Below are 70,514 nucleotides of genomic sequence, written 5' to 3'. Positions count from 1 at the left end.
AGCAGCACACTTATCTTTTCAGGCCTCAGCGTTCCTTCTGCAAAGAGACCCCGGGCCCCACCCCTGCACCAGCTCAAACCAAGCAAGCTGATTAAATACCCTTCTCCCTACAACCCCCCTAAAGCCCAGATTTCCTTCTTACAGGTACGTGCATTTCAAAGCATCTGAATCTGGGTCTGCACTGCCACAGTGGGTAGACTGTACACCCTGCCACTTCTCCTGGAAGCCAGAGGAAAGCAGTGCGACGGGGCTATGGGAGGCTCAAGTCCAGGCCGAAGGCGCCACCGTCGCTGGGACTGTACCCACACAAGACCGCCAGCATTACGGCACCTCTCTAGTTTTTTTCTGTTTGTTTTTTTCCTTTGTGTTTTGAAAAACAGTCTCAAGTTCAGAGAGACTAAGCTGCTTGCTCCGGGCAGTATATCTGTCATCAAAGCTGAGTGATGTGAACAAAACCTAATGCAGAAATAATCCCAGTGATCCAACATATGTGGGTTCAGAAGCTCATTCTTTTATTTACAACGCCCCTCCCTCTCCCCTTCCTTCCCTTCTCCCGCCTGTGTGCCCCGACCCCAGCCCTCCCACCTTCTCCTCTCCTGCCCGCCCCTCCCTACCCTGGGCTCATCCTGCCAGCTTTTGGGGGGTCCAGGGCAGCACCCTCCCATCTGCCTGTGATGGCCTGGCTTGTGGGTCATGAACTTTTTCTTTCTTTTTTTCTTCTGGCTACGCTGCACAGCAGGCGGGATTTTAGTTCCCTGACCAGGGATCCAACCCGTGTCACCTGCAGTGGAAGCTCGGAGTCCCAACCACTGGACCGCCAGGGATGTCCCTCGTGGGCCATGAACTTAATGTGTGGGTTGTGATCAGTATTAAATGTTGTATCTCACAGTACATCACACATGGAAATGGTTTTCTACGTGTTGTACTCTGTTGAGTCCAAGACACATTTTTGAACATTTCTGGACTCAGGAGAGAATGGGCCTCACAACTGGATGGCACCTTAGCTACCCTCGGCCAGGTGATGGTTTTGACATGTAGAGTGGGTGGTTAGTCCAGCTGCCAAGCCCGCGTCACTGCAGCCACTCATTTCTGTCAGCAAAATATTTAAGGACAATTTAGGAAGGAATAAGAAGCCTGGTCGTTTTCTGAAAGCTTCTGTTGACACCAGGATAACGAAGGTGCTGACATCAAGCCTTGCAGGACGGGTGTCAATGGCCTGGAATGAAATCCTGGGGACAACAGGCTGCCTTCTCCTAAGATGCTCCAACCATGGTGTATTTGAGGGCACAGAGGGGAAAACTTAGATACTGAGGACTGACTCAAAAAGTTGGACTCTGGGTGAGGAAGTTTTAGGAACACCCATACCAATGTATTTCACTTATAAGACTATGTAAGTCTGAAAGTGCTTTAAATAAACATAAAATGAGGACTTCCCTGGTGGCGCAGTGATTAAGAAACCGCCTGCCAGTGCAGGGGACATGGGTTTGGTCTCTGGTCTGGGAAGATCCCACATGCCGTGGAGCAACTAGGCCCGTGTGCCACAACTACTGAGCCTGCGCTCTAGAGCCCGCGAGCCACAGCTACTGAGCCCACGTGCCACAACTACTGAAGCCCGCGCGCCTAGAGCCCGTGCTCCACAACGAGAAAAGCCACCACCGTGAGAAGCCCGCGCACTGCAACGAAGGGTAACCCCCGCTCGCCACAACTAGAGAAAGCCCGTGTGCAGCAAGAAAAACCCAACGCAGCCAAAAATAAATAAAGTTTAAAAAAACCTCATTTCTTTAAAAAAAAAAGGAAAAAAACCCATGAAATAAAACAAAACATAAGCAATAAGAAAGCATTGTTCATCATTTGATGACAGCTTAAAAAAATACCTCTTATAATCAATGGAGTCTTAGGTTCAATGAAACCCTGTATATATGTGCACTAGGTCACAGTATAAAATATATTTTTTCCTGTAGGTTGAGGTCTAAAAGTTTGAAAGCCCCTGCTTTAGGAATTTTCATTAAAACCAACAAAAACAAACAAGCAGGCAAACAAAACCATTCTTTCTGCTTCCACATGGCTCAGTCTCTGCCCCCCTTAGGGAGCCGCTTGCACCAGCTCCACCTGCCACTCCCTCCTCAACTTTTTACTCTTCTGGAAACATTTTAAACATAATGAAATAAAACTTCCCTGCACCACATAATGGATAGTTCTCAAGTGTCCACTGGGGACACCATGACCTAAGTCATCCCTGGCACGCTAGCAACCCCTCCTGATCAGGACCCTGGCCCCCTTACAGTTTGGTTGTCTTTTTTTTTTTTTTTTTTTTTAATAACTTTATTTATTTATTTTTGGCCATGTTGGGTCTTCATTGCTGCACGCGGGCTTTCTCTAGTTGCGGCGAGCGGGGGCTGCTCTTTCTTGCGGTGCGCGGGCTTCTCATTGCGGTGGCTTCTCTTGTTGTGGAGCACAGGCTCTAGGCGCGCGAGCTTCAGTAGTTGTGGCACGCAGGCTCAGTAGTTGTGGCTCACGGGCTCTAGAGCGCAGGCTCAGTAGTTGTGGTGCACAGGTTTAGTTGCTCCGCGGCATGTGGGATCTTCCCGGACCAGGGCTCGAACCCGTGTCCCCTGCATTGGCAGGTGGATTCTTAACCACTGCGCCACCAGGGAAGCCCAGTTTAGTTGTCTTTGAACACATACTACAAAATACACAGTTAGTTTTGTGGGACTTGAACTCTGTGTAAATGGAATCGTTCTGTGCAAGTAATTTGTCTTTCTTCCTCTTCACTCAACACTGTGAGGTACAAACATGTTTCTGCTTGTAGCTCTGCTCTGTCCGTTTTTCTTGTTGTATTTTATCAGCATGTGACTACTCACTAATGTATATATCCTTTCACCTCACGGGCAGTTAGTTTGTTTCCAGCTTTGGAAAACGGTGAACACTGTTGCCGTGGACTTCTTCGTGTCTCTTCCTGAGCAGTGTAAGCATGCATACCAGACAGCCGGTGGGATGGCGGGGATGACAGAGTCTGCCTTTCTTCAGCTTCCTTGTGTAATTCCAGACTGTGTCTCAAAGACATAAGGCACCTCCATTCCCACCTGTGTTACAAGGGTCCCAACGCACCAAACTTAGCACGGACAGGCTTTTACAAAGTTCTTAGACTGATGTGTCTATGGTGGAATCTAATGTTTTAAATTTGCATTTCCCTGAATAATACAAGGATGAGTAATTTTTAATTTGTTCTTGGCCATTTGAGTTTCTTTTGTGAAGTGTTTCCTGTTAAGACTTTTGCTTTTCTTCCCCACTGACTATAGGCTTTTTTTTCTCACTAATATGTAGGATTTCTTCATAAGATAGAATTCTGCAGACTAATATGGTAGTCAGTAGTCTCATGTGGTTAAAGTCATTAAATTAAACAAAATCAGTTCCTCAGTTATACTATCCATATTTCAACTGCTCAATAGCTACATGTGGCTTCCAGCTACCTTACTGGAAAGCAGAGAACTAGAGAATATTTGCGCCCTCACACAACATCCATATGACAGGACAAGAGAACATTCCCCTCCTCACAGAATGTTCCACAGGACAGAACCAGAGAACGTTCCCCTCCTCACAGAACTTTCCACAGGACAAAACCTGAGACCATTCCCCTCCTCACAGACCGTCTTACAGGATATGACTAGAGAACATTCCCCTCCTCACAGAACACACCACAGGACAGGACTAGAGAACATTCCCCTCCTCACAGAACGTTCCCCAGGATAGGACTAGACAACATTCCCCTCCTCAAAGAACATTCCACAGGATAGGGCAGGACTAGAGAACAGTCCCCTCCTCAAAGAACATTCTCCTTCTCTCAGAATGTTGTACAGGACACAACAGGACTAGAGAACATTCCCCTCCACACAGAACGTTCCACACGACAGAACATGAGAATATACCCCTCCTCTCAGAACGTTCTACAGGATAGGACAGGACTAGAGAACAGTCCCCTCCTCACAGAACGTTTCACAGGACAGGACTACAGGACATTCTCCTCTTTACCGTCCATTCCACAGGACAGGAATAGAGAACATTCTCACAGGTGTTCCACAGGACAGGACAGGACAGGACTAGAGAACATTCGTCTCCAACAGAATGCTCCATAGGACAGGACAAGACTAGAGAACACACGCCTCCTCATAGAATGTTCCACACACAGCACTAGAGGACATTCCAATCCTCTCAGAACGTTCTACAGGACAGGAAAGGACTAGAGAACATTCCCCTCCTCGTAGAATGTTCCACACACAGGACTAGGGGACATTCCCCTCCTCACAGAACGTTCCAGAGGTCAGAACTAGAGAACATTCCCCTCCTCACAGAACGTTCCACAGGATAGGACTACAGGACATCGCCTACTTACAGTCTATTCCACAAGACAGGACTAGAGAACATTCCCCTACTCAAAGATGGTCCACAGGACAGGACAGGACTAGAGAACATTTGTCTCTCACAGAACGTTCCATAGGAGAGGACAGGACTAGAGAACAGTCCCCTCCTCACAGGACATTCCACAGGACAGAACCAGAGAACATTACTCTCCTCACAGAACATTCACAGGACAGGACTACAGAACATTCCCCCACCCCCCTCACAGAACGTTCCACACGACAGAACCAGAGAACATTCCCCTCAGAATGTTCTACAGAACAGGACAGGACTGGAGAACATTCCCCTCCTCAAAGAACATTCCACAGGATAGGACAGGACTGGAGAACACTCCCCTCCTCACAAGAAAGAACCAGAGAACATTCCCATCCTCAAAGAACGTTCCACAGGACAGTACCAGAGAACATTCTCCTCTCAGAACGTTGTACAGGACAGGACAGGACTAGAGGACATTCCCCTCCACACAGAACGTTCCACAGGACAGAACCAGAGAACATACCCCTCCTCAAAGAACATTCCACAGGATAGAACCAGAGAACATTCCCTTCCTCACAGAACGTTCCACAGGACAGAATGAGAGAACACTCCCCTCCCTTCAGAACGTTCCACAGGACAGGACTAGAGAACATTCCCCTCCTCACAGAACGTTCCACACGACAGAACGTGAGAATATTCCCCTCCTCTCAGAACGTTCTACAGGAAAAGGCAGGACTAGAAAACATTCCCCCCTTCAGATAACTTACCACAGGGCAGAACCAGAGAACATTCCCATCCTCAGAGAACACTCCGCAGGACAGAACCAGAGAACATTCCGCTGCTCACAAAACGTTCAACAGGACAGAATCTGAGAACATTCCCCTCCACACAGAAGGTACACAGGACAGAACCTAAGAACATACCCCTCCTCTCAGAACGTTCTACAGGACAGGACAGTAATACAGAACATTCCTCCCCTCAGAGAACTTACCACAGGACAGAACCAGAGAATATGCCCCTCCTCAGAGAACATTCCACAGGACTGAACCAGAGAACATCCCCCTCCTCACAGAACGTTCCACAGGACAGGACTAGAAGACGTTCAACTCCTTACAGTCCATTCCACAGGACAGGAGTAGAGTACATTCCCCTACTCACAGATGTTCCACAGGACAGAACAGGACTAGAAAATATTCGTCTCTCACAGAACTTCCTATAGGAAAGGACAGCACTAGAGAACATTCCCCTCCTCATACAATGTTCCACACACAGCACTAGAGGATATTCCCCTCCTCTAAGAACGTTCTACAGAACAGAAAAGGACTAGAGAACATTCCCCTCTTCACAGAACGTTCCACAGGACAGGACAGCAATAGAGAACATTCCCCTCCTCCTAGAAAGGACTAGAGAACATTCCCCTCCTCACAGAATGTTTCACAGGACAGAACCAGAGAATATTCCACTCATCACACAACATTACTTAGGACAGGACTAGTTAACATTCCTCTCTTCACCCAAATTTCTACAGGAAAGGACAGGACAGGAGTAGAGAACATTCCCTTCCTTGCAGAACGTTCCACAGTACATTACCTGAGACATTCACCTCCTCTAAGAACGTTCCACAGGACAGACCCTTAGAACATTCCCCTCCTCTCACAACGTTCGATAGGACATGATGGCTATAGAACATTCCCCTCCTCACAGAACGTTCACAGGACAGGACTAGAGGACATTCCCCTCCTCACAGAACGTTCCACAGGACGGAACCTGAGAATATTCCCCTCCTCACAGAACGTTCACAGGACAGGAGTAGAAAACATTCCCCACCTCACAGAACGTTCCACAAGACAGGACTAGAGGACATTCCCCTCCTTACAGTGTATTCTACAGGACACCACTAGAGAATATTCCCCTACTCACAGATGTTCCACAGGACAGGACAGGAGTAGAGAAATTCGTCTCTCACAGAACGTTCCGTACGAGAGGACAGGACTAGAGAACACTCCCCTCCTCAAAGAATGTTCCACACAGAGCACTAGAGGATATTTCCCACCTCTCAAAACGTTCTACAGGACAGGAAAGGTCTAGAGAACATTCCCCTCCCCCGAGAACATTCTACAGGACAGGACGGGAATGGAGAATATTCCCCTCCTCATAGAATGTTCCACACACAGGACTAGAGAACATTCCCCTCCTCACAGAATGCTCCACAGCACGGAACCTGAGAACATTCCCCTCCTCTCACAAAGTTCTAGAGGACAGGACAGGACAGGACTAGAAGACATTCCTCTCCTCACAGAACGTTCCACAGGACTGAACCTGAGAATATCCACATCCTGTCAGAACGTTCTACAGGACAGGATAGGACAGTACTTGAGAACATTCTCCTCCTCTCAGAACATTCCACAGGACAGAACCTGAGAACACTCCTCTCCTCTCAGAACGTTCCACAGGACAGAACCTGAGAACATTCCCCTCCTCACAGAACGCTCCACAGGATAGAATTAGAAGATATTCAACTCCTTACAGTCCATTTCACAGGACAGGAGTAGAGTACATTCCCCTACTCAAGGATGATCCACAGGACAGGACAGAACTAGAGAACATTTGTCTCTCATGGAACTTTGCATAGGAAAGGACAGGACGAGATAACATTCCCTTCCTCATACAATGTTCCATACACAGCACTAGAGGACATTCACCTCTAAGAACTTTCTACAGGACAGGAAAGGACTAGAAAACATTCCCCTCCTCACAGAACTTTCCACAGAACAGGACAGCAATAGAGAACATTCCCCTCCTCGGAGAATGTTCCACACAAAGGACAAGAGGACATTCCCCTCCTCAGAGAACGTTCCACAGGACAGAACCAGAGAACATTCCCCTCCTCAGAGAACGTCCCACAGGACAGAACCTGAGAACATTCCCCTCCTCTCAGAACGTTCTACAGGACAGGACAGGACTAGAGAACATTCCTCTCCTCACAGAACTTTCCGCAGGATAGAAGCAGAGAACATTCCCCTCCTCACAGAACATTCCACAGGATAGAACCACAGAACATTCACTTCCTCACAAAACGTTCCACAGGACAGGACCAGTGGACATTCCCCTCCTCACCGAACGTTCCACAGGACAGAACCAGAGAACATTCCCCTCCTCTCAGAACGTTCTGCAGGATAGGACTAGAGAACATTCCCCTCCTAACACATTGTTCCACATGACAGAACCTGAGAAAATCCCCCTGCTCTCAGAACGTTCTACAGGACAGGACAGGTCTAGAGAACATTCCCTCCTCAGAGAACTTATCACAGGAAAAAACCAGAGCATATTCCCCTGTCACAAAACGTTCCACAAGACAGAACCAGAGAACACTCCCCTCCTCACAGAACGTTCCACAGGCAGGACTAGAGGACATTCCCCTCCCTACAGTCCATTCTACACGACAGGAGTAGGGTACATTCCCCTACTCACAGATGTTCTAAAGGACAAGACAGGACTAGAGAACATTCCCCTCCTCATACAATGTTCCACACACAGCACAAGAGGACATTCCCCACCTCTCAGAAGGTTCTACAGGACAGGAAAGGACTAGAGAACATTCCCCTCCTCACAGAACATTCCACAGGACAGGACAGCAATAGAGAACATTCCCCTCTTCATGGAAACTTCCACACACAGGTCTAGAGAACATTCCCCTCCTCACAGAGTGTTGCAGAAAACAGAACCTGAGAACATTCCCCTCCTCTCAGAACGTTCTACAGGAAAGGACAGGACAGGACTAGAGAACATTCCCCTCCTCACAGAAGGTTCACTGGACAGGACTGCAGAACATCCCTCTCCTCACAGAAAGTTCTACAGGACAGGACAGGAGTAGAGAACATTCCCCTCCTCACATAACGTTCCACAGGACAGAAAAAGACAACATTCCCCTCCTCTCAGAAAGTTCTACAGGACCTCACTAGAGAAAATTCCCCTCCTCACAGAACATTCCACAGGACAGGCCTAGAGAACATTTCCTTCCTCATAGAACGTTCCACAGGACAGACTCTTAGAACACTCCCCTATTCTCAAAACGTTCTACAGGACAGGACGTGACTAGAGAACATTCCCCTCCTCACAGAACTTTCTACAGGACAGGACAGGACAGGACTAGAGAACACTCCCCTCCTCACAGAACGTTCCACAGGACATATAATGAGAACATTCCCCTCCTCACAGATCGTTCCACAGGACAGAACCTGAAACAAGTCCCCTCCTCTCAGATAGTTCTACTGGACAGGACAGGGCTAGAGAACATTCCTCTCCTCACAGAACATTCCACAGTACAGGACCTGAGAACATTCCCCTCCTCACAGAACGTTCCACAGGACAGAAAATGAGAACATTACCCTCCTCACAGATCGTTCCACAGGACAGAACCTGAGACAAGTCCCCTCCTCTCAGATAGTTCTACTGGACAGGACAGGACTAGAGAACATTCCACAGGACAGAACCTGAGAACATTCCCCTCCTCACAGAACGTTTCACAGCACAGAACCTGAGAACATTCCCCTCCGCACAGAGAGTTCCACAGGACAGAACCTGAGACAATTCCCTTCCTCTCAGATAGTTCTACTGGACAGGACAGGACTAGAGAACATTCCACAGGACAGGACTAGAGAACATTCCCCTCCTCACAGAACGTTCCATAGGACAGAACCTGAGAACATTCCTCTCCTCACCGAACGTTCTACAGGACAGGACAGGACTAGAGAACATTCCCTCTTTACAGAACGTTCCACAGGACAGAATCAGAGAACAATCACCTCCTCACAGAACATTCTACAGGATAGGACCACAGAACACTCCCCTCGCCTCAGAACGTTCTACAGGACACGACTAGAGAACATTCCCCTCCTCACAGAACATTCCACAGGACAGGACTAGAGAACATTCCCCTCCTCACAGAATGTTCACAGGACAGGACTAGAGAACATTCCCTCTTTACAGAACGTTCCACAGGACAGAATCAGAGAACAATCCCTCCTCACAGAACCTTCACAGGACAGGACTAGAGGACATTCCCCTCCTCACAGAACGTTCCACAGCACGGAACCTGAGAACATTCCCCTCCTCTCACAAAGTTTTAGAGGACAGGACAGGACTAGAGAACATTCCTCTCCTCACAGAACGTTCCGCAGGATAGAAGCAGAGAACATTCCCCTCCTCACAGAACATTCCACAGCACAGAACCAGGGAACATTCCCTTCCTGACAAAACGTTCCACAGGACAGGACCAGTGGTCATTCCCCTCCTCACCGACCGTTCCACAGGACAGAACCAGAGAACATTCCCCTCCTCTCAGAGTTCTGCAGGATAGGACTAGAGAACATGCCCCTCCTAACAGATTGTTCCACACGACAGAACTTGAGAACATTCCCCTGCTCTCAGAACGTTCTACAGGACAGGACAGGTCTAGAGAACATTCCCTCCTCAGAGAACTTATCACAGGAAAAACCCAGAGCATATTCCCCTGTCACAAAACATTCCACAGGACAGAACTAGAGATCATTCGCCTCCTAACAGATCATTCCACAGGACAGGACTAGAGAACATTCCCCTCCTCACAGAACGTTCCACAGGATGGAACCTGAGAATATCCACCTCTTCTCAGAACGTTGTACAGGACAGGATAGGACAGGACTAGAGAACATTCCCTTCCTCAGAGAACATTCCACAGGACAGTACTTGAGAACATTTCCCTCCTCCCAGAACTTTCCACAGGACAGAACCAGAGAACATCCCCCTCCTCACAGAACGCTCCACAGGATAGAATTAGAAGATATTCAACTCCTTACAGTCCATTTCACAGGACAGGAGTAGAGTACATTCCCCTCCTCAAGGATGATCCACAGGACAGGACAGAACTAGAGAACATTCGTCTCTCACGGAACTTTGCATAGGAAAGGACAGGACGAGAGAACATTCCCTTCCTCATACAATGTTCCATACACAGCATTAGAGGACATTCCTCTCCTCAGAGAACGTTCCACAGGACAGAACCAGAGAACATTCCCCTCCTCAGAGAACGTTCCACAGGACAGAACCAGAGAACATTCCCCTCATCTCAGAACGTTCTACAGGACAGGACAGGACTAGAGAACATTCCCCTCCTCACCGAACGTTCCACAGGACAGAATGTGAGAACACTCCCCTCCTCACAGAACGTTCCACAGGATAGAACCTGAGAACTTTCCCCTCGTCTCAGAACATTCTACAGGAGAGGACTAGAGAACATTCCCCTCCTCACAGCTGATTCTACTGTCCAGTGTGGTTCCAGACGTTTGTCTATGTCTGTCACATGTTACTAGTCCGTCTTTCTATTTATAGCCTCTTCACTTTTTCTTTTTTGGTTCTTTTGATGAATGGATGTTTTCGAATTTAATCAATCTTTTCTTTTTTTATTGAGGTCCTTTTGTGTCTTTAGGAATTTCTTCCTATTTCTAGGTCATGAGGATATTCTTATAAATGCTTTAGATTTCTGCCTTTCACATTTAGGCTTTAATTTACTTGGAGCTGATTTTCACGCATAGGGAGTTATGGGTCTAATTTTATTTTTTTCCCTGTCGATTGCCAGTTGTCTTAGCACTGTAGCACAAAATCTCTCCTTCCTCCCTTGCTGTGTGTGTCACCTTCACAGTTTCATGTTTGTTTCCTATGACCTTTCCTCTTTTCAATCAGTTTCAACGCTCTTTCAATGTCCATTACTCAACCATAACTTCTAGTGCTCAGATTGTCAGTGCCCACCACCCCTCCCCACCATGTCTAATGGTTAATTTTGAATCCTTATCTTTTGTGAATTCTCAGTAGCACAGCTGACCATTCCGATTTTGAAGTATTTTCTCCCATAGGCTTCTAGAACGGTACCCTCTCCTGTTTTTCTTCCTTTGTTGGCTGTAACTCCTGCCTGACCTTTAAATGTCAGGGAACATCAAGACATAGTCCTAACCCCTGATCTCCTCCTGATTATCCTTGGTCATCTCATCTATTTGCAAGGTTTCCAATTCCAACTACATGCCAAGGATTCTTGCCCTGTCAGGGACTGATTCAGTGATTAGCAGGCCTAATCCAAATCGGAGAGGTTTGATGGTGCTTCCAGAAACTTTTTTCCTTGTTCTTAAGAGCAAGGAACGGAAAGTAAGGTCACATTCCCACTGGACATGAATGTCTGGCCCTCGTTGCTGTTGGTAGCGCTCTGCACAGGAGACCCACCTGACCTTTAGACTTTGTCATGTGAACCAATAAGATTCGTTATTTTTAAAGCCACTTGGAGTCCTATTTCTGTCCCGCGTGGCAGAAAGCACTGTAATGAAGACAACTCCCGAATTAGCAGGTCGAGGCCCGATGTCTCCTGAGCGCCAGGCGTCTATCCCTCTCTAAAGGCCAGTCTGACGTCTTCACTTGGTTCTCTCATAATCACCTCAAACTTAAGAGGCCCCAAAGTGAACTCTTTCTCTCTTCCCCAAACCTCCTCTTCCTCTAGCGTTTTCATCACGGTAAGTGGCAACACCAGCTATGAAATTGCTCTTGCCAGAAACATTGGGGTCATCCACTATTCCTTTCTTCTTTTCTCCCATCCAACCCAGGACAAAGTCCAGCCAAAGCCAGTTCTGAAATACTCACTGGATTTGTCCCCTTCTCTCCTTGCCCACTGTAGCCACTCTGGCCCACGCCGCCCGCCTCTCTCCCCTGCACGACTGCAATGACCCTAACTGCCCACCACCCTGCCCCTCACTCTGTATGCCTTACAGCTGCCAGTGATTTCTTTTTAAATCAGTAATTCTTTCACCCCAGTGTGAGCTGGGGATCTGGGCACCTACTGAATGCCTCTGCTTCCAGGTTGGTCAGGAACGGTCTTATCTGAGGCTCGGCCAGGCAGGATCTGCACCCAAGCTCACCCGTGTGGCCTTTGGCAGAATTAGGTCCTCACCGGCTCTGGGTTGGAGGCTGCTCTCAGTTCACCGCCCCGGGGGCCACTCGGCAGGGCAGCTGGCTTCCACCACTCAGCTGTGCCCCGCAGTGCCTGGCAGCCTGGGTTCAGTAATCGGTGCCTCGTTATCCTGACGCTGAAGTGAATTCCAGTTGTAAACATGTGTCTGTATGCCTTCCTGTTGCCAGCAATATTAAGGTGGAAACCGGGCTGCATCCTTTCCCTGTTCTACACCCTTCAGTGGCTTCCATCCCAAACTCCTGACGGTGCCTGACGCCGTGCCTGTTACCCAAGCTCATGTCACGCTGTGGCGTTCCTTACCTGCCCCACTGGACTTCCCTGAGTGTGCCCGGTTCTCTCCTGACTCTGCCTGGATAACTCTCACCTACCCTCCAGGCCTCGGCTTAATTACTACTTCTTCGGATCCCTGGGTTTCTTCTTCCACCGCAGCCAGTACAGCACGCGCTACAGATTGAAATCATATATGTATATATTTATGGCATCATTTGATCAATATCTGCCTCCCTCTCTAAAGTCAAGCCAGGGACTGTATCAGTTTTGCTTACCACCGTATTTCCACCCACTAACATGATATCTGATTGTAACAGACACTCACATATTAACATAAAAAAATTTTTTTTTGAATTTCAGTCAATCATAGGAGAGTATTTAAGTGTCCTTCAACGCGTGAAATTGACAGGGAACATTTGCATTCCTTAAGCTCCACAGTGAAGATTTTCCGTTCCCCACAAAGCAGTTTGAGTCACTTGGCTACTATGCAGGTGGCAATAATATGAATTTTTGGTGTGGGCCGGGCATAGATATAATGGACACTTCTCTAAAACATGCAACTGAAAGACAAGTTGAAGTACAGACTAATCTTTTAATCCATGTACTTAATACCAATGTGGGTGATTGCAAAATCAGAAGCCTACATATGCAACAGATTTTTAAAAAAAAATACAACCAAGACATTTTAAATACAGGAATAAAGCAAATGAAAAACTAGGAATCATGGATACCCTTAGAAGCTGGATCTTGAACATAAAAGCTTTAAATTGTTTCCTGTTTTATGTCTTTCATTACTTTCCTTTATCCTAATTTTCCCTCTTTTGGCTAGTCTATATTGCTAAATTACAGTCAGATTTTCTGAGCCTGTCAGTCTAAGAAATTTCAGCTGTTCCCCCCTGCCCCCCACCTTAAACACATTGCAGAGATTTATCATTGTGCTTCAAAATAAGTGAATATTCTGAGGTTTCTTTTAACTATATATTAAGTTTTTTCTTACTAGCAGTTCCTGATCCTGCTGGTTTCTACTGATTTATCTGGCAAAGGGAAGCATGAGTCTTGTAACTACTGCCAGGAACACTGTTAACTACAGACCTCAGGTCACTCTTTACCTGGTTCTGTGGGAATGAAGGGAGACAACAGCATGGATGAAGCACGGACCCTAAGCCAGACTGCCCACTTCAGACTCTGGCTTCATCAGTTACTAGCTGTAATTGATGACACTTGGCAAGTGACTTAATCCATCAGTGCCTCCGATTCCTCGTCTGTAAAATGGGGATGAAAAACAGCACTTAACTCACAGCGTTGTTATGGAGATAAAATAAGTTACTTTTCATAAAACTCTTGGAGCAGTTTCTGGTAGAGAGTAAGCACTATATATACATATATATATATGCTTGTTAAATAACTTATTTATACTCATATTTCCTTTTTGGAGAGTTTTTTTAAAAAGTTCTTCTATCTTCAGGACTATACCCTCTAGCTATAGAACTTGAGGATTTGGAATATAGATCGTCTACATAACACACTCAAGACATGTTGACTATTCCATGCTGGGTACAGATAGATAATACAGCTTTTCTGGGTATTTTAGGTATTTCACCTACAAAATGGTAATATCTCTAGTCCTGTCTGCCTCACAGGATTGCTCTGAAGATAAAATAAAGTAGTACAAGAAAGCGACCTGAAGAGTGTGACCATGTTCTCATGCACCGTTGTGGACATAAGGACACATACACACCCTTATAATATTTCTAAGATTTTGGGGAAGTATTGTGGGGTAATTTAACTATATCCCATATTAAGACTACTTCACAAAAGGCCAAATATGCAGACCATTGAGAGCTTGAACTGAAATCACTAAGTGTATATGTGATTGGTAGTGTGATGGCCGACCAACCTAATGCATTTTTGTGTTTAATCAGAGAAATTCTGCATTAAAACACACACATGAAACATAAAATCGGTGGTACTTTCACTTCTGAGAATGATTCAGCCCAGTTTAGGGATTTCATTGTTTCTAGCAATATCCCACACAATCTAACTTCAGAGTTCACTTATTACAGATAAGAACACGCTTGAATTCTAGGCTCTACCAGCAGACCACGTGAAAGGTGATGCTGCCTGGGTAAGCTGCCAAATATTCTTTCTTACAATATCTCAAATATGTGGATTTTTATACGAAACATTTCCTGTTAATTAGGATCTTAGGCTCAAGTAAAAAAAATTTTCTGGCCTAGAATTCTCGTCTTCCCATTTAATTTCGTGATACATCTTGGTGTCCTTGCCAGAAAATTATGTTTTAAAGTACATTTAAAAAATTCTTGCATCATTTAAATCTTTGAATGAGTCCTTTACCTGGAATGGTTCAACAAATGGTCTGAGTTAATTAAATGACACCGTCCTTATGCCCCTTAGAGATTTTACAATGGGGCCTTTAAAGAAAACTGAAGTAGGATCTCACCAAAAAACTCTAGAGAGAAAAATCTATGTTGTCTCTGGCGAGCAACTGGCAAGTTTGGATGTATAAAAAGTATTGTATGCTACCAATAATCCACGTGAATGCCAAGAGGAATGATTTGAAACAAGCTGGACAGAATACAAGACACGGGAGAGCAGCTCCCCGGGGAGTCCGGGCTATGTAACTGGCTGCCACTCTGCAGAAAGCTGAGCTGTGTCCCCAGAACAGCCCACACCCCCGCCTGTCCTCAGTTTAAAAGAGATGCCAACGCTTTTTGTTTTTTGAAACTAAATACATTTTAATAGAAAACAAAATACAAAATAACTCTTTTCAGAAAACAGAAATATTTAATCCTTTTTCCACAAATTAGAAGTTGCTTTATCCTCAGAGCGTAGTTTTCGACGTGTGTGTTCGTACTTAAGATTTGTTTCACAGACTGTTCATTAAACTGCTATTGCAAAGCAGGAGGTGGGAGGGACGATCTCAGGGGGAAAAGACGCTGGAAAAGCCACACCTCGGAATCATTTGGAAATTCAACATTTTCTAATTCTACCTTTTGACTTCTCACTTCCAATTATTTTCATTTCTTTACCACAATCTGTCCTTTCAGTGGAGAGAACTGTTAATAGAAGTGCAGCCACGAAAAGAATCTATCCCACCATCACTGCAAGAGCCCAAGACTTTCTCAATCAAAGCCACCCACCCACTTCTAGAAACATGTCAGCCGGAGTGATCAATCTGTCACCCAGAAATTTTCCCTTTCTCCCAATACACTGTACGACCAGATTCTCTGAATTCCCTGAACCTCAAAATTCCAAGTATCACAGCCAGTGCCAGGAGTAAAACCTGAAAGATGAGAGCAGAGAAGGCCCCCTCTGCCAGTGCTAGGTTTCCTCTTCTCATTAATAATAATAATTATAATTATAATAACAATAATAAAAAAATCCTGGTTCTCTGTAATCACGAAAAAGGAAAGACATTTGCCAGGATGACCCTGCCCCCTTTCCTAGTTCCCGCCCCCGAATTCTACCCAGATAGAGTCCCTTCCACCCAGTGACCCTAGAGCACTGCTCCCGGGGAGGGCGCCCAGCAAACCTCCTCTGGCCAAGTGCAGCCCCGGCGAGGTGAGGGCACCATGGCTGCAGAGACAGGAAGGGGCCGGCACGAGGACACAGCGGGATCTCCATGATTCTTGATCTCACGTTCGTTCCCCATCACTGCCCTTCCTTCCCCGTCCTTCCACACTTGGGGGCTGAGCGAAGGGTGGCGGGCTCGGGATGTCCGCGGGACGAGGGGGCACGAGGGGGGGATGCGGGGGGACGCGGGGAGTCCTTCACAGTCAGTCAGTGATTCCATCCGTCTGTCCTAAGACCTGCCGTCTGGAGCCCTTCGCACGCCCCAGTCCGTTACATCAGAGATAAAAATCAATGTTCCTGATTTTCTTGCGTGATTCCGGTCACCAGCAGGAGGTTGCAGGCCATGAACTGCACGCTCAGTACGTTGCTCGTCTGGCCGGTGTAGACGCCCACGAGCTCGCTGGACGAGCCGTCGGCGGGCGCGCTGCAGTGCGCGCTCCTGATGTCCCAGACGCGCACCGAGTTGTCCATGGAGGCCGACGCGAGCAGGCTGCTGTCCGGGCTGAAGGTGAGGCTGGTGACGCTGTCCGTGTGGCCCCGAAGCTCTTTGTAGAGCGTCCCGGACGCCAAGTCCCACAGCTTCAGCCGCTGGTCCTCGCCCGCCGACGCCAAGTACTTACCGTTGGGGGAAAAGGCCAGAGAGAGCACAGGGCCGCGGTGGCCCGTGAAGAGCCTCACCGAGTTCCCCTGCTGGGTGCTCCACAGCCGGACCGTCTTGTCGGTCGAGCCCGTGGCTAAGTAGTTGGAATTGGGGTGGAACTTGACGCAGTCCACATCCGCCAGGTGCCCGGCGTAGATGCGCAGCGGGTGCGTCCGATCAAACGACCACAGCCTGGCCGTGCGGTCGTGGGACCCGCTGGCGAAGTACAGGCTGTGCGGGCTGATGTCCAGGTCCCACACGGGGTAGGCGTGGCCCCGGTACAGCACGGTGTTGGTGAAGCTGCCGAGGTCCCAGTACCTGATGGACATGTCCTCAGAGCAGGAGAGCAGCCCTGAGCTGTCCGCAAGGAACCTGGTGCTGTACACTGGCCCGCAGTGTCCCCGCAGGACCCTCATCTCCGTGCCTGCGTTATCGTCCTCGTCGTCCTGCGGGGACACACGCATGCGTGCACACACACACACACACACACACACACACAAAGAAAAGAGTGTTTAGTGGTCCGTCACGGAAAACAAACGTCTAGAAACAAACAGACCTGCTTGGGAAACAGCACCTACTCAGTAAATGACCCTGCTCTTTAGGGTGACTCCAGGAGAAGAACTCTTTAATTGCGTAACCGAATAAAATGTCTCCTACAACTTACAAACTGCCTTCCTTAAATTCACCTCGCAGCTAAGACTACAGCAAGGCTGTTAGTGCAGAGTGATGACTGTGGACCTTACTCTTAGGTTGAGGAGAACCGATTTCCAGAGCCGATCACTCGAAAAGATGTACTTTTGAACTTATGTTCTTAGGTGCTTTTATTCTACTGGCATGTCTTCGCCCGTCAGTCTCAGCTGCTTTGTAGGCCACGCTGCTCCCTGTCTCTAGTCCATTTAGAAAAATCCCCACGTGCCTGTTACTGCCACGCCTGGGGGCCAGTGATGGAGGCAGGCGTGGTTTCACTTCGAGATTTTTCTACAGAACCGCTGTGGGAGTTCAGCCAAAAATAAAACCTGGACATACCACAGAAATAACCGTAGGCCAGGAAGGTGCAGCCATCAGTAAATTATGCTCACGCCCTGTGACCAGGCATGAATGGCTGGTGTCCAAAAGGAAAGAACAGTTTTGAAACCGTGACTTTCTGGAGGGTCTCAAATATTTTCCCAAAGTAACAAACGAGGCGTGGATTCAGAATTGCTCTAAATAAAGCCAAGTGACTCATGTGAGTCTTGGAAATGAATCCCTACGTGTGGCAGAAAGACGACTCGTGGTGTGGGGGGAGAGCCCCTCTCCTCATCCTCTTCCCCACAAGCACACTGTGTTCAAAGCCACTCTCCGTTCATTCTCTCGTGGACAAGCTCCTTATAACTGCAGCCGTCCTCACCCTGGAATTCATAAAGTCAAGTGACCTCACTGGAAGAGCAGGGGGTAGGATGAAGCTTCTTGGACCAGCTTGCCTCGTGAGCCTTTGGACAGAAAAAGGGCATCCTTTTAATCTGAAAACTATTAAATTCAAAATAGAATGAATGCCTCCAATGTTTACATATTGGAGAAAAGTTAAGAGAAAATAAACACTGATGTTCATGAATATTCAAAATGGCTCTTCCAGATACTCAACATTACAAGCACAGGAGCGTTTGAGAGCTTAAGGTTCTACTGAGCGTTACCAAGAATATTAGTAATCTTCCTTTCCGAAGAGATTACAACAACACTTTAAAGTTACAAGAATGACTCACTGCTCTGCACCGGAGAGTTTGTGTAAGAGCTGCGGGGGCAAGAAACGACCCTGGGTGAGTTACACAGAGGGCCTCTGAAAGCTAGCGGCCGACCGGGGCGCACATGACTGTCTCTGAGGCTTAAGAGGTCTTCGCTTGGAGCAGGCAGTTATGGAAGTGGGTCTCCCCTCTGTGTGCTCACAGGCAGAGAGGAGGACACACCGGAGTCAAGCGGGACTTCCCAGGGGCCCGACCATTGTCCTGAGCCTGTGGAAAAGTGCCTGGTTGACTCTGCAAACCAAGAAATGGGGAAGCCAGAATGGGCCTGCTATCCCTATCAGCTCCCTGCCAGGACCGCAGCTTAAAATAGTCCAGCCGCATTTTTTTTCTGTGGCTCAACCCATCCCCATGAGGGCCTCAGCACAGTCGAGCTGAAGCCCTGAACAGGCAGTGGGTCACACGTGCCTGGCCTCACGGAGCCTCCCATGCTGACAGGACAGCACCCCAAATGCCCTGCCCCTGTCTGAACCCTCACAGTACATTCCACCCCAGATGCATCCCAAATAGGAATTTCTAATTTGTAAAGTACTTTCACGTAATAATAAACTATATTACGTACATGATAAGACATGCTTAAACTAGAAATTTTCAAAGAATAAGAAAAATAACAGATCTTCAAATACTATAGTCTGCTGACCCTGCTTTAGGCCACGGAGTCCCTCCGTCTGCTTCTGGACTAGGGCGTTCCAGGTGGCCCAGCTCACAGTGCGGTCATTCCTAGATCAGGGTACTTTGGGGTCTGAAAGTCAGCCCTGGGCTGTTCTCCAATTAGCTACCGATGGAGCTGAAAGAAATTAAATATGGCTGGGCTTGGGAGTGGGTAAGACTTGGAAGCAAGTGAGACACTGCTACCTGTGTGAGAGATGACAGCAGCCTCATCTAGGAGAGAAAAGGTGGCTGCTGGCTAGTGTGAATGGACGTGTGCTGTACGTGTAAACACACAACGGATTTCTAAGGCTTAGGACAAAAAGGGAGAATGTAACACACTTCATTAATATTTAAAAACTACTGCTTACGTGTAGAAATGACAATATTTTGGCCATACTGGATTGAAAATACATTACTGAAATTAATTTTGACTGCTTCTTTTTACTTTTGTAATGTGACTACTAGGACGATTTAAGTTACATATATGGCTCACATTATATTCCTACTGGCCAGGTCTAAATGACAGTTTTACACACAAATTACAGAACTGAGTATTACTGACAACACAGACTTTATTTTTCAAACCTAAAGATGACCAGATCGGGGGCAGAAATGACCAGACGTTAAATGAACTGAACACAGGTGCTGTACTGCTGGGCTGAGGGCAGGGCGGCTGGTGGTGATGAGGGTGGTCCTGTCCTGTCCACGTAACTGGAAAGAAGGGCAAGTCCTCCACTGGGGACCTGTGGTTTTGCCATGCTGTGCAAATATTAAAAACACACAGCTGCCAATCGACAAGCTACCTCCGTCCGGTGTGCAGCGAAGTGGGGGAGGGAGGGCAGGCCCGCTGCCCATTCCAAGGCTGCCGGTCCCGGGTGACGGGAGCGGCACTGCGGGCCCAGCAAACACGTTTCCGAGGCTAATCTAGGTTCTCTTCACGTGGAGACGACAGAAGCGGGAGGGCAGGGCTGTAAATCCAGTCGTATTGGGGATAATTTTATGCTTACACCGGAGCTTTTGGTTACTGTTTTTGATTTTTTTAAAAAAATGAGATATAATTCACATGTTACAAAATTTAGCGGTAGCCACGGTAGAATCTTATAAATTTTTATTTTAGGCTAATGTTCTTTCCATCTTTGCATCTATCTTTCTACCTTTGCAATCTTCCTTTATATTATTGTTTAATGCCTAGAATAATCCCCAAACTCAGTATCATCAAAGCTATTTAATAAGGTCGGTAGGAATAACTTTTTTAAGTAAAAAATTGAGAGTAAATGAGGGCAGTATCCCTCACTGTATGTGAAGAACCCCCAAGAAGCTAGAGCTGTCTCCAAGGAAGAGAAACTTGTGCACTGAAAAATATTCTGGAGGGCACTACAGAATTCTAGAAATCAAAGTTTGTGCATTGGAATTTAGACTCTTTACTCATCATAACAAACTTCTCTAATTATATTGTCTTAACTGCAAGAAGCAAAGACTCGAAGGCCATACTAACTGGAAGGTGACTAAGAAAACAGGAATAGGTAGAAATAGGGCTTAATCTGTACACCCAACATTCTTGATACCCTCTCATCAGTAACTGGAAATTAACTTGAGTGATTTTTTTTTTTTTTACTCATTAACTTTTCAACCTGGTGCAAAGGTTTTCCATCCAAAGTAACTTGAGGCCGAGCTACCTGAATTTCAGTGGTGATACGACAGAGCTATCCTACTCACAACTTCCGTGGCGCCACTCTCAGGGAAGGTGAACTCTGTGAAGTTCAATTTCTATCTCCCTTTGCCCACGCTTTTTCTGAGGCAGTGGTTCTCGGTGACCTGAAACTCAGGCCACTGGGCCTGCCCTTTTCAACTGCCACCCGCAAACAAAGCGAACCAGCTCACTACACCGACTGCTGGACGAAACGGGGGCACCCTGGGTGAAGCCAGAGGACCTGTACTGCCCTCGAAAGGCCGAGAGCAGCCAGGGTGGGTGAGGGTGGAGAGAAACCAGTGTCCTCGTTTACTGCCGATGGGACTGGGAGACGGCAATATCACACTTTAAAACGCAGACCCTCTGACCCAGTGATCCTACGTCTCATTGCTTATTGTCTCCGCCAAGGCTGGGCATTAGCAGGGAGTCACTGGCTACAGGTTACGAGGCATGAGTCTGGCGTTAGCTATACGATGCGGGAAATAAGGAAGTGCGTTTGCCGTAAGATCTGTCATGTTTGGTAGGAATATTCCAAGCTGATTAGTTAGACAGATGCAGGGAAGAAAGACCGACATTCCTACCTCCTTCTCCAGGATATCACAAGCCAAGTGGATGCGGGACACGTCTACTCGATGGGGCTCGGATTTTAACTTCTTGGAACGCAGACTCCACAGTTTTATACAGGAGTTGTCAAAGCCAGCGGCGAGCAGCTTGCTGTCCGGGGAGACCTCCGCCGTGTTCAGCAGCTGCTCCGTGTTGTAGAAGGCGTAGAAGCAGATGGTGGTGAGAGAGGGGGGGCCGTCCTTGACACGCTTAATGCTCTCCTGCAGGACCTCCAGCGCGGCCTCGTTCTGCAGGATGGGCGCGGGCACGTCGGCAGGCTCCAGGCCGCCGCCCTCGCCCCGGGAGGGGCCGCCGCTGGCGTAGAGCTGGTAGTCCGTCCTCTTGGCGGGCTGCACGTCCAGGTGGATGTGCCAGGTGAGGACTCTGCACAGCGCGGTGTTATTGTCACTCTGGAGGTAGCGGAGAAGGTAGTTGTAGCTGTCTTCCTGCAGGCGGACCACGTACTTGTTGTCCAGGAAGGCCCGCAGCCGGAAGTTAGACAGGATGTCCTGGATGGTCTGGGTGGTCTGCAGCTGCTCGATGACGTCCTTCTGGCTGGCATTCTGCAGGAACATTCCATGGAAGCGGCTGTAAAAGCTTTCCACTGTGCTCTTGGGACTGTTCTGGACCAGGTTGAGGTGGAGGTAGACAAAGAGAGGGTAGAGGAGAGGCATCACTTCGTGGCTGTGCTGGGATTCAGAATCTGTAATGAAAGAGAAGCAGGGCCTTTACAGTCAGCAGAGTCTCCTGGGGAGCCCGCCATCACATGGCCTCTTCTGGCCAGGACCCTACTTTCTGAGGCTATGGATGGAGGTATAAGCCCAACACAGAATTCTGGACACTCAAAGTCCAAGCCGGGACCGAGGAAGAAAGAGCACGGACCCTGAAGGCCGGGACACCCGGCCCGAAGTCAGCCGCAAACCCGGAATTCGACGCCCAGAGGTTAAGCGATGTGCCTGTTCTCACATGCATTCAGTAGCTCGTACCTGAGTCTTCAAGGCTTAGTATTTGCCCCAGCACATCAGTGCTGCTCCAGCTGGGACCTGAGACCTTGGAGAGACCTCAGATGCATTCTCGGGACACTTGAGTTCTTCACAGAAACTTTAACTTGATAATTTAAAAAACAGTGAACACAGGTAAATTCAGAATTCTCTGGATGGCCTTTAGCAAGTAAGTACTAACATACAGTTTCAGTGCTCTGTTTTGTTCTGTGATTCCTTTTGGCCCCATCCCCCGCAGTAACCTCAAGTTCTTATTTTAGTGGGTTCAATAACATGTCTAGCTGCCCTGGCTGGCGTGTCTCAACGCCAACATGACATCGTTCATCTGTAATTGTCCCACATCTGTCAGTGTACTCATTTTGATTTTGTTGGTTAAAAAGTACAACTTCTCTTTTGCAGTGATAATTTACAAGTGGAACACTTTCATGTCAAGACTAAATCATTTACTAATCTGAGACTTTAACACCATGGAAGTACATGACAAAGAATGTTCAAAAAAGTGTACAGCTTTGTCACGGCCAATGAGAAAAGCACAGAAGTGTGTGTGGCACCTAAGTGAGGGAGGGCAGAGAGAGCTGTGATGGAGCGAAGGTTCCACAGCCATCTGGACGGAGTGGCCAGCGAGTGGTCAGCGAGCAGGGCCATCGCAGGCACCAGCACCTCAGGGAAGCTGAGTGACACCAGCCCTAGGCCCGTTAGAGTAGCGAGTTATGACTGGCAAAATCCATCTGTTACTTTCACTTGCTGTTCATTTGAAGTTTATTTTTGTGGTTTTGCTTGTACTTCATATGTAAATGAGTTTAGCTTTTATACAAAATAAAGTACGCATAAAGGTTTCACGTGTAATGTCTGTACATACCTAAGTAATTAATATAAAAATGTTTTAAGTCAGCTCTTAGCACTTCTGCTAGCTTTTTCTTTCTTTCTTTTTTTTTTTTTCCTGAAAAGGAATTCACACGTGGCTCAAGATTCAGGAACACTGCGTTAGGGAATCTTATCTCCCTAACTGGAAGGGAGATGATCCCTGCAGGCTATCTCTGCTTGATGCTCTATTTCACCTCATCACAGGTGAATTAATTGCAAAGTAGGTGCATTTGAGGATCAACGTGCCCCCACTCAGATGCATTCTTAGAAGATGGACTTCAATTGCAGTGATCCCGCTGAGCTGAAGTTCGGGCTCCTGCCTCTGTACCAACAGGCACAGGGAGCTCTGGTGCTGGCTGTGGTGAGTGACCCTGAATGCTGAGGGGAAACTGGACTATGCCCCACAGGGAGCTGAGGACAGTGTGTCTGGGACACAGGAGGTCACTTAGGGCGTCTCTTAGTATTACCGTCCCCGAGGTTAAGGTGAGTGGAAACACGCAACAGTCCAATCCAGGCAGGACTGGCAGTGGCCCAGGCCCTTCAGGAACGAAGGTCTGCATCATCCCACCAGGGAAAGAACCAGGACCAGCTGAGGCGACAACTGAAGGCAAAGGGAATACAGAATAGGCGGCAGAGGAAGGTAAAGACCAGCTATGACCACGTGACCAGTGACAGAACCCAGGACTGTCCCTGTCACGAGTATTCCTCCTTATTTTGTTATGAACATGTTTGTGTGTGTGTATATCTATACATAAGCAAGTATCTTTGTTTTCTTTCCTTTCTTATCCCCTTACCATGGAACATAAGTTATACTGACTTTGTATCATAGTATTTATTCTTTTTTTTTTGGCCGTGCCGTGTAGCATGTGGGATTTTAGTTCCCCGACCAGTGATCGAACCCCGGCCCCCTGCAGTGGAAACGTGGAATCCTAACCACTGGACCACCAGGGAATTTCCTATATCATAGGGTTTAAGTATTGTTAACTTTACGTCACAGTATTTAAATTATGGGATCTCAAGGAGAAGAGTAAACATCACCTGTGGACTTTGCTTCCTCTTCTGAGAAAGGCATTAGGGCATTTTTGGTTGTACTTGGGATAGCTGTACCATGTTAAGTAGAATTATGACCTTGTTAATCACCTTTATTTGCAGGTTAATTATGGTTTAAGGAGATGGGTAAGGGTGCCATCACAAGTCCATAGGCGGTGGACTTGTGACGGTTAATTTTATGTGTCAACTTGGCTGGGCCACAGTGCCCAGAAACTTGTTCACACATTATTCTAGATATTTCTGTGAAGGCATTTTTTTAGATGAGATGAACATTTAAATCAGTAGACTAAGTACAGTGGATTACCCTCCACATGTGGGTGGGCCTCGTCTAATGAGTTGAAGGCCTTAGGAGAACAAAGACTGACCTCCCTTGCGGGGAGAAGGAATCGGCCAGCAGGCGGCCTCTGGACATGAACTGCAGCTCTCCTGGGTCCCAGCCTGCGGGTCTGCCCCACAGATTTTGGACTCGTCAGTCTCCACAATCACGTGAGCCAATTCCTTAAGATAAATCTCTCTATACATACACATTTTGTTGGTTCTGTTTCTCTGGAGAACCCTAATACAGATTTCAGTATTTCTTTAAATACTGTAATTCTTTAGAAGACCTCTGGAATATTTCTTTCCCAAAATACTAATTAAAACAAACAAAAAGATTCAACTCTTACCAATTAGACTTCCAATATATTCTATTGGGATGAAGGGCTGTTTTCAACTCCTTACAATCTTAGTTTCAGGCTTATTTTCGAAAACGAGAGGCATTTTAATTTACTAAGTTCAGGATTAAAAAAAACTAGCCATCTAGAAATAGGGATGCAGTACTTTAAAACTTACTGAAATTCACCGTTGTTTCAGCTCATAGTTTCAAAGCTGCTTAATTGTTCTTTCTTGTCTGAAGAGAACAGTATATTAGAAATAAAAGTTCCAATCAACATATTCTATATGTGGAACAAGGTGAGACTAACATTAAGTCTTAACTCAATTTTAATCTTGTTCCCTTGAAATCATAACATACACCTTATATTTTACTGAAAGGACACTAAGTTAAACAAACACTGAGCTTGTTGGTCCTCATTCCCCGGCCCTTCTCCGCAGGGCTGGGCCCACCGACCGCACACCGTCCTTAGCTCTGAAACAGCACCAGCTGGCCTGCCCCTTCATGTCCCTGCCTGGGGGCTCCTCTTCCTCACTTTGAGGAACTAACACTGCACGTGTGCCTCCCACGAGCCGGGCACTTACACCCACATTGTGTCTAGGAGCCACAGCTGTCCCCAGATTCAGATCCAGAGGGACCGACCCCATAGTCTGTGCTCTTCCCACTACACGTCCTGTAGGAAAGGCCCTGGAGCAACAGGCGAGCTCACGGGAGCTCGCAGCCCCACAGCTTCCGGAGGAGAAATACTGGAGGGAGCTACAGCCTTAGAAACTCTTACCTTCCTCTATTATCTCCTGTGAGAGTTACCACCTCCTAGACTTTACTTTGTACCTCCCCGGGGCTGATGCTGAGTTCTGTATCACAGTCTGTATCTTCTGTGTTATGCAGCAGGATGCTATCATCATAACAACGTAAAAAATAAAACCTGACTTATTTCTGTTCAATATACCCCGCCCCCCCACCCCCCGCAAAGAGCCTGAGGCATACTCAGCTCTTCTCCCTCCTTTACTCCTTAGCCCTGGAGATCCTACCCTGACAATGTAACTATGAACTGAAGACCCCACTTTCGGCATCCACAGCCCTGTCTCACTCCTCAGGGACCACAGTGGACTCAGGCTGGCCTCCCATCACCCCTCTCACCAACACTCTCATCCACTGCTTCCACACCCACATTCACGCCCGGGCTTGTCTCCATCACGCAGGATGAGGGTCACACTTCTACCCCTGTGGTCAGATCTTGCCTCCATTTTGTCTGTCTCTATCTCCAATCTGAAAGCTCATTTTCTTTTTCCTTTTCTTTTCTTTTTTCTTTAAAAAAAAAATTTTTTTTTTATTGGAGTATAGTTAACTTACCATGTTGTGTTAGTTTCTGCTGTACAGCAAAGTGAGTCAGCTATACACATACATCTATCCGCTCTTTTTTAGATTCTTTTCCCATATAGGTCATTACAGAGTACTGAGTAGAGTTCACTGTGCTGTACAGTAGGTCCTTATTAGTTACCTATTTTGCATGTAGTAGTGTGTATATGTCAATCCCAATCTCCCAATTTATCCCTCCCCGAAAGCCCACTTTCAACAAAGCTGGTTCCTTCGCTGTTCCTGAAAAAATAATAATCACCGTCTCTGCCCCTTTGGTCATGCCTTTGCATGTAGGCCGGATCCTCCTACTCTGGCACAGGTGCCCGACATGCAAGTGCTAATGTCGACCCTACCCGCCTCAGGAAGGCCGCCTCTGACCACCCCACGCCAGCCCCTCCCTTCACTCCAAATGCAGCTCCCACGAACACCCAGCGACTGGCTCCGTCTTGGCCTATGAAAACACTCCCCCAGTCACATCTCATGCAAAACTGTGACTTTTAGCCCCCTTATGTTAGGGTTAACTTTCAGTTCAGATTAATGACTACATGGTATACTTCATCTTGGTGCTCAGGAAATAACTATTCATTTGATTTGGTTGACTGCTCTTCAGAGCCCTGAACGTGGAGAAAAATGTTCCAGGAAAAGCAGTCTGTGAGGAAAGACACGTATACTCACCCCCTCAAAATAACCTGTGACCAAGGATTAAAGAATTAAATTACAGACAAGGTAACAGACAGCCTTCTCAGTTCTTAAACAAGACGAGAAATTGCGTAGGAGAAGGCTGATGGAGACTATTACAGTGACAGATTCGGAGCTTCCGCGCTGCCTGGCTCCCTCATCAGAGGGCGGGCCCCCATCAATACACTCTCCTGCAATACCTAGCCCAGGACAGTCAGAGCCTCACGTAGGTACAGGCTGAATGAATGAAAGAGACGGGCCAAAAGACGCCAGGCACTTCTTTCTAAACCAGCTTCCTCACCGCTAGATTGATGAGACAAGTCTCTCAGGGAGAAATCATAACCGTATTTAAAAAACCGAGTCAAATAACTTTCTAAAAACTGATTTTAAAAAATTTAAAAATTGCTTAAAGCCTCAAAAACCAATGCCAGTAATGAAAAATAACTTGATTATCTCCAAGTTCTTGCTTACTTCTGAATGAAATCCTTCTTATAAATCCAATTTTTCTTTTTTTATCTCTAGTGGACATGGAAAGCAGCTGACCACTGTTCTGAGACATTTAACATTTATATGATATGAGGATCTTCATGGAGTTTCTTTCCAGTTTAAACATAATAGACTCTTTTTATTAGACCCTTAATCTTCACAATTTTTTCATTTTTGTAACAATTTAACAGAATGAATCCCATCACACAACAACTGTGAGACTGATAAGATGACCCTCTTTAGGGTTTTATTTTATAATCTTTATTTCCTGTAACATTTTGGTCATTTTGCCCAACTACAGAATACAGGAAATGTGGATTCTTTCCTTTAAACTACTAACCATTATAAGGGTGAAGTAAAATTAGGACAACTCTAAGTGTGCAAAATTAGGTATATTATTTTGGTTTATATATTGATCACTTACTGTGCCTCTTTACCATTAAAAATTATTAACCTGAAGGTTTTTCAAATAAGGAAAAAAAAATAAAACAACTTCAAAGTATTTTAACTATAACTTTCTACTAACCAATACATGCTAATTACTCTCCATCCTTTGAGGACAGAGAAAGTTTTGTATTTCTTGTACCTCAAGGTGTTTTGTATAAAGTACTCAACAAAAGACTTTGATTAATAACCAGAATCAACAAGGTCCCTCTTATTGTAATCATCTTTTCAACATTAAAATTATAATCAGTCGTCTTAGGACTAGATGAAATCACTTGGTTTTGCCTTTGAATAGCCTTCTTCACTTCACATATGAGGAACTAAAGGCCCCAGAAAGGCTATATGACTACATTTTTTAGAGTGATTAATTTAAAGAGTCATACAGTGAATGAGAAAAACTCATCAGAACTCATATCTACTGATTCAGTGTGTCTGTGGCTATCACAGCACCCACAAACTGGTCTAAATTACAACTTCTAATTTTGTCGTGGTGCTGATTCATGAGGATTACTGTCTTGCATTTTTGGAAATAAGGGGAAAAGACCATTTTGAGATGTACTGTATCACTGGTAGTGATGTCAACGTCCATTTCACACCTGCTGCATTTAAGGAGGTTTCCCTACACGGCTGACTGAGCTTCTACTTATTCAACACAAGTCACAGTCACTGTGTTGAAGGCCACGGACAAAACAGTGAGTAACGCACCCAGAGCCCTGCCCTTGCACACTTTAATCTCCTGATTTGACTCTCTTGGGGGTTCCAATAGACCATAAGTGTGAATGCAAGGCCTGCGTTCAACCACCTTTGAATCCCTGGTGCCTAACACCAGAGCTGGAACATAGATGGTTCTGAGGGAAATTCGCAGCGCCCTTTTTTAACAAGAGAAGGGGGTCATGCGGAGTACTTACCGGTGAGGAAATTCCGCAGCCGTCCGAACTGCACTTCATATTGCTGGGGCTCTGCCTGGCAAGGGGCCGCAGACACTATGTTGGCACAACCAGATTCTGATTGGACTAAGGAGGAAAAGATACATAAGATGGGGACGGCAAAGACAATCGCCAGCCCAAAACGTGGCAGGATGGATGGAAGGAGGCGCAGCAGTAGCACCTGACATCTCAGCCCATTTTCAAAGTACGTTGGGGCTTCTGGTTAAATATGACCGACATGTCTACCCCACCCCCTCCTGACACCCAGGGACGTGACAGCAGAGGCACGAAAGGTATAAAGCACAGGGTACACGAGCTGGACGAGAGAGGAGAGGCGCACAGGCTCACGAGAGACTCCTCTGGACACATCTGACCCCAGGACCTGACACTGTGCCATCGTGTGCCTTGGGATGGGTCCGTCTTCGACCCCCCTGCTGGGCATTCAGTGGGCCCTTTCAATCTGGAAATTCACGTCTTGCAGTTCTGAGAAATTTTCTTGAATCATTTTGTTGCTTTCTCTCCTGTGTTCTCTTTCTGGGACGCCTACAATTTCGAGGTAAGTCTCCTGAACTGATCCTTTAATGTCTCCCAGATTCCACTTTTTGTCTTTCTGCTCTACTTTCTGGGAGGCTTCCTCAACTTTCAACCCTTCTAATGATTTTTCAGTTTCACTGTCATGTATTTATCTGAATGTTTTCTTCTCTTAAAATAGCAGTCTCTTCTTGTTTCAAGGCTATCAATGATGGTATTTTTGAAGTTTTTTTCTCTCTGCTGTTTGCTTCCTTCAAGTTGCTTCTCACTGTTTCCTTACATTTTTCATATGAAGCAGATGAGTTTCTTCCAGGATCTGACAGTCCCTAGTTATCTGAAAGCGAGGCACCACAGAGCTGATGAGAACCCTGGGCGTGCGCTTATCACCCAAGAGGACCTGGATGGGCAATTTCCCGCTGGCGATGTCCTCAGGTCCATTCTGTTGGGCAGGGCAGATTCACCAGGGGCGAGGCTTTTAATCACCTTCCTGGACAGCAGGTGCCTGGGTGCCAGTGTTCTCGGCAGCGAGAGGAGGAAGAAGGCTGGAGTCTCAATACTCAGGTTGTAAACATGCGCTTCAGCGCCATTCTGTGAGTTCATGCTTTCTAACAGGAAAAGCAAATCCTCCTACCCTTTCTGCTGGGGGTCGGGTGGGGGACCTCACAGCGGGGGAGAGGCGGCGGGGGACTGAGGAGCCATCTTCAACAACAATCGGGACGAACACTGACGCACGTGAGAAGGAGGAAGCAGGAATGTAGTTAATGCAGCAGGGCCGAGGAGCCACGACGGAGAACGTCGAGAGACGGGGAGACAGACGGGAAGAGAGTCAGCGTCCCCTCCGAGAACCCGGAGACACGCTGAAGGCTGCACGCGCACGAACAGGCCCCCCTCCTGCTGCCCCGCCGTGAGGGAACCGTCTCGAGTCCCACAGTCACAAGTCCTCACGGGCGTCCTCCCCTTGCCATTCCGATGACCACCCTTTAGCGCAGGCTGTCCTCACCTCTCACTGGATCACACTGCGGCCTTCTGACTAGCTCCCCTGGTGCCAATCCGGGCCCTCCCCCGTCAACACAGCCACCACAGCCATCCTCCTAAGATCCACATTTGATAACTTGACACCCACTTCCAGCTTGCCCCCCGATAAGCTCCTAATGGTTCTTTGGAAACGCAGCTCATTCCTTCTACGATTTACTGACCACTGACTATACGCTGGGAACCAGGAGACCTTCTGGAAGCCCTTCTTGACCTGCCGGCCCACCTGAGAGCACCATCTTCTGTGTTCCTACGGAGGCTGAGCTCCCCTCACAGGACTCACTATGTCACGCCCGCCCACACGCGCTTGTCTGCCTGCCTCACCTCCTGACTGTAACAGAGCTCCTCAGGAGCCAGGATCAAGTCTTAGCTCTCTCGAGAACTTCTCAGCACCTGGCCACCAGCAGACCTTCACCACCATCTGCTGAACGCAGATGTAAGTATTCAGATTACTCAATCAACAGAAAAACCTAGGACAAAATCTTACAATAATCGCATTTTAAAAGCTTCTCGCTTTTCCTGGTGGTTTTCCAGGAACACTGACTCTCCTAATATACCATCGTATCTAAAAGAAGACAACAGAGAACACAAATTTAATAGTGCTTGCCCTATTGCCTATCAGCAACAGCACAGGTTCCAATGAACACAGGGCAGCAGGAGCTTATCAAAGGCCGTGACGGCGAGTTTAGAAGGAATTACTCTGGTCCTGTACACTGGCCATCCTACTAGAAACATTAAGGCTTTCATGAATCGATTCCAAGTTCATCGCCTGGCCCTGTCCTTGTCAGGGGAACCCAGCAGAGTCTGAAGGCAAGGGAGAGTGAGTGGGCCTGACACTGAAGGGAAGGAGGCTTCCCCTGAGGAGCCGGGCTGAGCTGGAGAAGGCACTGCAACCTTAAGCTTCCTACACCCGGCTCATAACCACCCTGAAAGCATGGCAGGAAACCACCCTTAAAGACACTCATAACCACCCTGAAAGCATGGCAGGAAAAATTTCTCCAAAGTTTTTCTAAAAAAGAATCCAAATCCAATTTCAAAACAAACAGCAAAAGCAAAAAGAAATGTTAAAAGTCTCAGGAACACGTATATGATGCCAACGTTTCCACCCACTGATCCCAAAGGACTCATCCACCTGGAGAACCTGCCTTCCATGGGTGAGGCCCAGGTGAGAGGGGAGGGGACACGTGCAAGAGGGGGACAGAGACCCTGGCCCTAGTTCACGGAAGGAGAAAGTCGCACACGACATCAGGTACAGTTCAAAGCCCCCGGGATCCTGCGGGAGGACGTGTTGGGCGGGGGGTTTTCAGAGAGGCACCTGGGCTGGACGCTGCCTCCGGAACGGGGGTGGGTGGGTGGTACCTGCGAGGCTGGTGGCCATCTCCTCGGCGCTCTGCGACAGCCGCAGGCCTTGCTTCAGCGGGCCGTCCGCGTCCCCGTACTGCCGGCGTTTGAGGTAGCAGGACACGGCCATCTGGATCTGCTCGGTGCGCACCCGTTTCATGACCTGCGGGGGAACCATAGGGACAGCCGGACGTCACGCGCGGGTAGAGGCCACGTGGCCAGTCTCCTGGCTGACTTGAGAGCCTTAAGACCAACCTCACCCTCTCTTCCACTTTATGTATTGTCCCAGTGACAACACCGCCAACTCCAATGATGGAAAACGGGAATAGCCTAGATAACAAAGCCCCACAGGACTTCCCTGGCGGTCCAGTGTTAACACTCCGCGCTTCCACTGTAGGGGGCGCGGGGTCGATCACTGGCTGGGGAACTAAGATCCCACACGCCTACGTGTTGCAAGGTGCGGTCCAAAAAAAAAAAAAACAGCTCCACAGATCCCCGGCAAACTCCATTTAGGGCCATGATTTCAATCCACCCCGAGGAATTCCAGGGCCCCGTGTTCCCGGCTGCTCCTCGCTCAGGCAGAGGGGTCAGGGAGCAGGGAGCCAGCCAGAAAGCAGGCAGGAGGCAGCACGAAATCAGAGCCCTGAGACATTCAGAAACCAGGTAAAGAGATGTTAGAAAGTGAGAAGTTAATAACGGGGAAAGGGAGAGCTATGATTTTCTTAGCAGTCAGGAAAAGGCTGCTGGCGCTGAGTCAAGGACTTGACCAGTGTGTCTTCATGTCAATCATACTGTTTACCTCTTTCACTCTTTATTTGTATCGTCAGGTACAGAAAAGCATCAAAATTGTAAGAGGGTATGTGTATGTGTTAGAAAATGTCTCATGGATTCTTATACGGAAGGAAACGCACTCAACAGGGGTAAATAACTTCTGATAATTCAAGCTAAGTTGGGGGTTCCCCCTCCAAAAGGACTATTTTCCTTGACTGCTAAATTTATTATCAAGAATGACAGGAACCCCGATACTGCCATGGGCCTCAAACACTCCTGTGCCTGGAGTAAAGAATACTGCAGTCCAGATGACCAGTGACAGCTGAATGAATTTTCTAGGTTCACTTCTGAGATGTAAAAAATATTTTCTTCTTCAGGATCAAAATATCGTGTCCGTTTTGGAATGCATGCAACATTATCCATACACATGTGATGGTCCCCACCAGGGTAACTTTCTCTAAATCAAGGACTTCTAATTTTTTGTGTATGGAAGATGTGTTTTTGATAATTTACTTGGATGTGTTTAAATTTTCAGTTTCAATTACATGCACTGGTCTTCTCCTTTGTGATTTCCTCCATTCGTTTTTAAGATTTAAAATTCCCCCCATTCCAAAAACCTGTTATTTATTTTTTCTTTAAATATTAAAGAAAGTTTATCTGTATCTAATATTTATCCATTGCAATTTCTTTCAGTGTACAATATGTGGTGAATAACCAAACAACTATTTTACCCAGATACTGCAGCAAACAAGTTGTTCCAAAATCATCTGCAAATAAATAATCCTTCCAAACTGATTAATGGTAACTCTTTTAAAACACAATCTGAAGATCGACTTTTCAATTGCCTAAAAGTCATACAACAGAGCAAACAGTGAAGGTTGGAGACATGCACACACAAAAACACATATATTTATATACAAATATAAAATGTTAAGACATCATGAATATATTATTTTAAACCAGGTGTAAAGAATGATTACATTATCTATGCATTTCATTTCTGGATTACCAAAGACAGTATCAAATATTTGTTAGAAAGGAGGGGCACTGGGTCTGAAAGGATTGAGATTCAGTGATACAATGAAACATAGTAATAAATTTCCTCATACTGAACCACCTTTCACTATGGAATTTGCCCCACTTGGTTATGGTGTGTTAGTCTTTCACTGTATGACAACTCAGATTTTTTTTTTTTAAATTTTTGGCTGCGTTGGGTTTTCATTGCTGCACGCGGGCTTTCTCTAGTTGCAGCGAGCGGGGGTTATTCTTCGTTGAGGCAGGCGGGCTTTTCATTGCGGTGGCTTCTCTTGTTGCGGAGCATGGGCTCTAGGCACACGGGCTTCAGTAGTTGTGGCACGTGGGCTCAGTAGTTGTGGCTCGCGGGCTCTAGGGCGCAGGCTCAGTAGTTGTGGCTCGCAGGCTCTAGAGCGCAGGCTCAGTAGTTGTGGCACGTGGGCTTAGCTGCTCCGCGGCATGTGGGATCTTCCCGGACCAGGGCTCGAACCCGTGTCCCCTGCATTGGCAGGTGGATTCTTAGCCACTGCACCACCAGAGAAGTCCCCAGATTATTTTTTAATTAAGATTTTTTTTCTATTGCTCATACAAGAATTCTGAGACTTTGAGGGTGGGAATCACTGCTCTAAGTATTCATCTGTCCATTGATGAAGACAGATAATTGTTTCTTTGTGGTTACTAATAAGCATTCCTGTATCAGTTTGACTATTTCAGTGATTCTCTATGGTTTTCTAACCTGGTTACACATAAGAATCTCCTGCGAGTGTGTGTATAAATTATTTCAGCCTTGGAGATTCTGATTCAATGTTACATTTAGAGAAAAAACATTTAAGTACACACAGAGACTGGGAGAGTACTTACTTACCCTTTGCCAGTCTGGACCCAAGTCAGAAGCAGTCAATCCACCAGGCTCCACTCCCCGCCCGCCCACCCCCGGCCCCGCCACCACACGACCCTACGCCGCTTGCTGAAGATGCTTTCAATCTAACTTCAAGCGTTCTTAGTCTCCAAACTCTTCCAAAGCAGCCAGATGCCTTGTATTTTGGCCGGGACTAAAACTTTTCCAGATTTCCTACTGCCCATCTCTTGTTGCCACGGGAGTGCAAGCTTGTATCAATGTGTGTCCCTTAGTGTTTCAGATAAGATGGGAATAAGAGGTCACCTCTCTAACAGGAAAAAAAAATGTGCACAGGAAAAGACATGGGAAAACTGACACAGCAGACCCTGCAATGACAAGTGTCCCCAAGGCGGGACAATGTATATGCATGTCTGAAGAGGAGGGGAAAAGAGAGAGCGAACAGAAAGCAGTGAGAATGAACAATAGTAAAAAACTGGCCATATTGAGGATTACTAGAAACTAGCTGGTAAATACTGATTCTAATGAATTTGCCCAAATTAGCTGTCTGGAACAGCAGTTTCTGGCTCCAAACCACCATGTATGACAAGGACCTTCCCTGAGGGTGGGCTGTGAGCCAACTTCAGGGCCAAGAGTCTGAGGGGCAGGAATGCCGGCATTAGTCTCTTTTACAGCCACACTCAACTGAAATACCAGAGACATTATCCAACTGACTGCCCTGGACTTGATTCCAGGGCACACATATTTCAAGTGAAATAAATAATAAATTAAAAGAGTTCTGCAGAGAAATCAGTCCCCCTCTCTTGACTGATTTCCACAGTACTAATACCCATAAATGGACACATGAATGGGGAAAAAAAAAAAAAAAAAACCTCCTTAAAAACAGACCTGTCTTTTGAGAGACTCGGACATGAGACTAACACTGCAATTCCAAGTTACCTGTTTATCTTTTCCCATAATTATAAAATCTTTTAAATTTAAATTGAGTTTCAATCTAATTACATCTTTGTTAAAAATTTCAGGTTTTCCCTTAATTTTCAATTGACATAAAATATTTTATCTTTAAAGTTAAAAATAGATGATCACACACCTTTCTACTCATGTCACATTATTAGTATTTCTGGAAATTAACATGAGGATTCCGACACAATATGTATCTATTTCTCATGCATTAATAGTTGCCTACTGTTTAATACTTTACCAAAGTTGCTACGGAAAATCAGGACATGATAACCTTCCGGCCTTAAAGTAACAACTGTGCAGGAAGAACCACTCTCTTAATACTCTCTGCTGCAGCCTAACCCCACCCATTTATGTTCAAATGTGTATGGTTGGTGGAGGGGTGCTCAGAGAGACACCCCCAGCCCAGCACTTCATGGGCTAAGCGCTACCCAATTCCATGAGATGCCAGTAGAGTACTATATGAACAGTGTGTCTCCCCCTGCCCCTCAGATATAAGGTGGCAGCTTTGAGGATGAATGAGTTCAAAACAAATCCAGGCAAACTCACCACCGCTATCCTCAAATCAGTTCCCCAACTGAGTATACTGACAGTAGCTAGGTGTTTCTGTTGTTGTTGTTTTTTAATAGTGTATTTTTTCCAATTACAAATTTATGCTTAAAAACAGATAAAAATTATTTTGTATTTTTTCTTAACTGAGAGGTCATGTAAAGTGCCTACTAGGTGCTCATATATCAGTTCTCTTCTCTTTCCTTGCAGTATTCTAAGTGCTTGTAAAATCCATCAAAAGGTCATTCTAAGTAGCACCTACAAACCTAATAAGCTTTTGCGTTAATCACTGTGATAAAATGCTTGTGAAAATAAAAATCGTAGCTGAAAAATAAATGAACTCGGTTTCAGTCATCATGATATAATTTTTAAATTAGGTGGGCCTTTCATATTCAGGCTTTGCTCAGACACAGACTTAACATGAGTACACTTGAACTAAAACCTGTGCTCTTTCCCATGGTGTCCTAAGAAGTAAATGGCACATGAACAAGGCTCACAGCTGGGGGCTCAGGATGCAATGTAGAATCTGGGGGTTTAGTTTGGGGAGGAGGGCTGGGGGTGGAGCAGAAATCATACAGCCAGGCAGAGGCCACTAGAACTTGATTAACATCAGCTGGGACCTCCATAAAGTCCCAGAAGTCTTTTCTTGTCAACTACTTCCTTTCCCTGCAGCTTCCTACCTGTAGCCACCCCCAAATCTGCTCCAGTCTCCTTACTCAGCCAGCCGACCCTGCTTCCTATGCCAGCGGGCTATTTACTAAGACTTGAGATTCCTCAACTCTTGTCAAATCTAAGTCACTTTTCCCCACTATCTTACATGGTTTCTAGGTTGCTGAACACGCCGCCTCACCTGCAAGCGGGTCTCTGGCTCCCCTCTTCCATCCTTCACATTCCCTACTGACACAAGACTCGCGCCGTCTCTAGTCAGATCACCTTCCTGAGCTCAAGTCTAAAAGACTTCTCTACCTGGACGCTGCAAACATCTGAAATTCGATGTGCTCAGATTCTCTTCCTTCCATACTTCTTCCTTCTCCTAGTTTTCGCAGCCAGCTTAATGGTGCCACCATCCACCAACAGAGAAAACCACAACAAAAACCACAAACAAAACCAACCAATCAAATGAAAACTAGTCACCTTAAGATGCTTTTCTCTATCTCCCTCCCCCTCACTTCTAAATGGCCATCAACTCTTTATTCTGAACAGGACTCTCTTGGAGCCATTGTGCTACCATATCCTCACTGCTGCGACTGGACAGCACAAATCACTTCTCACCTGGACTATTCCAATGTCCTCCTACTACTCTAGGCCAACCTCAAAAACCCTTTTGAATGCAGCCAGACAAAAAGACTGACTATGCTACTCCCATGCTTAAAATCATCCTCTGCATCCCATGCAGACTGCCCACTCCTGCCATCACCGTTCTTTAGTTCCCCCCAGATGGAGTTCCCTAGAACAGGGCTTTTATCTTTGAAATTCACATTAAAAATAAAGTGAGTGTCGTCTAGCTTCTGCTTGGAATTCTTGACAGTTTACTTTAGGCACATGATTTCTCTGGATTCTTATGAACCAAGAAAGCCACAAATATCTGATTCTTACTTCAAAACTATTTTAGTGCTCAGAAAAATTATTTCTATACAAAACCCTGTTAACATGGAAGAGCACGGCACTTACAGAACAGCTACCTACATGTACCGTGTCATAAAGAACACCTTTCACGTGTGCTCCATTTACAACCACTGCAGACAGAAGAAACAGGATGCTGTGCTCTCAGAATACGGGGGATATGGTTTCCTATGTTTATCATTCTCCCGGAAATGGAATTCAAGTGCAGCAAGTGAGGTTTTGGAGATGCTTTAATGACACTGGATCCTTTGTGTGTGTGTGTCTCACAGAGCAGAGGGGTCACTTTTTATTCTAGAGTAGTGCTGCCCATAGGACTTCCTGCAATGACGGAAATGTTCTAGGTCTGCACTGTTCAGTGTGGTAGCCACCAGCCACAAAGGGCTGTCTAGCAATTAAAATGTGGCTAACACAGCTGAAGAATTGAATTTTTAATTTTCATTAAGTTAAATGTAAGCAACCACACATGGCCCGTGCTTTCTGTATTGGACAACACAGTTCCAGAGCATGGCATTACTTTGTGAAGCTAAAGCAGCAGCGCCTTGACTTAAAAATGGCAATGCACAAAGTCTTGCAAAACACTTCTGATTCCTAAATTGCCAAATCTCCAGAAATTAGTATTTTGTTAGTAAAAATGGAGCTACCTTTTTATTACCGTCAAACACTGTAAGGTTACTAAGATACATATACATTTACATACATCTTAACAGAAAGATATCTTATTTGACTGCTAAACAAAGATTTATAAATGGGAGTTTTCTATAGTGTTTTCTAAAACTTGCCAGTACACAACATTCTTGAAACCTTCTTAAAGTTAAAAAATGAGACGGGAAAAAGGAATTTTGTTTCAGTAGACAAACAGAGCAGCAGTTACTTTCTGTAAAACGTTCACATAAAAGGCAAGCTCGAACCTAAGACAACTTTACCCCTGCAATGAGAAAATTAAAAATGAAAAATTTTTGGTTAACTTAAACTAGAAAAAAAACCTTTACGACTGTAGATCAATTAGTCAAATGTCTACTTATAATCTTTAATTTATTAACTTCCATGTATTTAAAAATATATAAGGCAACACATTAATTCATGAAACAATTTTACGCCAACTATTCGCTTACATCTTCAACATCAGCGTCTCTGTGGTCACTTAACCCACTCTGAATCATCAAATTCCATTTTCCAGAACACACACCACCTTCGCACCTACCAAATCATCTATGATACAGCACTTGATGCTCTCGCTGGAAATCTCAACGCAAGCCATCAATACCCATTCAGGTGGGCAGAACTTTTTAAACTTATCACTTACTGTTGATACATTGGTTGTATAAATATCCCAAACTAGCACTGACTGAGATTGTTTCAGTCCAATATGTATTTCCCAAATGGCATCTTGTTGTTGGAAAGAGTAATTACAGTGCCTGTAATAGGAGAGACTTAAACATGTGGTACCACCCTCTTTTCAGAGGGATACTTTGGGGGGAATCCTGCCTTGTAGTCAGGCATATACAGTACATCCTTGAAGATGCTTTTTAAGAGAGAAGGTTGCCTGGAATGATCTGGTTTCTTCATGCCTTCTCAAAGTGCTCTTTAGGCTTCCAGATTTGGATTAAAATGCCTGCCTCTGCTAAGCAGTCATTTACCTTTTGGAGTCACAGGCAGACACAAAACTGCCAGGACAAGTGGCTGGGCCTTCCCTACTTTTAATCCCACACCACTACAGGCACAATCTTTCCAAACAGCTAATCTGATGCCGTCTGTGCTCAGCTTAAAAACTTTCTCCTTCCTTCACCAGTGTGGAGGATAAAAAAATCCAGTCTCCACTGTGTCACCTTGAGGTTACTCTTATCTGCCTTTGTTTACAAAACAGGTGGGTACCACAAGGCCTTCTCACCTTAGGGGCTTTGGTCAAGGCTCCTCCATTAACTGTAGGAACACCCCAAATGGCACTCCTAGCTGGTTTAGCTAACTCCCACTCATGCTTCACAGCCCAGCTTGGCCACTTCTTCCTCCCCAAAGCTTCCTTGAGCCTGATTCCTTCCACCCACCAAACCCAGGAACAAACCTCTATCACAGGAATCACCATACTATTTGTTTCCTACACTGCCACTACCAATACCTAGCACTTACTGAGTGTACATCACAGGTAAGATACTATTTTAAGTGCTTTACGTAGATTATCTCATTTATGCCTCCCGAGAACCCTATAAGCTAGGGAACATTCTTCAGATAAGAAAGCTGAGGCTCAAAGAAGTCAGACAGGTGCCCAAGGGTCCACAGTGCCACCTGGCTGCATGGTCTGAGCTCTTACCCTTTCCGGTGTCTTGCGGCTCAAAGGCTTCTCTTGGGAAACACAGCAGTGAAAGCTTACCAAATGCTTGTTGAGAGAGTGATCACAACAGTTACTACCTGAGAAGCTGTCTGTCACATGGAGAGGCCAGAAACGGCTTCTAGCACTGTCCGCTGGGTAATGCTGGTTTAACAGAGCGCCCCTGGGGCTCCCTTCCAGCTAAAACGAATCATCAAATAAACAAAACAAACAAACAAACAACAACCCTTTCTCCAGAGATGTCCTTCATAGGTATTATGAAGGACGTCTGTTTGCGGAAGTAAAACCAAAAAACCAGTGACTGAATAGTTAAGAGGGGCCTTTATCTAGTTCCACAGTGATAGAACCAAACAAATTTCACAGATTCAGAGGGAGAAGCAACAAAACTATTCCAAAACACACGAATCTGCTTTACTGTTGATGACACAAAACAAACCAAAAAAATGGTCAAGGCAAGCCCACTTTTTGGTTTGCCAATTTAACACTGATTTCTAAGGCAGGAATGATTTATAATTGACAAAAATCAAAATTACATTTAACGCAACAAATGTAGCCCTACGAGGAACCTATAAAGTATTCTCTGCCAAGAAAAGAAATTGTAATAGCTGATAACTAGTACTTACAGAACACTTCCCATTTGTCAGGCATTTTCACATTCATTAATCCTTTTCTGGGTATCCTTTAAAAGGTCCAGTTTAAGTTATCAGTCATTACCCCATTTTACAGAAGAGGAAACGAAGGCTCCGAGAGGTTACAGATAGTTACATGGTTTCGACCTGAGGCCGATGTAGTCACCGAGCCCCCTCCGCTGCATGAAGCTTCTCCGAGTGTAAAGCTAGGGCCCCAAACTCCTCTTCCTACTCCCACCCTCAAGCAGAGCTGGGACCCAGACCGGGGCAGCCACCGTGTCCGCCCTACCCCGCAGCGTTAGGTCACCTAAGAGTAGACGGCCCCCGCCCGCGCGCCCCTCCCAGCGCAGCCCCGATTCCTGCTAGCCGGGTCTCCCTTCCTAGACCTCCACCTGCAAGGTCAGAGATCAGCGCTTGCAGCCTGCCGCCGCGGGGCACGGGCCCAGGGCGCTCTCACCACTGTCGGGAGGGCAGCACTTCCGCTGAGCCTCCGAGGACACCCGGTCCCTCACCCTCGGCTCCCCGCCCACGTCGCGCCCGGGCGCTCAGGGCCTCGGGGCTCCGCGGCGCGCACCCCGTACGCGGCTGTCAGGGGCGCGGCCGCCTCGCGGGCGCCGTTGCAGGTGGGCATCACCGCGCTCGCCCGCGTCCTCCCCGCCACCATGCGCCAAGTTTCATCCCGACTTCGGCCCACAGACACTTCCCTCTCCCGTAAATGAAGGAGAGGCCGGGCCCGCGCTCCGGGCCTCCAGGCGGTGCCGCCCGCTCGCCCCGCCCCCACCGCCCAGGCCGCGCTGCCGCCCGCGCCCTCGGCCCGCCGCCTGCACTCACTGAACATCCCAGGCGGCTCCCGCTCCCCCCGCCGCCGCCGGGGTCGCCCCGCGTCCGCCTCCGTCGTCTCCGCGGCAGGCTCGCGCTCCGCGGCCGGCTCAGCCGGGCCCCCGCGCCCCGTGCCCCGCCGCCCCCGCGGCGGCTCTGGGCTGCAGCCCCATGACTGATTGACGCCGAGCCGCCGCGGGCTGGGCCGGGCCGCTCGGGCCTCGACGCGCGACCGTCTCCGCCAATGGGCGCGGCGCCTCGGCGCTCGGCTGGCGATGCCTGGCGTGCGAGCCGCCCCGCCCCACGTTCCTTCCGCCCCGTCCAGCGCCGCCCCGCCGTTCCCCGCGCAGCCGGAGTCCGGAGGAAGGAGCGCGAAGCCCCACGTGGTGGCCCCGGAGTCGGTCCCGCCGCCGCTGCGGCCGTTCGTCCCCGCGCGGTCCCCATCCGGGGCTGGCCGCCGGGAGAGCTCCCCACCCGGTGACTGCCCTCCGCCCCGCCCGCCGCCCCTCACGGCGGGGTCTGCGTGAGTTCCTCACCTGGGGGCGGCCTGCAGGTGAGCCCCCTCCCAGCCGGCCCTCCGCCCCGCCCGCGGTCCCTCCCAGGTGACCAGGTGCCTCCAGGTGAGCTCCCTACCTGGGCACGGCCATCCCCCGCTGGCTTGCTCCTCCGGCGGCCTCTCGCCTCGCTCCTGGCTGCTCGCTTCCTTCTGTTCCGCAGGGTTTAGCGTGGCCGCGTGAGGACGGACGCGGCTTTGCGGTCCGCACCGGGCTTTCCACGCCCGCTCGCAGGGATCGCTGCGGGCACCGAGAGCCCAAGGTTGACAGATCCGGGAGGGTGTATGAGGCGTCTTTGTAGCCAGTTCTGCAGGTACTTTTAAAGTACTTTGTAGCTGTCGCGATGGCTGTATAACATTGAATTTAGAAGTTAAATTAGTAGCTGTTGAATGGATATTGGACGTTTTGACAAAGAGGAAGACTGACAGCCTTTGACTGTTCTAGCCTCTGTAATAGAGTGAAGGGTACCGTGCTGAACCTAACTGTCTTTCATCCGATGTTCGCTCATTCCCTGTAAAGATCCCTATTGAGAATTAGCTCTGAAGGGAGGTCTGTAGGATTTCAGACCCCTTAGATTTAAAAAATCCAGCGATCCAGTTCTCAGGATAGCAAATTGTTTTGGTTTGACAGTATTTAAATTGGAATCACGGGGCCGCGATCTTTTCTCGGTATTTCATTGGTCCTATTTTGTTGTTATTTACGATAATTTTATTTTAGTATTAAGTATCATGAAAAACTTTCTCCCTTGAGGAACTGACTTGTTTACTTCTGTATAATGAAAATGACTTAACCTGATATGTTTTCCCCTTTTTACTATGGCGTTTAGGAAACTCAAAGCTACATTTACCTCAGTTTTATAGGATTATAGGTGGTTGGTATGTTTGTGTTCTTTCTTTATTCATAATTGTATTTTTCCAGCGTTAATCGTGTAACTATATTCTGTAGAGTCTTAGAAGCAGTGTGTGTTGGTAAGTTTATGAAGTTACTGTTGCAGCTGAAAAAACATTCTTTCTGTTGGGACTGGGTTTATACTATATTTCTTTTGTACTTGGAGAAATATTACTATTTCGAAATACTGCTTATTTATCTTTTTAAACTGTTCAGTGGGGTGGGTCCTAGTATATACTCTGTAGTATGTATTAGAATATTTTTGCAGAAACAACTCTTTCAATCTAAAACCATGTGTGAACGGATCTTTTCACAAGTAATTTGAACACTTTGGGTCTTGTTCCATTGAATTCCTGCGCACTGACCTCTGAGGATGTGATGTTTGATCACAGCAGGAATACTTGTACGTGTGTGTGTAATCCATCTTCTGTTTGAATTTCCTCCAAAAAACTCATGGACTCAAGCATCTTATGTATAAATTTCTGCCCAACAGTGTTTTAATTCATTAGAAAAATATTTTTAAAGGAATATAAGTTATGTAGACAATAAGGTACACAGTGTTCATTTTCTGATGCCTGTTAAGTTTGACCTTAATATTCTGGTCCTTTATATTAAAAAAATATAAATATTTTCCATTGCTTTAAATTGTAGGTAAAGCGCAGCAATGGCTGCTGTTTATTCTGGCATTTCTCTAAAACTTAAAAGCAAGACAACTTCCTGGGAAGATAAACTAAAACTAGCTCACTTTGCTTGGATTTCCCATCAGTGTGTTCTTCCAAATAAAGAACAAGTAAGTTTAATGTGAAAGTTACATTTTTACAACCTAAACTAATGATCACTTGTGTAAATTGCATATTGACATTTAGTTAAAATTTAAAAGGATTAGAGAAAAGGTCGGGGAAGGAAACATGGTTAGAAAGTTAGAAGTCCTATCAGTGAGAAAAAGTAAGTAGTTAGGTATTACACTGACAAAGTTTTTCTGTTACAAAACCGCAGCATTTCGTTTATGTTTGGAAACATCCCTTATATTCCGAATTAAGTACGTGCATCAGTGAGCAAATTAGGATTTAGGTTACAGAAGTTAAGTTCTGAGTCTGTTGGCAGCTTCATTTGTTTGTAAATCCTAAGTGATGCTTCATAAGCAATTCTTGTTGTTAAACATCTTTGGAACTTGATGAATGGCAGGCTGGGAAGTAGAGAAGCTTTAGCATTTGTAATAAACTGAGGGGAAATAGATTAGAAACCGATAGATTAGAAACAGATTAGGAACCAAGAAAGACATAGCTCTTTGTTAACATTTCTCAAGCTTATCTGACTAAGCAAAACAGTTAATACAATGGAGACACCAGGATGATGACCTCATGCAGTTAGAGACTCATTTGCTAGTATTAAAGCAGCACAAAATGTGTCAGGTGGATTCCAGCCATTGAAATGATGAGGTCCAGTATGTAGAGCGCTAGCAGAGCTAGTAGTTTCTAAATCTGGCTGCACCTGAGAATCATTTTGGCTGCTTGACCTGGCAGCCGTGGCAGGCAATTTCATCAAGGTTTCCACTACCCTTCTCTGGAGAGAGTTTTTTCCTTTTAGCGTTTGTCACATGCATGCTGTTATTGACAGTTCTGGTGTCCTGAGCTGAAGCCTCACCACCTTTCCTTGTGTTTATGAATAAGGAAACATGTCACAATAATGGAAACTGTTTATGTCCAGCCCTCCTTTTAATACAGCACTTCTGAATCATTTCATAGAAGACTCTCTGTCTTCTGAACAGGGTAAATAGGTTTAGGGGTGAAGCTGGAGGTAACTCGGGAAGCCAGGACACAAACCCTGGTCTTCTGACTCTGCATTTTTGCTTTCGTGTGTCATTCCTTTTGTGGCCATTCTGAGCAATTGTTGTTGTGCTTTTAACTTTTAAAACTTAGACGCGATTAGTCAGAAGAAACCGTTTCTCTTGAAACTTTTTATTGGCCCCATATGAAGACACAGTTGTTTTTGATTGATACTTTAATAATAAATATTTTAAGACACCGAAACATAACATAATGTTACCAAAGATAAGTTATAAAGGAGAGTTTTTTCCCCCCTGGCAATTGTATTTGGTTATGCATGTGATGTCCCTATAAATGTCCAGTGTCTTTCTTTCTTGGTAAAGAAATTCATTTATTTTTAAAGTATATTCCAAATTCAGGTATTACTTGATTGGGCACGACAGTCATTGGTTGCGTTTTATAAGAAAAAACTTGAACTGAAGGAAGACATTGTTGAAAGGCTTTGGATCTATATGGATAACATTCTACATAGCAGAAAATTGCAGAATCTCCTCAAGAATGGAAAGACAATTAACCTTCAGATTTCCCTCATCAAGGTAATTAACAGTTTCCTGTGTTATCCTGTAAGTGTTACATGTATCTCTATTGATTTCCTGTTAATGCTGGAGGCTTATTTGTCTTACGGTTAATTATATGAAGATACAGAAAATATCAAGGTAGGGGAGGAGAAAGAAATAATATTTTTAGAGTTATAATAATGACTGATATTTATTGAATGCACATCGTATGCTCTACACCATGCTAAGCACTTTATATTATGAAAAGCTTAGAACTTTTTCGTAAAGTGGTTAATTACCTTTTTAGTTGGAAAAGGTAGCCAGCAAATGATGCTACTTTATGACTTTTGTTTTTTCACCTTTCTGCTGGACTGGAGGGAGGTCAAAGGCCAAACTCTGGATGAGAATTTCCTCAAAGGTTTTTGACTCAGTGATTTTGAAGTCTCAGGTCGGGATTATGAACTTCACTGTCAATACTGAGTATTTTGAAATACTGTGAGGATAGCTGGTGACAATAAAAAGCACGAATAATGAGCACTGAACGTGGGCCAGGTAACCTGCCGAAAGTCACACAGCAAGTAAGTGGCAGAGCTGGGATTTGAACCTCCATCTGTCTGACGGCAAAGCCTGCGCTCTACCCTGCAGCCTCACCCACACGAGCGTGCGGGCAGGAGGAGAAAAGCAGTAGAGGCTGGGAACAGAAGAATTAAATGGTTGATGCCTGATGGTTCATAGGCTTTAGTGGTTCTTGAAATTATGCTCTAAATTGTGTCACTTTTTAAAATGATAGACCAGTGGTCACCAAAGTGGGTTATTCTGAATGGTTCTTTGGGAATGTGGGAAGAAAATCTTACATCTCTATATGTTTTTTAAAAAGTCACTTGAATTTCTATGTATGCTTTAAAATTATATAAGATACTAGTACTATAGTGCATACATATAATTTATAACCTTATCAGGTATAAGTGTGGAAAAAGTTGTATAATCAGAAAAGTTTGGAGATCACTGTAGTAAGTGTGCTGGCGTTCAAGTATGTGATATCTTTGTTTCGGCTTTTCCAGAGCCAGCAGTTACTCGGATGGAGATAAACACACCTGTGTCCTTGGGCTACTGCTAACTTAACACTTAGGATAAATTTGACTCTCAGATGCCGTAAGGCTGGGAGCAAGTCACTTAGCCTATAAGTGAACTTTGGAACCTGCCTGGCCCTCATAATTTCTGGTGTTGGTGAATTTCAGAATTTTGGAAGCAATAGACTGTGGGTTTGCTGTACATTAAGTAGTACCTGGCAGCGTTTGCTTTCCTCTTTTAAGAATGCCTCTTGCTTTGGCTTTTTAAATACAAACAGTATGACTGATTATAAAAATGTGTTTTGGACCACAGGATCATAACCCAAGGCCACTGTCCATCTACCTGTAGCATGTAAGTTGAATTATAGGTTTAGGATCTAAGAAAAAGTGAAATCTTTGAGGTTTAAGCCTTATAAAACTCTGCTCTTTAAAAAGGCACAGCAAATTTACAAAGGCGCTGAGCCCCTTCCCAAGTTTCTACGGGTAGGAGATGGATGTGTGTAGGAGTTACGACAGGTCCTCTGCCTTCCTTTGGTGCACTAAGGAAATGCCACGTTCATTTAGATGTGCGAATCTGGGCATTTCTTTCTCATTCAGATGAGGGCAAGGAGTGAGTTCACACTGATTGTGTTGTATTTTTTGTGTGTACGTGTGTGGGTTTAGGGTCAGTGATGAGTTTTCTTTCTTTCTTAATGCTCAGATCATCAATGAGAGAATGGCCGAGTTCGCTCTCTTGGGATCTCAGAGGAGCATCTGTGTTGTGCTGAGCTGCTGCCAGGCTATCCTCTCGACGCCAGCCCTTGCCGTCATCTACACGGCCAGGCAGGAGCTGACGGTCGATCTGCTGAGCCAGCTGTGCTGGTTGGCCTGTAGGCAGCCGGGAGCCGTGATGCCCCAGTTGTTCGAGGTTCTTCACCTGACCCTCGGCCTTTACCTCTCGATTCAGCGGCAGCAGGTCAACCCGAGACGCACCTTTGGGGAGGTGACCACACACTTGCTCCAGCCCTGCCTGGTCCTGAGACACTTACTCTCGGCAGGCACGTGGACCCAGGCTGGCCAGGGCCAGCTGCGGCCGGCACTAGGCCGGGACATTAGGAGTCAGATTGAGGCCGTGCTTCGAGGCGGAGCTTTTCAGGCCGAGCTGCTCCCTTCCTACAAAGAGGAGCTCTTGGACCAGCAGCAAGGTGACACGAAGATGGGGGCCATGAAGAATCTCCTAGCGCCCCTGGGCACCGTGATGGCCAGGCTGGTGGATCCTGGCTACTGTGAACCGTCCCTTCAGGCTGCTGTGGTGGCCAACTCCGTGGCCTTGCTGTACAAGCTCTTTGTAGATGCTTACCTCACGGAGGGGAACCGGCTGCTCTGCTTCAAGGTGCTCCCTCGGCTGTTTGGTTGCTTAAGGATTTCCCACCTGCAGGAGGAGCAGTTGCAAGCCCTGCCTGCGTCTGATTGGACCACGGAACTCCTGGCCTTGGAACAGCTGCTAAATTCAGTGGCCAGTAGTACTATCTACAACATTGCCACTGACCGGATTCGGCACGGGCAGACTCAGTTCCACTTCTACCGCCGTCTGGCCGAGATGCTGCTGAACCATCCGCAGGCCCCCGTGCCAGCCTGGTTCCGCTGCCTCAAGGTTTTGCTGTCTCTGAATCATTTGATTCTGGAGCCAGACCTGGATGACCTGTTGTCTTCAGCTTGGATCGATGCAGAAGTCACAGAGTCGCGGACCCAGAAAGCCCAGGAGGCGCTGATCCACACGCTCTTCCAGACGTTCGCCAAGCTCCGGCAGGTGCCCCGGCTGTTCAGGGAGGTGCTGGGGGTGATCTGTCGCCCCGCGGCCGAGGCGCTCAGGCAGCCCGTGCTGTCCGCAGGCCCCGCTGCTGTGCTCCGCGAGTGCCTCCCGGATCTGCCCCCGAGCCAGGTCCTGGACGCCTGGGCCCTCGTGCTGGAGAGGTTCCAGTCCCTGGTCCTGCCTGATTTGCGGGGTGACATGGACATGGCCCTGAAGTCCGTGTCCCTGAGCTCGCTGCTGCACTGCGTCATGGTCCACGCGCGGAGCCTGGATGGCGACTCGCCCCTGCCCGTGGTCAGGCGCACGCGGCGCACCATGGACGAGACGCTGCGGGGCCTCGTGCGGCCCCTGCTGGACCTCCTCCGCCAGCCGCGGCCCTTGGTGCCCGAGCCCTGGCGACAGAGGGTCGGTGACTCTGCGCTCCTGCTCGCCCACACCTGGGCCCAGGTGGACACTGTGCTGGGCTTGAGCTGCGGCCCGTACCGCTCTGAGCCCGGGTCCCTCACAGGCACCGCCCTGGAGCCCTCGGGCCTCCCCCCGCTGCTCCCGGGCCTGGAGGCCAAACACTGGAAGGAGATAGAGGCGTTTACAGCTCAGTCCGACTCCCTCGGCAGGTACTGCTTGGAGCAGCTCCACCTGCAGAGAATGAAAAACACCTTGCTGCAAACTGGCGTCCAGTCTGAAGAAGCCCTCCTCGCTCTGAGGCGCGACGCCGCCTACATCCTGGGCTCTGGGAGAGCGAGCCTGACCCGGGGGACGACAGCCTCCTGGGACGGCCAGGTGGGGACAGTGAGTGCGCTCACCTACCCCGTCGCCCACTGGCACTCAGTCGTGTCCCATCTCACGATTTTAACACCCTATCTTTGTCCGGACGACCTGCGGTACCTGGCCGGTGTCCTGCTGAGAACTTTGCCAACGAGCAAAGCCCAGGAGGGCTCAGCGGAGGAGGAGCCAGACATCACACTTGAAAACATATCGAAGGCCGTCCTCCACAGCCCTCTCTTCCCCGAAATGCAGTCCCTCCACTCTGCGTTCTTACTGTGCGTGACCGCGAGCTGCGCCGGCATCCTGTGTGCCGGCGCCCGGAGGGGCCCTGCTCTTCTCCGCCAGCAGCTGCCCTGGCTTTTTGAAAGGGATTACGTGGCCGTGGCTCACTGGGAAAGCAGATTTCCAAAGGTCGGATCTGAAGGCGTAGAGCCAAGAGGAGAAATCGCCCAAAGCTTACTCTCCTTGGCCAGGGGTGACTCCCCCGTTGAGCTGGAGGGGGAGCAGCTGGAGGGCGTTCTTCGGCTTTTGGAGGTTCTTTCTGCTCTGCAGCTGGACAGCCTCCTGCCCCCCTGTCACGTGCATTGTTTTCTCCTGTTGCTGACCGTGGCCGTCGCCACGCTGGGCAGCTCTTGCCCCTCCTCGCTGACCCTCAGGTGTTTGATGACGTGCTACCGGCTCCTCGGTCACCTGCAGAGAGGGAAGAGCGCCCAGTCGACGCTCAGGGTCGTGTACGTTAGCGACATCTTTGAGATCACGCTGACCTCCTTGTTCAGAGCCAGTGGGAGGTTTCTTGTGGACGTGGATGACCCCTCTTGGCTGGAATTCCTCCAGGTGGTGGGGACCTTCTTCGAACAGCCGCTGCGAATGCTACTCCAGAGGAAGCTCAGCCCGGGGCTCAATTTTGGGAAAATCCTTGCATTCCTCTCGAGGCCCCATCTGCGCCCTGAAGCAACTTCAGGCGGACGGTCGGGAGATCAGACACCTCTGGGCCAGCAGCTCCTCCTGGTGTCTTTAAGCAAGCTGTGCCAAGTGCTGGGGCCTTTAGTCAAGGCGCAGAAGCAGCACGGGGCCCTGGAAGCGCCGCGCGAGCGGTTGCAGGCGGCCGTGCTGCAGGCGGGGGCCGTGCTCCAGCTCTGCGCCGCCCGCGGGGCCCGGGGCCGCCGCCTCCCGCCCCCCGTCCTCTCGTCGGTCGCCTCGCTCTTGGAGGCTGATGTGGCCCTGTGCTCCGGGCACAGCGGGACAGAGGTTCCCGGAGGGACGGACCACGTGCTGCTGCCCAATGCCGCCCTCTACCAGGCTGTCTACTCTCAGATCCTGTCGGAGTTGCCGGCTCTAGCAGGAGACACCCCATCTCTCCAGGCAGCCGTGCAGTTTTTGACTCTGTTCTTGTTAGCCCCAGAACTGCACCCCCAGAAGGAGTCTGTGTTTACCTCCATGTTTCAATCTGTGAGAAAAGTCCTTGCAGGTGAGACGTCTTCTCCTGAGCTAGTTCTGTACTGTAGAGCTTTTGGTGAGAGGTCGCTAAGCGGCAGCCAGGTGAGTTGCTGCCCCTCTCCTTTTTGGAGCAGGTCTGCGTTTCCGGAGGTACCACGTGATGAGCTGGGAGAAACTCTCCCTCCCCAGAGTTCGTTTCAGGTCTCTGCCTTCTCTGCACCTGTAAGCAGTTACCTTCACGGTTGCTTTCCTGCTTTTTAGACAAACAGCAGCCTTCTAGGTATATTGTTTTGCACTTTAGTTTTTCACTTATTTTGGAGATTGTTCCAGTTTATAGTTTTGAACCACTCTTCTCTGTTTTAGCCTTTTTCTCTCCTGGCCCCAGAGGTCAACATAGATAGTTTCATCTTTATTCGTAGGCCCTTCAGTATCAGATCTTCAGCGCCATCAGTGGACTTCAGAAAGATAAAATCTGCCAACTTTTCAAAACTCCAAGTGACTTACTTTATAGGGAACCTCATAAAATTCCTTGAGGGCAGGACGTCGTCCCGCAGGTCTCAGAGTGGTACCGGGCGTCGTGGGGCTGTGGGTGCTGACTGGGCAGAGGCTCAGCCTGTGATGTCATTGCAGTGTTGTAGTCGGATGTCACCCTTGCCGGCCAGCTAATCAGGACTGAAAACCCAGCCGGTGTCTTCATTCTCTCCAGCAGGACAGTCACTACCTGCTGTCCCCGAGGTCAGAGGTTAGCAGGCTAGGGTCCGTCCCTAACTTGAGCTCATGAGGGTGGCACTGTTCCCAGTGGGCACGGGTCCATTTTCTTCTTGTGTGGTTGTTGCTGAGGTGGAGGCTAGTTAGGGCAGTCGTCTGAGGTGGGGCTGGGGAGTCGGCCAGCCTAGCCCAGCCATCACAGCACACACACGTGTTCACTGGGCCCCTGTAGGAAGCAAGACCGCCTGGGCCAAGGCCAGGGCTGGGGTGCTGTAGCCTGAAGGACACTCTGCTGCCCCCCTTTCTGATCTGCCCTGGTTGTGGATTGACTGAAAGGCTTCAGTCTCACGTGTTCTGTCTCACCCTGTCAGCTACTGTCTTAGGGAATGGTGTCGCCTTCTTAATGGGGGCTGAAATTCAGTCTTCTGTTGAGACTGGTTAGAGCATTCTGAACAAATGTCCTAAGATATGGCCCCTGGTGGTCCGAAGCTCTGAACCCCCTGCCCCTTTGTTAGACAGAATGCAGTGTCCCCCTTTATCCCTGCAACCCCCTGCAGAACGCAGTGTCTGCCTTTATCCCCGCAGTGGAGGTGGCCCCTAAGTCCTAACTGTGTGTCCTTGGACTGGTGGTACCTTTGACTTTGGGGGCAGAGCCGCGGTCGGGGGTGAGGCCAGCCACCCCACTGCTCCCCCAGACTGCAGGCCTGAGCACTGCCCCAGGGCCCAGGCCTCAGGCACCTGAGCTGCTAGCCTGGGCCTAGAGAAGGGACCAGGGTGGTGGGAGGTCTGGAGCAAAGGCCAAGGGGGGAGTGGCCCAAGGCTTCGGGCTGGGAGAGGGAGGGTTAAGGTGGCCACCTGGGTCCTCGGTGGTGGTGATTCAGGTAGGTTTCAGCTCAGAAAAATGAGCATTTGTAAGAAATGCTCTCTGACAGGAGAATCAGCTGCCTCAGTTCAATTATAAGAACCCATCAGTTTAAAAACGCTTCATATATATGTGGAACTGTGTCCTCCTCTGGAGATGAATGAGCTGTTGATTTTGACTTGTCTAATTTAGTAAACAGACATTCACACAAGTTACCTGAGTCGCAGGGTGAGGAAAGACTCTGAAATGACCAGAACGGTGGATTGTGCAGGCAGGCGAGGCCTCCGCCATGGGAGGTGGGTGAAGGGAGGGCGGGTGAGGCGGCAGTGCTGACGCTCAGCTTTCCAGGGATGGGAGTCTGCGGTGCCCTTTCTTTGATTTGCCAACCGCGGGAGTTGGTGCAGTTCTACCCATTTCACGGATGAGGGAATTGAGGCCCAGAGAGGTCCTGCATCCAGGATCTTACAGTTTGTGGAACACTTGGACCTAGATGTTCTCTCTCGAAGCCTTGGTCCCGCCCGCCCGCCCCCCGTAAGCAGAGACTGGGGCGTAGGAGGGTCTTCTGCAGTGTGGGATAGTCTGCTGGCTGGAACGGGGCTGGAAAGTTACTCTGGAGTCAGATTGTAAAGGGCCTTGAACTCCCTAACCGTGGGCTCTCTGATGAAACCCGGGGACACCGGGTGTACTTCAGAAGGCTGTCCTGCATTAAGTGGGAACAACTGGGTGACTGCAGCGGGCAGTCCCCACAAGCTTGGGGTTCTTTCCATCTCTTCAACATCCCCGTCTGTGTAAAAGCACCACCCCAGCCCTGTGCCCCTATTGATTTTATAAAAGAATATACGCAAAGTAGAAAAAGAGTATAAAGAAAGTGCCAATCACCTTCTCCCGTGGTCCAGAGGTAAGCCCTGCTCAACATCGCCGTCCTCCTGCTCATTCTCTCGGGCTTTTCTCTGGGCTGGGTGCAGGGCACAGGTGCCGCGGGCAGGGCGCAGGTGCCGGGTGCAGGGCACAGATGCCGCGGACAGGGCACAGGTGCCGTGGGCAGGGCACAGCGGGCAGGGCACAGGTGCCGTGGGCAGGGCACAGGTGCCACGGGCAGGGCACAGGTGCCGCGGGCAGGGCACAGGTGCCGGGTGCAGGGCACAGATGCCGCGGACAGGGCACAGGTGCCGTGGGCAGGGCACAGCGGGCAGGGCACAGGTGCCGTGGGCAGGGCACAGGTGCCACGGGCAGGGCACAGGTGCCGGGTGCAGGGCACAGGTGCCGTGGGCAGGGCACAGGTGCTACAAGCAGGGCACAGGTGCCGGGTGTAGGGCACAGGTGCCGCGGGCAGGGCACAGGTGCTGCGGGCAGGGCACATGTGCCGCGGGCAGGGCACAGGTACTGCGGGCAGGGCACAGGTGCCATGGGCAGGGCACAGGTACTGCAGGCAGGGCACAGGTGCTACAAGCAGGACACAGGTGCCATGGGCAGGGCACAGGTGCCGCAGGCAGGGCACAGGTGCCGCAGGCAGGGCACAGGTGCCGTGGGCAGGGCACAGGTGCTGGGTGTGAGAGGGTGGTGTCACGTTGTGAATGTGCCCTGCAGTTTTGACCTGCACCATGACCGTTTCTGTGTCCCTGAGATGCTGACCTTTAGCAGCTGTACCCATTTCACCTGCCCCTTGTCTGTCACAGCAGTTTTGTTTTCCTCGCAGATCCTGCGATTCCGGTTCAGGTAGTTGAGGAGATAGAGCCTCATTTGGGAGCCTTGTTCACCCAAATGTTGGAGGTTGGGACGACAGAGGACTTCCGGATGGCGCTGCAGTGTATCCTCCAGGGACTGGACGTCAGTAACGTGTGGAGAGCAGATCTGCAGGTGGGTTGCTCCTCTCTCTCTTGCGCGGCAGCACGTAAGTGATCTGGGCTTCAATGGGAAAAGTGACTTGCAATGCGGTGTCAGCGCTGAAACTAAACAAACGTGCAAAATCAATCCGTACTCGTATACTGACACGTAAAAAGTTACATTCACGTCCATTGTGTGGGACCTCTCACATCGTACTTCTGATTTTACTTGGTTTGGTCACGTAGCCTGGGTCCCATGTCAGGCTCTTTCAGGGTGACGAGCTGCCCTTTGGTCCTTAGCCCCCTAGTCTGTTTGGTAGTTGCTAACGAAGCCCCTCACTCCCACTCGGCCTGTGTGTCTCAGAGGCTGATGTGCTCGACTTCGGTCCCCTGAACGGCCCTGAGCGCCGGAGCGGCCGGCGGCTGTCCCTGCTCGCACAGGCGGAGGAAGGCTGGGAGCTCGCTGTCTGGGCCCAGGGTGGCGGCCCAGGCCTTCTGGTTCTGAGCTTTCTCTGCCGTGTGAGTGGCTTCTTGATTGCTGGTTATAATCGGCACCCAGGGGCTGGGTTTTGCTTTGGGTGGGCGGAGAGCTGGAGAGGGCAGATTGGGGGCAGCAGGGAGGACTCACATCTCCTCTGTGTGAGCACGAAGCCCATCTCTGCTGCCGCCCTCCTCCCTCTGGAAGTTTTCACTGTGCGTGTGCAGCCCGATGGGCTCAGCTCTGAGAAGGCCTCTGGGCTTCCCTTCAGCAAGCCAGGGGAGACAAACCATAAACTTCTATGTAAGCCCGTCAGATGGTCAAAGGAGAGTTGTGGAGGGTGTAAGGCTGAGCTGAGGTCAGAGGTGGAGAGGCTTTGGTGGGGGGCTGGGGGGCATTGCTACGGAGACAGGGAGGGGGTAGTGCGTGCACAGCGCAGTGAGCGCGGGTGAGTGCGAGGAGGGGGGGCCGGGGGCACCAGCCAGCAGACCCTCAGTGGGGAGACACACCCTGCAGCAGGGCGGGAGAGGGGAGCGGAGCTCGGGCTTGGGGGGTTGTGGTCAGAGGGAGCAAAGGGCAGAAGCCAGGATTTCGTGGTGTGGGCTCTGCAGCGTTAGGGGCAGGAGGAAGGGGCCGGTGGATGCAGTGGATGGTGAGAGATGCCCAGCACGGGTCACTGAGTCCCTTCCCCTCCCTTCCCATGGTCGAAAACCGTCACCTGTCATCCGGCACCTGGTCTAATTGTCGCACGTTGTCCGTGTCTCCTTTCACCCCTACGCACGTGCGGTTCTCGCGGGTGAGTTACAGCGGCCTCCTCTTCCAACGCCACCTCGACGAGACGGGCCTCTGATTAGATCGCCATGGCCTCTTGTGTTTCATGGTCCTGGCACATTTACGTGTTCGGTTTAGTGAGACGCTGCAGAGAAGGCCCTTCCTTCGCCGCAGTCTGCTCGCCTTGTTCATTTCTTCCCGCAGGTGACGTGCAGGGCACCACCCTCAGGACTTGACCCAAGCTGGGTCTTGTCCCTGCCCCAACGCGGGGTTCTAACGGGCTCTGCTTTGTCGCAGCACCGGTGACCAGCCTGCTTCCCGAGATGGGCATTCCGAGAGAGCCGGCTCCCCCCACTGTTGAGTGTTTTCCCTTTTCCCCTAGGCTGTTTTGTCGGCTGTGACGTTGGTCAAGTTGCTCTTGAACTGCCCATTTGGTGGCGAGAAGGCCAGTTTGTTCTGGCGTGCATGCCCACAGGTGGTCATGGCTCTAATGGTGAGTACCTCTGGGTTGTGCGTCCCCCGGCCCCTGCCTTTCACGTGCAGACGGGGCGACACTTCTTCGGTCACGCTCGGGTTTTATTATGCAGAGTGTGTTTGCGGGGGCCGTGTCCTGAAGACGGCTGTAAGCACACTGCTTTTCTGTCTGGGTGTCCAGGCAGCACCTCTGTCTGGCTGCACACGTAGTGTCGTCAGTAGGTGTGATGTGAAGGCCCTTGGGCGTCAGGAAGCATTCGTGGTCCGTAATGGAAGGAACATGGTGCCCACAGGAGGCTTCCATTTAAATTAGGTGACAGGAGAAGGAGTCCTGGGCCTCTCTGTGTCCACACAGAGTTCTGTGGTCAGTTTAGTGCATTCATTCATGTGTAGGAATATGTGTGTTTAAGTGACGATTCAGTGAGAAAAAAAATGGCTCTAGACTAGGATAGTAACGTTGCAGATAGACGATTGTTAATCCCATGCAGACGTTAAATTTTGGCACATGTGAACATACACAGTAGTCACATGACTTTTGTTTCATTAGAACAAAAGCCTGGTTCCGATTGGGGCTGTCTGTGTTCCTGCCCTCAAAAGAGTCTGGGGTCAGTATTCCCAGACTTGGGTTCGGAAGAGCAGTGCCTATTTGACCATCATTATCAACCCTGGTTACAGCTTGTGCTACGTGAGAGCATTGCCCTGGGTTAGCATATTCTCAGGGCAGAAAGGTCTAGAGAATAGACATTGCTTTCTTCTCTGATCTTTTGTTTTGTTGCTTTGTTGTTTCCCTGGGAATCTGCATTAGTGGACGAAGCCCATTTGTACTTAGGTGTGTGTAGGGGGACCATCAGGAGGAAGAGGGCGGGGGGAGGGGGGAATAGGACCCAGGGCGGTGCCTGGTCAGTGTTGGCCGAGCGCATAGTAGGGCCACGTGGATATAAACACCAGGCTGGGCGTTTAGGTCACTCTAAAGGGGATAGCACAGCGTCAGCACAGCCAGGGTACCCAGAGAAGGTGATCACTGTGAGAGGCCCCAGGCGGCCTCAGCTGGGGTGCTGTTTACAGCTGGCCGTGTGAGGAGGGCTGTCACAGGTGGGCTCGCCCAGGGTACCCAGGTAAGACTTCGGGCCACCCTTCAGCTTCAGTCTCTTCTCTTTATTCTTTAGAGCAATAATTGAATGTCTTGAACTAGAGCTGTTCTTTATGAAATGTAACAAATGGAGTTTCATTATAGACATTTTAGAACTAAGGATCTTTTTGGGAGAATATTGTTATGTGTGTGACGTGAAGTTTTTTTATTCTGAGAAAGTAGGTGAATCAACTCTTCTATGAGAAATTACTTCTCTTCATGGTGGGCGCATCCGTCAGAGGGTGTGGACCAATACGGCCAAGTCTCTAGTAGGTGCCCCCCTAGGGGGTTGAACGCTGGTCTTCTTGTCTCTTTGAACTGCCCAGTGACCACTCAGGTCATTTTGGAGTCTGGACATTCTTCCCTCTGTCATTTTGGGTTTGGGGCTGTTTCTCCGGAGAATCGCCTTCATCTTCTGTCCCTTGTTCCTCACCCTGTAGCTGCAGACCCGAGAGGCTTGTCGGGAACAGCCCATGGCGCTGGCACTGGTCGGGCCCATCTTGGACGTCCTGGCTGCGCTGCTGAGGCAGGGGGAGGAGACCATCAGCAACCCGCACCACGTTGGCCTGGCCTTCGGCGTCCTGCTGGCCGTGCCCTTGGACGCCCTGAGGCCTCCCGAGTATGAGCGCATCTTCCTGCGGGTCCACAACGTGCTCTTCTCAATCCTGCAGTGTCACCCGAAGGTGAAGAGGGCAGGGCGCCCGCTGGGCAGGGAAACGCATCCTTCAGAAGAGCAGTGGCGTGGGAAAAACAATGATTTGCGAAACAAACTTTTGGCTTCGAGTAATTTCTAGGGCCCAGGTGGTTTCTCAAGCACGGAAGTGTGTGACCTTCACATCAGGCTGTGTTGGATCTGACACTTTGAACATACCTGTGTACTAGGTGTTTCTGGAAGCCCATTAGAAATTATTCTGTTTTTGCAGATCATATATTCAAGTGTCGCTCACTGGCTTAGATCTCTTCTCGGGTTTATAATTCAGTTGGGTATAGGGAGTGAACCATCCTGAGTTCCGGTTTTACAGTGTGCTGCTTTTTAAATAAAATAAGACTAGGAGCAAATGCCCTGTAGGAAAGATTCCAGTTCAGCCACCATTTATTGAACGTTTGCTGTGTGTCTCCTTTCACCCCTACAGCAAGTCTGTGTACTTGGTGGCAATCCCATTTCATTGGTAGAGAAACTGATGCTCAGAGCTGCTGAATGATTTGACCAATGTCACCCAGCTGAGTCTGAATTTTAGCTACAAGACTGGATTTCCTTGGCGGGTGTTCATTTGTGCCTCTGCTATACGTGTGAAGCGTGGGAACTTAACAAATAGGACAGATACACATATACATAGGCACGTTCAAATATTTTTAAGTGTTTTAATGTTCTAAGGTTGGAGACCTGCCAGCAGTGCAGTTTTTGAAAAATTTATTCTCTGGTAAACTAAGCATTCCATCCAATGTCCTCCCCACTTAAGAATCGCCTTCGGTCCTGTCTGTCTTGTGAGGCTCTTTGTTGTCAGGTCTCTGCTGATTCTTAGATTTTTGTGTGACCGTAGAATGTAAATGCAATACCAATCAATTATAAACTGACACCGCAGATCTTGCAAAAGATTCAGGATTTCATGCAGTTGATGAAAGTGACGTTGGAAGACTGTATGCATCTCCTGCAAAACCAGTGAGGAATGACCATTGGGCAGAATTAGACCATTTAATGAAAGGAGAGAATTGACAAGGATAATGACATGGTATTGCAGTAAAGAAGGATGTGACTTATGACGGCAGCTCGCACTCATTGCTCGCGGGGCAGACTCGGGGGAGCGGGCCCCACGCCTTGGGCCGTGCGGGCGGTGGATGGGGGTTGATACGCGCCCCCGGCTGGAATCGGCTTGGGTAAATGTGAAGGGAGCAGCACAGAGTGAGGCCAGCCAGGGTCCCCGGCAGGGCGATCCGCAGCTGGTGCCATTCTGAGCTCTTGACATGTTTTAACTTATTTAACCCTCACGACAACCTGTTATTATCTTCACTTTGCAAATGAGGAAACAGGCACAGAAAGGTTCAGTGTTCTGTCTGGGATTGCATATTAAGCCAGGGTATGAACTCAGATGGTCTGGCCCTGGATTTGTGTGCATTTATTCACTGTGATAGCAGAGGAGGAAGACGGGGCCTCTGGAAATGTGATGACGCCCTGGAATACTTTGGCAAAAATGACCTCTTTCTGAACATGTTGCTGAAGCTGATAACTTGACATAAAGAATGTGGTGTTATGCTCTCCAGACTTTGCTTGGATAAACTGTACCAAAGGAAAGAGTCCCAACACTTGATTCACTCCTTGTTCACCCTGAGCCTTAGAGCAGTGCCGCCCAGTAGAACTTCTCCCGGGCCGGGCGTGTTCCATATCTGCACCACCCAGCACAGGAACCGTTGGCCACACGTGTCTTGACTACGTAAAATGTGGAATTGTATGACTAGGAACTGAATTTTAACTTTAATTAATTAACATTTCAGTGGCCACATGTGGCTCGTGGCTGCCTTATTGGACAGTGCATTGCTTTGATCATGATCTCAGGACGGTTGAGTATAAAAGAAGCCTGTTTTATAACTTTCGTATCATTTTTCAAGATCAAGTCCCAGCCAGACCTTTTCATTGCTGAAAAATGAGAAGTTTTGTTTCTCATTTTAAATGGATTTGCTTTATGTAATCTTTTTCTCTAGTGGCAATTACACTTGAATACACTGGCTACTGTACGTTTTGTTATTTATTTCTAGCCATTTCCAGAATGCACCACTAACAGAGTAAAAGACAGATTCAGCAAATTCTAAACTAGGATTGCTTCATTAGATTCCTAAAGTTATGCAGCATGGAAGCCCCACCCCGAACCATGAAAACGGATGTAAAAGAGTTAAGTAAGTAGGGTGAGCGTTTCCCTAGAAAATCCCGGCAAAAAGGAGTTGCCACACTGTTTTGAGCGTCCTGATAGATAAGGTTAAGAAGGAAATAAATATGAACTCCTTTAAAGTGGATCTTGAAATAAACAGTTGCCTACATATTTTCATATTCTTTTGTCTGTCATTGCAGGTAATGCTGAAAGCCATCCCTTCTTTCTTGAACTGTTTTCATAGATTGGTGTGTTCAGTTATACGCGAAGGGCGGCAGAAAGACAAAGGTAATTCAGAGTAACAGTATCAGATACAGATTTCAAATGTGTTTATTTTACAGGTGTCTCTGGCCACATATGTTACGGAAGATAAAACCACACAGTTGAGTTTACGTAAGAGAAATATTCAGGTCATCAAATGAACACGTAAAACAATTTAAAAAATTTCAGACTGTGACATTTTTTAACTATATCCACAGCAGTGAATGCATTTGACATCCCCTAATTGAAATAGTTCTTTTCTGGAGAAAAAAAGTATCTAGACTCAGGAAATATTTACTCTCATTTACTGGGGATGTAAAAGCGTCTACAATTCCATTCTTGCCCTCACAGAGCTCACAGTTTAATGGGGAGATTAAGGAGGAACGGGCAGTGGTAGAGCCAGCTCTCTGCTCATCTTATAAGGGGGCGGAGTTCCTGCAGCTTTTCCTGCTGCAGCTCAGCAAGGTTGTGTTTGTTTACCAATGAAGCAAGCTTCCATATGACAATCACATAAATTATGGGTACAGCTTGTTTTCCAGCCTTGAGGTTTGTTGATTCTTGCTAAATTTCTAATTCGGGGGAGAGTCTGAGTATTTAGAAATTTGCATATTATACTGTGCATTCCAAAAGTCAAGTTCATTGACGCCTAACATATGTGTAACAAACTGCATCTGTTTAAAGTATATACGTTAATGAGTTTTGATGGGTAAATTTGCGCGGGGAAGCACCACCAACAGTCAAAACACAGGGCATTTGCATCATCCCCGAAAGAGCCCTCTTGGGGTCCAGCCCCAGCCCCAGGGAGCCACTGATGTGTTTTTTGTCACCGTAGGCTTGTTTGCATTTTCTAGAATTTTATAAAAACGGTGTATTACTATGCTGAGTGAAAACCGGGGAGGTTGCTTTGCTGAGTTGGGGTCCCCCCCTGCTGCTGTGACGGCCTGGCTGGCGGGGGCCGGGGCGCATGTAACCTGGGCCGCGGGGACATTTCAGGCTGTTAGAACCCCTGGGAGGAGTGTGTCATCCTGGCATTTTAGGGTGGGAAGAACTAGGGGTCAGAAATAAACCTGGGAAGCCAGCAAGAGGTCTAGTAATGATAGTTGAGTCTCACGTCTGTCTATAAAGGAGAAATCCTAGATGATTTCTGAAACTTAACGAGGCGAAGACATAATTAGGCCATCTTATCTTTAGAATCATATTTTCCTTTCTAAATACAATAGCAATCGTAGATTTCACCCTAAAATCTTAGTTATTCTAGTCCGACCCTTAAAAAAACCCATGGACTGTTGAGGATTGTAAGTTCCCTTCCTTTTGTAATATAGATCAATATTTGGACACATCCTGTCTCCCTAATTCTGTATTCAAATTGAGCTAATGAAAGAGTCTGGAAAAAAAAAACAAAAACGGAAGGTTTGAATAATTGGGGCTATGTTGAAAGTGTGAAATTGGAAGAGTTAAAACGCACGGCTTCTGAGCTAATCGGTTTGGAAACTCTTTGCTTCTGCAGGAGGCGCAGAGGACCTGCCAGTGGTGCTGGAGTGCGCCCGCCTCGTGGAAAGGATGTACAGCCACGTGGCACTGCGGGCCGAGGAGTTCAGGGTGTTTTCCCCCTTCATGGTGGCCCAGTACGTGATGGAGGCGCAGAAGGTAAGCCGAGCCGCCAGCCTCCCCACGCGCTTCCGCCCACAGTCCTCGGTCGCGGGGTCCCCCAGCTGTGCGGCCAGCGACCCGTGGGGCCTGGCGGTCCTGTGCGGTGGCGGCTGTCCTGCGTGTACGGCAGCCCCTGCAGGGTCCCCGTGCGGGCTGCACGAAGACGCAGGGCACTGGCGGTACCTGGGTCGCGGGGGGTCTCAGCCACCGGTAGGTCTCTTCTTGCTCTGGTACAAACCCTGGGGCTGTTTTGCTCAGTCTCTGGGGTCATGAGGGAGGTGAAATGTTACCCAGGTCCAAGAGCAGGAGGCAGAAAGAGGGGTCCTGGGGTCCCTCAGCAGCAGGGGCTCATGGGGCCGCTCTCTGACGCTCAGGTAGATGGCCTGGGGGAGATCCCGGTAGACTTGTTCAACTGGATTAAGCGCTCTGGTCCCAATTAATCTGACTTATGGCCTTAGTATTCTGGATAATTCATTCATTCTTCAACAGTGATTTCACTTTGGAGTGTCAGTGTGCTATTTTCACAGTTCCGCAAGACCCCGCGTGACCTGTGTAGTAAGTTCGTTGCAAGACTTCATGTCTTACTTGTTTAAATGGAATGTCAGAGGCTTAAAGTAGTGTGTTCAGGTGTATTATCTGCCTCCTTGTGCAGGTATAGATATACAGTTACATCGTTTGTCTTGCTCTCAGTAGAATACCCCCCTTTGTAAATCTCGTAAGAATGGTGGTGAGCCACTGGTTAAATATGTTCCATTAGAGGTGCCGGCGTTTCTCAAGGGAGGGTCGTCTGAATGGGCTTCCTTAGAAAGCCTGGTGTGGCCTCAGCTTCCATCCTGGCCCCGCTTCAGGGTGTTTCCACAGCCCCGGCCCCAATCCCTCAGCCAGTGGAGATGTCTGTCATTTGGGCGGACGGTTGGCCGGGTCGGGGGGCGGGTGTGTGGGAGCTGGGACCGCATACAAGGGCCCCTGCAGGTCGTCCTTTGAATGAGATATGGGCTTGGGGTTTGGTTTCCTTGCAATTATTTAACATTTTTATAGAATCTTGTTGTTTCCCAAGCAGTCAAGTCATTAATGTGTGAGCTTTTGCTGGAACACGAGCTGGCATGATTTTTTTGTTTCACTGAAGAACAAAATGAGACACAGCAATATCACTTACCCAAGGGCCAAGAGCGGAGGCTGTGATTTGAACCCTGAAGTCACTGATTATTATTCTGAGATTTACTTTATGAAGAGTCTCTGGTTTGCCAGCCTCATTATTCGTGTCTAATTTACGCTTATCTGCTATTTTTTTAATTTTAATCTTGAAGGCCAAAGGCATTGGGAACTATCTGAGGCTGTTGCGTCCCAGAATCCACTGGCAGGACAGTCTACGTTTTAACTCTTATTTGTTTTTAAAATTGGGAATGAAGAAAGTATTCCATATGTATTAGAGGCTTCTACTGAGAGAGCCATAAATCTTTCTAGACCAGGAAGACGTGTTGAAGTTTAATTACAGGCTAGATGGCAAGTGTTTCAGCAGCGGGCGGCGTAGGTGAAGGTCTTTCGGTGGTTGGGGCCAATGACGGTGAGACGGCCTCGGGCAGGAGGGGCAGCTGCTCCTACAGACCTTGTTCCTTCCATGCAGAGATGTGTCATCCTGGAGACGTGTCAGGGAAGTTACGGTCACTTTTATCTTCTCTTTTACCCGTAGATCAGATTTACAACTGTCCCTCTATATCAATAGCTTAGAGTAAATAGTTTGCACTACTCCCCTGGCCTAAGGTCCTTTTAGGTTAACTTAGAGATGTTTCCATTCGTTGGCCAGTGACTGTAACGTTGTAGAAATTAACTTTTTTCCCCTGTTTTCCAAATAAGCTGTCTAACGTAAAGATGCGAAGGGGCTGTGCTGTCCTGATACTACCGGCCTTGCTGTCCCATTCCCCACTCCCCGTGCTCCGGGCTGTACTTCACAAGGAGATACACCAGCTGAAGGGCTGTGACATCTGGACTCAGATGCCCCGTTCAGATCTCAGTGCTGCCACTGGGGAAATTACTGCGCCTCTTTTTGCCTTTAGAAGCGGGATTATTTGTTTAGTGAGTGGTGATTCAGTGAATGAATGAGCAAGCCCTCACCCAGCTAGTGAGGTTAAGGACTTCTTCTGTTTTCAGTTTGTCTGTTTTATTTTTTCTTTCCCTCCCTAATACCTTAGTATGGAATCACAGACAAGCCATTCCTCCTGTGGTCCTTGAATGTTCTTATCATCTATAAAACAGTAAAATTTAATTAAGATGATCACCTGTCAAATGTTTTTTGAGCTATTGTGTGAAAATAACCATATCTGTGAAGAACAGCATCCTCTTAGGGGCAGAAACAAAGTGCCTCTTTAGGACTCTGTCTCCTGGAGGTTGCCTTGGTGAATCATGCTTCTTCTAGTTAATAAAATGTATCCTCTCTAGAAGCTGCATGTCTGCAGAGAGGCATGAACTCCTAGGTCATCAGGACACTAATGAAGAACTGGCCACTCCCCAGGCCTGTCAGCCAGAACCTTGCTGCTGCTTTCTGGCTGCAGCTGCTGCAGTGGGCAGACTCTGCCCTGCCCAGGTCCAGCTGAAGCCTGGGCAGCTCTGGCAGGGTGAGTAGTGCCTGTTGTCCTGGCCTCTTTGTCCACACACCAGCCTGAATCTCTGATCTGCAAAGTTTGTGCCAGTAGCCAACGTAGCCACGCCAGAGCTGGGCTGCCGCTCCTCCTGCTGTGGCCCAGATTTGGGTTAACCCAGATTTTTAGGAAGGCTTGCATCTTTGGACACAGGGACTGATTAAACCATTCTGGGGCAGTTAGGGATTTAGGGCCCATTGTGTTATTGTTGAAAGAAGTAAAAATATCTATGAAGTGGTAATTATAAGTCACGTCTGACACTGAGCCACATGACGGGATCTATCAGGGATCCGACTGGAGAGCGTCAGAGCCACTGCCTACCTGCCCTGCTCTGGGGGGAGGTGGCGACATTGCCGCCCTCATCCCACAGTTAGTAGAGCTTCCAACGTGATTGGCCACGAGGAAGAATATGACACAGTGTTCAGATGGATCTTACCATAAGATTTTTTATTCCATAAATTTATTTATTTATTTATTTAGGCAGCATTGGGTCTTTGTTGCTGCGCACGGGCTTTCTCTAGCTGCGGCGAGTGGGGGCTACTCTTCGTTGCGGTGCGCGGGCTTCTCACTGCGGTGGCTTCTCTTGTTACGGAGCACAGGCTCTAGGCATGCGGGCTTCAGTAGTTGTGGCATGTGGGCTCAGTAGTTGTGGCACGTGGGCTCAGTAGTTGTGGCACGTGGGCTCAGTAGTTGTGGCTCACGGGCTCTAGAGTACAGGCTCAGTAGTTGTGGCGCACGGGCTTAGTTGCTCCGCAGCATGTGGAATCTTCCTGGACCAGGGCTTGAACTTGTATCCCCTGCATTGGCAGGCGGGTTCTAAACCACTGTGCCACCAGGGAAGTCCTACCATGAGATTTTTTAAGTCTAAAGATTCAAGTTTTTAAATGCCCCTGGTAAGTGCAGAGGCATCATTCACTGAATAGCAAAGCTCCCCCTGTGATTTCGTGATGTTTTAAAACTCCATCTCAGGTTTTTGTCTGCTTGAGTTGGCCTCTGTTTCCCCCAAATATAAACTTAAAAGTTTATGAATAGTCAGTTGTTTAACTTACATGCAAAATGGCATTTTAAAAGGAACGTCTTTTCTCAAGTCGGTGGCAGAAGCTGGAATCCCTCGTCAGAGCCTCAAGGGTCTGGCACCTGCCTGTTTGCGCTCACCGAGAAGTGTGTCCCCCTCTCCCAGGTCACCTTGTATCCGGCGGTGAAAGGCCTCCTGCAGGAGGGCATCTACCTCATCCTGGACCTGTGCATCGAGCCCGACATCCAGTTCCTGCGGGCCTCGCTGCAGCCGGGGGTGCGAGACGTCTTTAAGGAGCTGCACAGTGATTACGTGAAGTACCACAAGGCAAAGCACGAGGGAGAGAGAAGATACGCCGTCTAAGCTGCGCACGGACGTGCAGCCGTGGCCCCGGGTCCAAGAGAGCTGGAGGATGCAGGACTCAGATGCTTGAATTCGCGGCATTGAATCATGTGGAAAATCCTTTGGAGTTTATATAATATGTATTGCATTTTACAGTTATTTTTTCACACTATTTCTTAACATTTTTTTTATGCCATAAGTATTGCAATAGAATCCTGAAAATAGATCCTGAATTCAATAAAATTTGCCAGATCTCCCCTGTGGCCATTCCAAATGTGGTTTTTGTCTCGGTCCAGTGGTTTGGGGTCCCCTCTCCCCACTAGAACTATGTAGAACTTGTTTTTTTCACTTCAGGTACATAGGTGTGTAATGAAGCCCAGTTTAAATATCTTTGCCTTTTACGTTCTTCAAGAAGCATGGGACATATTCTGAAACACCGCTTTTCTGCCCTCCCTCTGAGCGCATCTTCCGATGGAGCTGGGCAAGTCAGAACATGGGGACTCGGTGTCGGCTGGGTGGCCGCTCCGGGCGGGGTTGGTGGCCCCTGCTGTGCGGGTGGATGCTCGGCGGGAAGGTGCTGGGCCTGGGGCTCCGTGTCCTGCCTGCTCTTCCTTCCTGCTTCCACTCTCGGGAGTTTAGTTTGGAATTTTATTTTCCTCTTTTTTAAAATTTAATTTAATATTAAGAAATACTCTTGTTTTTTTGTATCGCCTAAGCAATATATTTCATTGTAGCAACTTCAGAAAATAAAAGGGAAAAAACTTAAAACTACCCCTAGTCTCAGCTGTCCAGACAGCCGCCGTCATCTGGGAGGGCCTTGTTTCTGTCCCTTTGCATATGTATATGTAGATGTGTATTTAAAGAAATGTATATATAGTTGCCAAATTGGATCATAAGTGCATTTTTTTGTTTGTTTTATACCCAACTTTTTTTCCTGTGTAATATTTCAATAACATCTTGGGGACTATACAGATACTAGACATACTGTAATGGCTGCATAGTTGTCTGCTGAGTAGACACAGCTGTTTTATTTAATAAATCCTCGTGGTAGACATCAGATTCTTGACAAATTTCCTTTTACAGATGATGCTTGCAGCCAACTCTTTCCTGCTATAATTATTTCTATAAGATAAATTCCCGTAAGTTGTATTATTTGTCAAAAAATCCTGTCGGTTTTTAAGGATTTATGTAAATATTGCCAAATTGCCCTCCAGAAGGTATACAAATTTATTTTCCCTCCAGTGAATCAACTTTAATGTTATTGATTTTCTTTGTTTTAATGCCTCCTTGATACAGAAATGTTATTTTGTTTTGAATTTCTCTAATTACTGAGATTTTTCATTTTTTTATTTACCATTTTTATTTCTTATAAAAATTATGTTTACATAGTTATGTTTCTTATGTAATATTAGCCTGTTTCTCAATTGGGATATTTGCTTTTTTTCTTACTCATTATCTTCGTGGAATTTATGTTGGAATTCTCTTGATACCCCTTTTTTAGTCAGTCAAAATATAGACAAATTATTTGAAGGATCATCCCTAAGCAAAAGGTTGTTTTTTTTTTTTTTAATCCTAACTTTTCAGGCACGTGTTATTGTAGCAGACAATATAAAATGGATTTTTTGGCAACCTAAGAGAAATACCCCATTTTTCACGCCTCAAGATTTGATTGTATTTCTTGCATTGGCTGACCGAGTCTGGGAGATCATTCTACTTTGCATTCTACACGTTTTATCCGTTTCCTACCCTCTGTCTAGTCATTTGTGTGCAGAAGCTTTCTAAACTCTGGTGACCAGAAATGGATCCGGGGGTCTGACATCTTTTGCCTAATGCTCTGCATCGGCGGAATCCTGTCCCTGTGCCCGGTTCCCTGCAGCATGTCCGCGGGGTTGATGTGTTTCCTTTTTCACACCTGGAGATCCTGTGCTGCAGCCTGCGGGGGACCTTACAGACGCAGATTGTAAACAAAGCTGGAATGAAAACCGTGCTCTTGGCTTTACCCTCTTGGTCAAGTGCCCCGACAGGAGGGTCACTGGTCTCCGAGGCCCTCACAGATTGGCGCCTGTTTTTTTCTCTGCCAGAAGTTCAGGAATCCCCCTGCTTTGGGACCCTTCCCCGGGTGCAGGACCGGAGCAGTTCCTCGAGCGTCCTGGCGGTGGCACTGCAGGGCTGCGCTCCTCGCTCGGGACTCAGAGGCGCCTGCAGCCTGGGAGGGAGGGGACGAGGGGCCTGTGGATCCGGGCTGTCCCTGAAGACATCTCTGCTTGAACGCTAAACCTTCCTAGGGGAGAATAATTTTCCACTGTTTTGGTGGTTAATAGGGAAGAGGAAACCATTTTCTTAGTGGTAATCGTGGGAGCTCGGCAGTGCTCATTTTTAATACTTTATCAGACTAGACCTTGCGGGCAGAGAGGTGGCCCCGGCCGCTCTCCGCGTGGCAGTGGGGCGTCCCGGGGTGACGGTGAGACCCCCGTGACCTGTGTGGTCCCAGCCTCTGCACTGGAGGCCTGTGCGGTTCCTGCATCTGACACGCTGGCATCAGTCCCTCTGTGCAGGGCGGTGCTGGGCCTCGCGGAGCTGGCTTCCTGCCGGGGACACTGACCGTGACCCCCCGTCAGGTAAGCAGGATCAGGGCAGAGGGCCCCGGTGCAGGCGCTGGGCGAGGGCGGGGCCGTCCTGGGGAGGTGATGTCTGAGCTGAGACCTGCCGGGATGACCAGGAGCCCCCAGGGGCCTTCAGTCAGGCTGCACGGACATCGATTGTCACCCTGGTTTTGGCCAAGGACGGGCACCTGAAGGGCAGGACAGATGTGCTGGAAGTTGGAGGGGCGAGAAGGATTAATGTGGTGCTCTGGGCTGTGCCTGCGGGGGCTGTCCTGGCCATCCTGACCGCCCCCCATGGACCAGAGCGGCCGGGCCTTTGTGGCCTGTCTTCCTTCTCTGCAGCTTCCCAGGGTCCGGCCAAGGAGGGTTCGTGCGTGCCTGGGAGCAATTCAGGTTGAAAGTTTTCATTTGCCTGGTTTCTCATTTCATCTTCAAAATAATTCAGCTACGCCCCTTCCTGTTTTGTCTAATCAGCTCTCACCTTTATGCTTCAAGTCCCACGAAATCCTCTGCAGAGGCGGAGGCTGGGTCACTTTTGATTCTTCGTTCGCTCCCGTGTGTTCCTAACACTCTCTTTTCTCTTTCTCGTTTCCCTTTCCTTTCGGAGGGTCTCAAGCCCCTCTGTCTGTCTCCTCCCCGGCCTGATGGGTGTCACAGGTGTCGTCCTGGGCGCTGGGCCGGAGGACTCTCGTCACCTGTGTCACTGTGGACATCCTGCCCCGTGCCTCCCAGCCCCCTCCCGCTTGCTGGTTCCGTGGCTCTGTGTCCAGTTCCCTCCCATTTCCTGCCTCCGTTCTTTGTAGCCTTAGCACCCACGCCGAGGACCTCCTCACCCCTGGGCCCCTTCCCATGGTCCCCACATCTGTCCCCACTCGGCCACCAGCCACTAGCCATTTGCCCTCCCACGGGAGTCCGCTTGCTCCAAGGGGCCCCCCCCAGTGTCCCCTCCCCTCCGCGCTGCCCGGTCTTGGCCTGCCCCTCGTCCCTCCGCGCACCGTGCCCGCCATGCCTCACGATCATCCCCCTTCTTTGGCTCTTGTCACTTTGTCACGCTCTGGTTATCCTGCGCCCGGGCGGGGCAGGAAGCTGTGTGGCTGGAGAAGTAACAGAATCATGATGGTTCCCCACAAAATCCTCTTCTCGCTCCTCGGCTGGGTCCACCTATTGGGAGGAAAATCTCTTTCTTCCTCGGAGGAAGGAGCATGGCCGAGGCAGCATGGCTTTGAGGTGCTATGAATTCGTGGTGATGATTGGATTGTTGTAATGATTTTACGTGAGGTTATAGCTGACGGTAGAACATAAATGTTACGGATGAGAGAAAGGTTTGCAAAATGCTCCATCGTGAATGCAACCGAGACGAGTGGGAAAGGGTCCTCGTTACAAAGGAGGGCCGAGGGGTGCGACTCTGTGGAGGGGGCCTCAACCACGCTGCAGGCAGCAGGACCGGCTCCACAGGCGTCGGGATGAGGAGCACATTCGGAAAAACGGAACCATGAAGATGCCAGCAGAGAGCGCCTGGCAGGTGCCACAGTGGTGGTGAGCCCCAGAGGAAGCAGGACGGCAGCCATGCAAGTCAGCGTACAGGATGTGGCCACACGCAACTGACCACCGAGGCCACTTTCAGGACTGAGGTGATTGCCCTTGTCTGTGCACGTGTGGGTGCCCATGGCAGTTGGTGTCCCGGCTCTCTGGCCAGGTGGCATGTGCTGGTATCTTCTCTACCCTCTGGGCTTTTATCACAGATTAAATGAGTCAAATAGACTTTTCCCAGTCTTCTAACCACATCCTCGGTCTCTCAAACCTCTATCACTTTCCTTTCTGTTTACTGATGCACACAGAATATCTTTAATCTAAAAAACTTGAATATCAATCCTATAGTTCTCCCAAATCACCCCAGACCCTTCTCCTGACCGCCGACCAGAGATGAGTAGTCTACGTTTGTCATTCCTATTTACCTTGATATCCTCCCCCTTGAAGCTGCCCTCGGAAAGATCCTGGGGCCAGTTTGAACCACCCAGCTTCGGGGCTATTGGGTTGGCCCTCCATCTTCCTTGTATCCAGGCACCTTTGGCTTTTCTGCTTCTTCCATCTCCAGGGTCCCGGGTGTCCCCGAAGCCCGCTCTCCCTCAGGCCCTGTGTCCCCAGGGGTCAGTCCCTGACAGTCGTCTCTGGACCTACTTCCTCTCCTCCCCCTCCGACATCACCAGTTACCTCTGAGCAAAGTCCCTCTTAAACTTCCCAATTTCTACTCCTCGAATTGCCTCGTCTCTCGAGTCGACAACCGGAGAGGACAGGGCGAGTTTCTCGGTCGGCCACCCAGACTGCTATCTAAGCCCCGCCAGGGCTCTGAGCTCCTGCCGCTCGCATCTGCGTTGCACCCCAGCCCCTGTCTTCCCTCCGTCTCCTGCTGCCCCTGGCCATCCATCCCATACATTGTGTCTAAATGGTCCTAATGGTTGTATCTCACCTTTAAAACCTCCAAGGACCCATTTTCTTCTAAAAACCACCCTCTCATCCTGGCGCTGGAGGCTCTCTGTGGTCTGACTACGGTCCATCGAC

General features: G+C 48.4%; 2 protein-coding genes across 10 annotated transcripts; one reads left to right on the top strand and one right to left on the bottom strand.

Annotated features, from left to right (window-relative positions):
* Nucleotides 1-15,381: 15,381 nt before the first annotated feature.
* Nucleotides 15,382-41,623, bottom strand: TAF5L (TATA-box binding protein associated factor 5 like). 5 transcript variants are annotated; one of them, XM_068547644.1, is made up of 6 exons: nt 41,526-41,623; nt 31,988-32,132; nt 29,048-29,152; nt 21,584-22,308; nt 18,274-18,355; nt 17,258-17,332 (listed from the first exon to the last, which is right to left on the bottom strand). In XM_068547644.1, the coding sequence occupies exons 2-5, from the start codon at nt 32,127-32,129 to the stop codon at nt 18,290-18,292; spliced, it is 1,038 nt and encodes a 345-aa protein (XP_068403745.1). In that variant the 5' UTR covers nt 32,130-32,132; nt 41,526-41,623; the 3' UTR covers nt 17,258-17,332; nt 18,274-18,289. The 5 variants fall into 5 exon arrangements, with proteins under 5 accessions (XP_068403747.1, XP_068403745.1, XP_068403746.1 ...); XM_068547646.1 differs by lacking the exon at nt 18,274-18,355 and having other exon boundaries at nt 15,382-17,332; XM_068547645.1 differs by lacking the exon at nt 17,258-17,332 and having other exon boundaries at nt 17,355-20,336.
* Nucleotides 41,624-41,846: 223 nt separating this feature from the next.
* Nucleotides 41,847-66,186, top strand: URB2 (URB2 ribosome biogenesis homolog). Of its 5 annotated transcripts, none has more exons than XM_068547639.1 (11): nt 41,847-42,066; nt 42,231-42,380; nt 43,607-43,745; nt 45,141-45,317; nt 47,049-50,373; nt 53,609-53,769; nt 55,367-55,477; nt 57,028-57,270; nt 59,649-59,736; nt 61,217-61,356; nt 65,176-66,186. In XM_068547639.1, exons 3-11 carry the CDS (start codon nt 43,620-43,622, stop codon nt 65,371-65,373), a joined length of 4,569 nt encoding a protein of 1,522 aa, XP_068403740.1. In that variant the 5' UTR covers nt 41,847-42,066; nt 42,231-42,380; nt 43,607-43,619; the 3' UTR covers nt 65,374-66,186. The 5 variants fall into 5 exon arrangements, with proteins under 5 accessions (XP_068403740.1, XP_068403738.1, XP_068403741.1 ...); XM_068547637.1 differs by having other exon boundaries at nt 41,847-42,133; XM_068547640.1 differs by lacking the exon at nt 42,231-42,380.
* The last annotated feature ends 4,328 nt before the right edge of the window (nt 66,187-70,514 follow it).

Source organism: Eschrichtius robustus, chromosome 7 (assembly GCF_028021215.1).
Source record: "Eschrichtius robustus isolate mEscRob2 chromosome 7, mEscRob2.pri, whole genome shotgun sequence".
Classification (NCBI taxonomy): Eukaryota; Metazoa; Chordata; class Mammalia; order Artiodactyla; family Eschrichtiidae; genus Eschrichtius; species Eschrichtius robustus.
The sequence above is the reverse complement of the archived record's forward strand: the minus strand, read 5'-3'. Positions and strand labels throughout refer to the sequence as shown.

What these genes read in the sequence shown, in the direction of transcription:
- URB2 (XM_068547640.1), top strand. Translation starts at nt 43,620, where the DNA reads ATGGCTGCTGTTTATTCTGGCATTTCTCTAAAACTTAAAAGCAAGACA. An exon ending in TGTGGAGAGCAGATCTGCAG is followed by an intron (nt 53,770 to 55,366) that starts GTGGGTTGCTCC and finishes CTTTTCCCCTAG; the next exon opens with GCTGTTTTGTCGGCTGTGAC. An exon ending in TCCTGCAGTGTCACCCGAAG is followed by an intron (nt 57,271 to 59,648) that starts GTGAAGAGGGCA and finishes CTGTCATTGCAG; the next exon opens with GTAATGCTGAAAGCCATCCC.
- TAF5L (XM_068547646.1), bottom strand. Translation starts at nt 32,129, where the DNA reads ATGAAACGGGTGCGCACCGAGCAGATCCAGATGGCCGTGTCCTGCTAC. An exon ending in GATGGCCACCAGCCTCGCAG is followed by an intron (nt 29,153 to 31,987) that starts GTACCACCCACC and finishes TTTCCTCCTTAG; the next exon opens with TCCAATCAGAATCTGGTTGT. An exon ending in GTGATATCCTGGAGAAGGAG is followed by an intron (nt 17,333 to 21,583) that starts GTAGGAATGTCG and finishes GTGTCCCCGCAG; the next exon opens with GACGACGAGGACGATAACGC.